Source organism: Lolium rigidum, chromosome 6, assembly GCF_022539505.1.
Source record: "Lolium rigidum isolate FL_2022 chromosome 6, APGP_CSIRO_Lrig_0.1, whole genome shotgun sequence".
Classification (NCBI taxonomy): domain Eukaryota; kingdom Viridiplantae; phylum Streptophyta; class Magnoliopsida; order Poales; family Poaceae; genus Lolium; species Lolium rigidum.
Window position 1 is genome coordinate 9,925,690 of NC_061513.1, and position 69,642 is coordinate 9,995,331.

At 48.7% G+C, this 69,642-nt stretch overlaps 5 protein-coding genes and 1 pseudogene across 5 annotated transcripts; all 6 read left to right on the top strand.

Moving 5' to 3' along the window:
- Positions 1–5,159: 5,159 nt before the first annotated feature.
- LOC124661519 (dnaJ protein P58IPK homolog B-like) lies at positions 5,160–9,262 on the top strand. The gene is made up of 9 exons (XM_047199383.1): positions 5,160–5,240; positions 6,102–6,267; positions 6,457–6,658; positions 6,758–6,918; positions 7,044–7,137; positions 7,218–7,430; positions 8,235–8,315; positions 8,556–8,774; positions 8,894–9,262. Exons 1-9 carry the CDS (start codon positions 5,174–5,176, stop codon positions 9,089–9,091), a joined length of 1,401 nt encoding a protein of 466 aa, XP_047055339.1. The 5' UTR covers positions 5,160–5,173; the 3' UTR covers positions 9,092–9,262.
- A 2,973-nt stretch (positions 9,263–12,235) lies between these two features.
- LOC124661920 (zinc finger CCCH domain-containing protein 33-like) lies at positions 12,236–14,065 on the top strand. Its single transcript, XM_047199805.1, has one exon. The coding sequence runs from the start codon at positions 12,292–12,294 to the stop codon at positions 13,786–13,788; it is 1,497 nt and encodes a 498-aa protein (XP_047055761.1). The 5' UTR covers positions 12,236–12,291; the 3' UTR covers positions 13,789–14,065.
- Positions 14,066–17,505: 3,440 nt separating this feature from the next.
- LOC124661154 (protein IQ-DOMAIN 2-like) lies at positions 17,506–21,072 on the top strand. The gene is made up of 5 exons (XM_047199011.1): positions 17,506–17,754; positions 17,860–18,222; positions 18,827–19,042; positions 19,724–19,843; positions 19,942–21,072. The coding sequence occupies exons 1-5, from the start codon at positions 17,689–17,691 to the stop codon at positions 20,662–20,664; spliced, it is 1,488 nt and encodes a 495-aa protein (XP_047054967.1). The 5' UTR covers positions 17,506–17,688; the 3' UTR covers positions 20,665–21,072.
- A 7,135-nt stretch (positions 21,073–28,207) lies between these two features.
- Positions 28,208–32,866, top strand: LOC124659812 (annotated as a pseudogene).
- Positions 32,867–33,442: 576 nt separating this feature from the next.
- Positions 33,443–39,103, top strand: LOC124659813 (probable LRR receptor-like serine/threonine-protein kinase At1g67720). Its single transcript, XM_047197615.1, has 14 exons — positions 33,443–34,141; positions 34,689–35,232; positions 35,457–36,098; positions 36,231–36,302; positions 36,398–36,466; positions 36,573–36,644; positions 36,777–36,845; positions 36,952–37,103; positions 37,203–37,453; positions 37,627–37,753; positions 37,838–37,897; positions 37,989–38,172; positions 38,264–38,399; positions 38,492–39,103. Exons 1-14 carry the CDS (start codon positions 34,042–34,044, stop codon positions 38,846–38,848), a joined length of 2,835 nt encoding a protein of 944 aa, XP_047053571.1. The 5' UTR covers positions 33,443–34,041; the 3' UTR covers positions 38,849–39,103.
- Positions 39,104–39,246: 143 nt separating this feature from the next.
- On the top strand, positions 39,247–40,145 carry LOC124665070 (GATA transcription factor 16-like). The gene is made up of 2 exons (XM_047202474.1): positions 39,247–39,640; positions 39,743–40,145. Exons 1-2 carry the CDS (start codon positions 39,494–39,496, stop codon positions 40,076–40,078), a joined length of 483 nt encoding a protein of 160 aa, XP_047058430.1. The 5' UTR covers positions 39,247–39,493; the 3' UTR covers positions 40,079–40,145.
- Positions 40,146–69,642: the final 29,497 nt, after the last annotated feature.

Here is a 69,642-nt window from a genome sequence, read left to right on the forward strand (position 1 = left end):
GCCACCATGTAGTTAATCTCCTGACGCAGGGACCTGGTGCGTTCTTCTGACGGGGCGGACAGGTCTATTCCATCGAGCGCACCTTCAGGCGAGAACCCTTTCCACCTGATGCCATGTGAACGGGTTCTGTGAAACGAGCCGATGAGGTCGGCTTCGAGGATCGCTTTGACCTCGTCATACTTCTTCTTGAGCTCCTCGGTCGGATCCTCGTACGTGAGCCGGGGTGCCGTCCACCATCTCGGATGTAGATGGCGATGTGGTTGATGTCGAAGATTGTCCCACCGGGCGTGCCGAATGTGTTGCGGTCGAAACCCACCGGCGAGCAACGACGGGCAACACAGGAGAGCCGGGAGCAACTTAGGGCTGCGGCTGGCCCTGGTCCCTCCGAGCGACGGCCCGCAATGACACCGGCACGCACGTCCGATGCTGGTGCAAGGGCGTGCCACCTAACCTATACCTGGTCAGGAAGGTGATGGAGATGCCTCGCTTAGTTTCCTGCATGGCATACACGTAAACATTAAATACGAGCCTCGATCGGCTCTCGAGGTTATCCTGTGAATCGGCTCAAAGAGCCGATCCACCCATGATTCGCACGAGGTGTACGAATATATGGTGGTCCTGCTTGATCAAGATAAAGCTAAAACGATCTACGATGATTTAGGGTTTTCACCGCATAATCGGAACGTCCTACTCACGATTGGGCCTCGCGGCCGCGCACGGTGATCGTAAGCCGATCCTAGACAAGGCCTAAAAACCAACACGAGGTTGATCCCCGGAACATCCTGTCTAGGGCTAGCAAACTACACCCTACGCGCCGCTGGATCCTCCAACCCTTTGTAAGGCCTAACTATGCAGATATTAAACTAATCCTTGAAGAACAAGGAGCAACCATAACGGATCGGATCTACTAAATAATGATCAAGCGGGGTGCCGCCCTACACCTAAGATAGGTGTAAGGGCGGCTAGATGTCTAAGGGTTGCACTACGATAGCATATGATACGAAGAACAATGCTAACCCTAACACATCTAAGATAACTACGTTGCTCGCCATCAAAAAGGCTTCGAGTACGAGCAACACATGAACGACGAATAAACTTGTACTGCCTAGATCGCAAGATGCGATCTAGGCAGCATGATGCTTACCGGAAGAAACCCTCGAGACAAGGGAGTTGGCGATGCGCCTAGATTGATTTGTGGTGAACGTGATTGTTGTTTATTTCATAAACCCTAGATACATATTTATAGTCCGTAGACTTTCTAACGTGGGAATAATCCCAACCGTGCACGAGACAAACTCTAACTAACCGACACGTATCCTACTATATTACAGATACACGGGCCAACTAGCCCAAACTTTGCATAACAGGCCGATTCATGTATTTCTTCCATGTATATTCTTCAAGTCCATCTTGATCGCGGCCCACCTCTGACTCGGTCAAATTCTGGTGATAACAGCTCCTCGGTCAGATCCTCGTACGTGACTGGAGTGCCGTCCGCCATCTCAGATGTAGATGGCGATGTGGTTGATGTCGCAGATGGTCCCACCGGGCGTGCCAGAATGTGTTGTGGTCAGAAACCCACCGGCGAGCAGCGACGGGCAACACAGTAGAGCCGGGAGGCTCCCGAGACTCGCGGCTGGCCCCGGTCCCTCCGAGCGACGGCCCGCAAAGACTCGGCACGCACGTCCGATGCTCGGTGCAAGGGCGTGCCACCCGACCTATACCTGGTCGGGAAGGTGATGGATGTGCCTCGCTTAGTTTCCTGCATGGCATACACGTAAACATTAAATACGAGCCTCGATCGGCTCTCGAGGTTGTCCTGTGAATCGGCTCAAAGAGCCGATCCACCCATGATCCGTACGAGGTGTACGAATATATGGTGGTCCTGCTTGGTCGAATAAAGCTAAAACGACCTACTACGATTTAGGGTTTTCACCACATAATCGGAACATCCTACTCGTGATTGAGCTCGGCGGCCACGCACGGTGATCGTAAACCGACCCTAGACAAGGCCTAAAAACCAACACAAGGTTGATCCCCGGAACATCCTGTCTAGGGCTAGCAAACTACACCCTACGCGCCACTCGGATCCTTCAACCCGTTTGTAAGGCCTAACTATGCGAGATATTAAACTAATCCTTGAAGAACAAGGAGCAATCATAACGGATCGGATCTACTAAATAATGATCAAGCGGGTGCCGCCCTTACACCTAAGATAGGCGTAAGGGCGGCTAGACGTTTCAGGGTTGCACGACGACAGCATATGATACGATGAACAATGCTAACCCTAACACGTCTAAGATAACTACGTTGCTCGCCATCAAAAAGGCTTCAGTACGAGCAACGCATGAACAGCGAATAAACGTGTACTGCCTAGATCGCAAGATGCGATCTAGGCAGCATGATGCTTACCCGGAAGAAACCCTCGAGACAAGGGAGTTGGCGATGCGCCTAGATTGGTTTGTGGTGAACGTGATTGTTGTTTATTTCATAAACCCTAGATACATATTTATAGTCCGTAGACTTTCTAACGTGGGAATAATCCCAACCGTGCACGAGCCAAACTCTAACTAACCGATACGTATCCTACTATATTACAGATACACGGGCAAACTAGCCCAAACTTTGCATATAAGGCCGATTCATGTACTCCTTCCATGTATATTCTTCAAGCCCATCTCCAATCGCGGCCCACCTCTGATCCGGTCAAATTCTGGTGATAACACCATGTCACCACCAAAACCTCCAACCGGTGACCTCCTGTCAGTTGCTCCATCGATGTTCGCCGTCTCGCAGCCCTGACACCCCCTGCTGATACATCACAGATGTCGCACACCTTCAAATTATAGTTGCCGTGGAGTCTAGTGCGTTCGAGCCGGAGGAGGAGATAGAGGAGGCCTAGATGGTTGGAGTGCAAGATCTCGATATTGTTGGAGCGTCGGAACTAGCGACAGAGGCTTCCTTCCTTTCTCATCCCGGCCACACCCCCTTGGATTTCTAGCAGACGATTTTGAGCCTTAAGATTGCCATTGCCAAACCTTTCTTCAAGGAAATTATCATGCTGATCACATGGGCAATCTGGACCACCAAAAATAACTTCATCTTCAAGGCTGTTACCCCATACATTTATAGATGTCTCAAGAAATTCAAAGATGAAATGGCCCTCATTATACATAAGGCGAAAAGGAAAAAATTATATGGGACTATCCTCTTGGGTCCAGCAGCTTAGATAGTCTTTTTCCTTTTTTCTTCCTTTGGAGGAGTTTTGGTCTTTTTTTTTAAAAAAAGTTGCTACTCTCAAGCAACTTCTGTAATAAGTTTAGACTTCTTTGCTTTATTAATAAAAAAGAAAAATATACAGTGGGGAAACCCACTGTTTAGCCTAAAAACACCATTGGAGTTCGGCATAAATGCCTAAAAGTATTATTTTCCCTTTTCTCACTTCAAACCGCACAAATGGAGTATATATGTCGTTGTGTTTATGCAAATTCATTTGAAATTCGTAGTCCCGTCAAATGGACCAAGGACCACGACAATGCCTTGTAGTTCACATGGAATTATCAAATTCTTTTTGAGGAGTCATTGTACGGGAAAAGTTGAAAGCAGTCGGTTGATGAATTTTGGCAACAAATTCATGGGCGTTTAAAAATCCAAACCAAGCTAGATCACTAGCATCACTTTGCAATAGGTGGCACATTCCTGTTATGTGTTCCAGTGACTGCTAGGTTTGATCAAATAAAGAAGCTAGAGTGCAATCGATTTATTTGATGATCTATGATCTATGCAATATGAGACTATGCTACCGATTCCGACGACCATGGTGGATCCACCATGGTTTGTCGGCGATGCGATGCCTTGTACCACACGATGTTTTATAACAATTTGTCTGACAAAATAACAGTGTAAGCATGTTTTTAAAGGCTTCTAAAAATCTCTAGGTCCGCCACTATGTAGTTATGGATTGTACGACTATGCTACTGATTTTTATATGACTAAGCTATTGATTGCTATAGATTTGTATGGGATTTTTTTTAGGAAATTAAGTTTAAAAGGTTAGTTAGGAACCGCATTTTTAGAGGAGCAATTATACTGCTCTAAAACATACTCTGCCAAAGGGGGCCTAAGTTACAAGGGATGAGTTAAAAATGCCTTAAAAAGGTGCTCATAGTGGTTCTTATAGAGTTTTTAAACAAATCTCGAGCACCCGTGCTTATTCTTATAAGCTAGGTGCCTAGTTGAACACTTATGTTGTATAAATAAGCATTGTTGCTTAAGTATTGACAAAATGGAGGATGGAACTATTGATTAGTACGGTAGATTTCACAATATCAACAATGCATTTGCCTTGTGGGCGCCAACATAACCACTATTTTTTTTATTGAAAAGTATGGTTCTAAGAAATAATGATTGCGAGAGAATAAGGATGTGGCATACAAGATTTGCATGCACCACAAAGTTTTAAGCAACCAGATAATGTACATTGCGTACTGTGTTTGTGCACTGTTACTTTCTTGGAGGCGTCGCTTTTGGAGAGCCTGGAGTTCAGGTGCTAGGGCTGGTATACCATTGTGTAGCGTGGTTTTTCTTTTATGTATTTCTTCTTTATCTTTTTGGCTGTGTGCATCCGTAATGCTATTAGAGTAATACGTTGTTGCAGAGACTGTGTGTAATTAGTATTTTTTTATATTAATATATACTCCTTATCGAAAAGATGATGTACCTTGTGAGTGAGTATCTGTATGTATTTGTAAGGGTATGCGTTTGTAGTGTGTTTTAGAAAAATCTAATAAATGTATCGGGTATGGAGCCAATGCAACGTCATTAAAAAAGAATTACAGCAGTTTCGGAGAACGAGATGTGGGAATACGCGGAGTCGCGGACCAACCATTGGAGGCGTATCATGACAGTTCCCGTCGCCGGTCCAGTTCCCAAATAGAGCAGCGGCCACGCGTCCCCTCCTGATTGGCCTAGCTACGTGTTCCGTCCCGGCTGTTTTTTCCTTCTCTCCATCGTCTTCTTCCTTCGTACGCGAAATCAAATCTCGCACAAAACGGGACGGACCTCTGAGTCTCTCTGAGGAGGCCGGGCGAGGCAAGGAGATCCATCCCGCTTCTATCTGAGGAGGCACCACCGGGCGGAGGAGGACGCCGGCGGGCAGGTGCGGTCGGCGGGGATGGCGCGCCCGTGGCGGCTGATGCTGCCGCTGCTCGTCCTCTACTCCCCCATCGTCTACTCGCAAGGTGACCAATCCCTTGCGCCTCTGCTTTTATTCTTAGGATGATGATGCTTGGTTGCGTGCGCGATCCATTCCCATTCTTCGCGTTGCAGGGGAGCTAGCTAGGCTAGCGCCACGAATCTCCCCATGTTTCATATACGCTATGTTTTTAGTTTTAGGATCGGATGATAGATACTACTAGTATCGCATATGGTACTTGAGTAGGTTCTGCAAGGGGACTCGGCCGCCCATTCTATACTGCGTTGGATCTTGCACTCTCACCTGACGTGGTCTTTTCTCTTCTTCAGTCAGCTGTCATTTTTCTGATTATAAGCAATTAGGTCGGGTGCCAGCCAAACTGCTACTGCCTCATTGCGTTCTAGTAGTACAACTGTAAAACCAATCCGTGTAACCTCTCAGCTCCATCCACTTTTGCTTGAATGAATGAGGCAGCAGTGTCAGCTGGTGACTAACACTGACACAAAAACCAAGGAAATACAGCCTCCATTTTCCTACTACATTCCACATACTATAAAACAAGCTTCATTTAAATCTCAATCAAGCCATGTGAATTTTGACCAACTGTGTTGATTCTTCGTCTGTCCTGGCAGTACTCTCAATCGCGGACCCAAAATTTTCATCAAGCCTGGGCACACTGTAAGCCCGCCCAAATTTTCATCAAAATAAGTTGCACCGCCGGCCGGAAGCCTGGGTGCGTGCCCGGGCTTAGGGGCGGTTGGGTCAGCCTATGCCTACTCTGTGTAGAGATCCCTCCGGATAAAGGAAAGCAGAGATGGAGTTAAACTGAAACAAAATGGGATACTTCCATTTTGCGTCCTGCTAGACTAGCTCATAACCAATACCCCTTCTGCTTCCTTTTTTTCAGAAGCCCAGGATAATGATCCCTCTACGTTGTTCAAGCGAGCATCAGAGATGGTGAGCCTGAGGAAATACGATGGGGCTCTCGGTCTGCTTAATGCTGTCTTGGAGGTTGACCCGAATCATTCGGAAGCTTACAGGCAGCGTGCGTCGGTGCTCCGTCAGAGATGCAGGTAATTTATGTCCCTTGGCCTTTATTTATTATCGATTGTTATACACAAATATGATCCCTAGAAGGTAGTACTTCAGAATTGTTCATTTGAACACTCAGAAATCAGAATCAGCTTAGTCTATTAACGTCTGTTTCAAATTATCACCATTCCTTAGCCCTCACGTGTCTGACGTGCTTTTCTGAAGTCTAGCTACAAGGAAGCTGAGAGTGATTATAACAAATACATGGAGCTAAAGCCTGGGACCGCTTCAGTGGAGAAGGAATTGTCTCAGTTGCTGCAGGCTAAAAATGCATTAGAATCTGCTTATAGCCAGTCTGATGCTGGGGACTTTTCAAAAGTCCTGGAGTATGTCAAGAAAATCGTGCTCATCTTCTCTCCTGGGTGCTTACAGGTACAGTCTTAAGGACCTAGTAATTGTGTTCAACCAAAAACTCTGTGCCATCCTGTATCGGTAAGCTGTAGTAACAAGACAACGGTTGATTTTTTTCAGGCAAAGCTTCTCAAAGCTAAAGCGTTGTTAGCACTGAAAGACTATTCGAGTGTTATTTCCGAAACAGGGTTTATTCTGAAGGAAGATGAAGATAACCTAGATGCACTCTTACTTCGTGGTCGAGCATACTATTACCTTGCTGATCATGATGTTGCCAACAGGTAAAGTATGTAAGGTGTTTTTCATTTGAAAAGGTGTGCCTCCGTGCCAGTACAGGCACATCAGTAGTAGATAACATGTTAAGATTAAATATTTGCTACACTCAATAACAGCGCTTTCTGTTTAGGCACTATCAGAAAGGTCTCCGTCTAGACCCTGAACATACAGAATTGAAGAAAGCATACTTTGGATTGAAAAAACTTCTGAAGAAGACCAAGAGTGTGAGTTTTGTCTGATTATTTCTTCGCTGTCGATTACTTTGGAGTTTACACTGTAATAAAATAAAATGGTGTGCGTGCAGGCTGAAGATAATGCTGCCAAGAGTAAGTTACGCATGGCTGCTGAGGACTACAAGGCAGCACTAGCAATGGACCCAGACCATACTTTGTATAACGTAAATCTTTATCTTGGGCTATGTAAGGCGCTGGTTAAACTTGGGAGAGGCAAGGAGGCAATCAGCAGTTGTACAGAAGCACTCAGCATAGATGAAGAACTTGTTGACGCTTTGGCACAGGTAACATTGCTTGTCCTGAGTTTACACACAGTCATGCATTTAATTCAGACAGTCATGCATTTAATTCAGAATGCAAATATAGCGTTTCTCAGTTTCTTAGTATGCAATGTTTCCAATGCTAGGAAAAGGAACTACCTGCTGGCACTTATGCTAGTCTTTTATTATTGAGCATGGATATAGCTCTTCCTTTCCAACTATTTGCACATATCAAATGTAGCATTGAGGAAATTGTTTAGCGAAGACAAAACGGGGAATACAATTCGGCTCATGGGCGTATATGAACCCATTGTGTGAAAACACATTTCAAAATGTCAAAAAAAATCTGAAATAAAATTCCGCATGTACATCTAGACATTCTATGTTCGTACACAAGTTTTCGGGACTAAAGAACATTTTTCGTGTTCCATGTAAGAAAAAGACAAATTTTGATGCTCCAACATGACTATTCACCAAACATTTTTGGTCTTACTTGTACAGTCCATATTAAATTTTTTTTCCCCAAAAACTTGTTTTTGAAGATTCGGATGTACACATGAAATTTTGTTTCGGAATTTTTTGATGCATTTTTTCATAATAGGTTCATATGCACCTATGAGCCAAAAGACCACCTCCAAACAAAACTCAATAGCTTGCAGTTCCATATTTATAGATAATATCAGTAGAGTACATAAGTTTTTATTACTGGAGTTATGTCAGAAATTTGAAGTTATGTGTGCTATGCAATCGAATGAACTTATTATGCCAGATTTTGTAAGCCTATTAGTTTAACTGATTATTATATGACACCCTTCATACTTGTTGCAGAGAGGTGAGGCTAAACTTCTCACAGAAGATTGGGAAGGTGCTGTTGAGGACCTAAAAGAGGCTGCCCAGAAATCACCGCAGGTGAATCTTATGCAATTTTTCCTTGCTGTTGCTGAATATATGAATGTTAAGCTCATTTTGCTCCTAGTATCTTTCAGCATGCCATTTTTGTTTTTGTTTTAAAACTTGCATCTTGTTTTATTTATTTATTTATTACTCTGTAGTCTGTATGTCCAGTAAACAATTTCCCTGCAAACTTGGCTTCTGGCTTATATACAAAGTTTGTGTGTAACAGCGATTTTTTTGTTGACACTGACTCAGGACATGGGAATCCGAGAAGCATATATGAAAGCTGAAAAGCAGCTCAAGTTGAGCAAAAGGAAAGACTGGTACAAAATTCTGGGCATTTCAAAGACAGCATCAGCTGCAGACATCAAGCGTGCGTACAAAAGACTGGCATTGCAGTGGCATCCGGATAAAAATCAAGAGAACCGGGAGGAAGCAGAGAACATGTTTCGAGAGATCGCTGCTGCATACGAGGTATGAGTTAGCAGAAAAAGAAACATATTTGAAGATATGTAAACAACGGAAATTTGAATCAGCTCCATGGCTTAGATGTTTTTTTAAATTATGTTAATGTTAATGGCATGCGTGTGCAGGTGCTCAGTGACGAAGACAAGCGTGTAAGATATGACCGAGGAGAGGATCTGGACGAGATGGGTGGAGGAGGTGGTGGTGGCGGATTCAACCCATTCGGGGGAGGCGGTGGCCAGCAGTACACGTTCCATTACGATGGTGGGTTCCCTGGCGGCGGCGGCGGAGGATTTCCCGGAGGCTTTCAGTTCAACTTTGGTTAAAGCAGGCCAGGCTTTACTGATGACGTCTTCTTTTCTTGTCACTGCCATGCTGTTTTAGGAGAGCTTAACGACAGATGTTAATTATAGGGCTTTACTGTCTTGTCACTACTTCGGTTAAAGTTTTGTAGCACCTACAATTTTTTACCGGAAATCATGTTATATTGTTATACCTGAGAACTTTGTTATGCATCGATCAATTAATAGAAATAAGCCAGTACTATTTGCCATGCCTTGTGTAGTATTAGTTTTGCACCATGTACAGCCTCCGGTTCCATAATCCATAATAATTATCGCATCGGGGTAATGGGTACCCATTGCTATTCCCGTCTGGGGCGCATGACATGGACGATGAATAGGAGAAATTCACTTTGGCTCATAGGAGCGTATGGAAGTGTCAAAAAATTCTGAAATAAAATTTTGCATTTACATCTAGATATTTTATATTCGTACACAAGTTTTCAGATTTTTTTTTCCTATGTCTTCCTTAAAAAGATAAATTTTGATTCTACAATACGACTACGTGCAGGTATTTTTTTTTGTCTTTTTTGTACATGCCGCATAAAATATTTTTTTTCACGAAAACTTGTGTACGAACATAAAATGTCACGATGTACACCATAAATTTTATGTCAAATTTTTTAAACATTTTTAAAATTGTTTTTAATTATTTTGCATAATGGGTGCAAATGCTCCTCTTCTGTTTTATCTAAAACCGAGCGCAATGAATTTTTGTTTTAAAAGAATAAGTTTTGAGGAGCTAATAAGAAATTAAGGAATGGATGTGGTCGCGTGGAAGATGGAACCAAGATCCAGTGTGGCGTTGTTAGTTGTAGGCTTGACCGTTGACTGGTCAATTCAAGCTCCTCATCACAATCTAGTCCAACACAAGGGAGGTCGGGAGGAAAGAAGGAAGAAAGGGTAGCGAGTCAAAGTGCCGACTCAGCCCGGATAGCAGATAGGAAAGGATGGGAGGAGGAAGCAGGGTCAGCAACAGCGACCTCGCAGTGGCAGTGGTCGGACCTACTCTCCTCTCCTCTCCTCCACTGAATCACTGATTTTTTTTTTAACAAGGGTGGGATTTCATTCAGCACACACGTGGTGGGTATAAATTACAAAGAAGCCCTTTGGCATCTCTCGCTATGAGAAAACCTGAAATTTGAAAAAAGGCCCTCAAAAATTACAAGAAGCACCCTGGAATAGAAAGAAGAAACGCAATCAGGTCCCTGTGCTCCGCCACCACCAGCCGTCGGGGTCCTCAAGGCATCGCCTCCGAGGAACTGGCGCAGAAGCTTGAACGCCCGAATCCGACGAAGCTTCGTCGCTGCTGGACACCAAGGCACCACCGGGAACAAACCACTTGGTGGAATCCTGGCGTCGATCTCCAGCCGCTTGGAGGAAGTACCTCCACATAGGAGGTAGATTTGATGCTGCCATGCCGGTAGAAGAGCGCGGAGGCAAGCCAGCCATCCGCGTGATTGAGCTCGAAGACGAAACGCACATAGCACCACACAGGCAGGTGTCGTCGATGCTGACCTTGGAGAGTAGCCGGTCCGTCGCTCCTTTCCTCCTCGCCGCCACGGCAGGCTGGGAAAGCATGCAGCAAAGACCTCCACCACCTTGAACAGCTCCGACGACCAGGACCACCACCTCCTAGATCCAAAACCATAGGATCTTGCCCCCACTCCTTCAGACCACCATGGCCAGCAAGGAGAGGAACGAAAACCCTCTTCACCGCACCAGATCTGCCCTCCCCCTCGCCACCACGGCCGGACAGGAGAGCTTCACCAGCGCCGAGAGATCGTGGAAGAACTGATCCAGAAGCCACCGATTTATTTGGGAAGGCGTTGTTGCCACTAGCCCGCTTCCCTCCAGCCGCAGGAGCAGAAGACCAGGCGGCAGCAACCCTATAACCACCACGGATCCAGTGGCCGAGATCCATGGCTCCACCTCCAGCTACGGGCAAACCGCCCAGAACGCCGACAGGGGCCAGGAAACACAAAGAAACTACAGATCCTAACCCTAATCTACTCCGGTGCCATACCGAGACGCACTCCGGCTAGCCATTCCGGCGGAGTGGCCGTCGGCGGCCCGATCAGAGGTGAGGAACCCTCAAGGATACTGTAGACGCGTGAGAGCCAGAAACGGGGAGAATGAGCCGTGTCACTGGGTCCGTTTGGTTGGTGGACAAATGTGTATGATACGGGATGGATCAGATTTGGTGGATGGGATGGCCCCAATTAAAGTGATCCCTTGTTTTGTTTGGTTCCAAGAATTTGAGGGGTGGGATGGGATGTGATTAGCTTATATTATTCAACAACAGTTGGTTAACAAGGCAAATTGCAATTAGCAAAAGGGGAACGATAGAGCTCGACGCGGGTGACTGCATCTGAATCCTGACCTCGGCCGCCATGCTCCACACCGTTCCCTGCTGCTCCTAGGCGCCGCCCAGTGCCCTGCTGGTGAGGGCCGCCGTGCCGTAGAGAGCCGAGCTGGCCTTGGCCGGCACCGACATTAGTGGGGCTGCGGTAAAGCTGCACGAGGAGTGGGCGGACGCGCGAGTTCAGTGCGGCGGACGCGAGGTCAGGGCGGCGGCGGCGCACGGATGGAGCACGAGGTGGGACGCCGGGAGCTACTGGGCGGGGTCAACGTGGCCGTGCGAGCAGAGACCTCGAGGAGGGCCAGCGCGAGGGTGAAGATGCGGCGGCGCAAACGCACCAGCGACGAGGAGATGACCCGGTGACAGTTTGGTTTGGCTCTTTGCGGCTAGAATGGTTTCGTTAGAGAGGGATTAGAAACGGTCCACCCAATTAGCAAAACGTGGATGAGGAGGGCCGGCCGATTTTGCCGAATCAGTTGATCCACGTTTTTGGGGGAATATTCTCCAATGAGGGATGGTTCCATCCTCTTCAATTACAAGCAAACACTACCTCTGAATGGATGATCCCATCCCATCCCTCTTTTTATCATGAACCAAACGCACGCAGAGAAGCAGCACGCACGCGGAACACACACGCGCACAATCACAGCAAGCACGCGGTCAAGGGAAGCTTCGTCCCCGTGCGCGCGCCTGTCTCTCCGTGTGCGTCCGTGCGTGTATATAATCCGCACTCCACCCGCTGCTCCCGGCATCCTCAACCGCCCGCGTCCACCCATCCATCATCACCTCAGCTCAGCTCACCTCGGCGACCAAGCAAGCCACCATGTGTCCAGGCCTCCGCAGCGCCACCGCCGCCATGGCCCCGTCCTCCAGGCAGGAGCAGCAGCCGTCCTCCTACCTCCTCGAGCTGGCCGCCGACGACGACCTCCAGGGCTTCCGCCGGGCCGTGCAGGAGGACAACCTCTCTTTGGTGGCTTCATCCCCCTGGTACGGCCCCTCCCCCAGGGCCAACAACGCCCTCGCCCTCCACCTCCGAACCCCCGCCATGGTCGCCGCGCTCTACGGCAGCACCCACGTCCTCTCCTACGTCCTCTCCATCGCCCCCTCCGAGGCCGCCCGCGCCTCCGCCACCGACGGCGCCACCCCGCTCCTCCTCGCCGCCCAAGGCCGCGCCCCCTCCGCCCCCGCCGCCGCCCGCCTCCTCCTCGCCGCCGGCGCATCCCCCTCCACCCCTCTCCCCCTCCGCCACCACAGCCCCACCAAACAGCAACCAGACTCGCCAGAAAAGAAGAAAAAAGACTACACCAGCTCCGCCAACCCCGCCACCCCAACCGAGGACATCAACACCGGCGTCTTCTGCACCGACGAGTTCCGCATGTACAGCTTCAAGGTGAACCCGTGCTCGCGCGCCTACACGCACGACTGGACCGAGTGCCCCTTCGCGCACCCGGGCGAGAACGCGCGCCGCCGCGACCCGCGCCGCCACGCATACACCTGCGTCCCCTGCCCCGACTTCCGCCGCGACCCCGCCGCATGCCGCAAGGGCGACGCCTGCGAGTTCGCGCACGGCGTCTTCGAGTCCTGGCTCCACCCGGCGCAGTACCGCACCAGGCTCTGCAAGGACGAGGTCGGCTGCCCGCGACGCATCTGCTTCTTCGCGCACGGGAACCGACAGCTACGCAACGTCAACCCCTCAGCCGCCTCCATGTCCGAATCGGGGAGCTTCTCTTCGTCGGCTGCCTTCGCCTCCTCGTCGTCGGCTGCCAGTTTCTCCTCCTCGCCGCCGCCGCCCTCCAGGAGGCCGGCGCTCACGGCCTCGCTGAGCGCGCGGGACCTCGACTTCGACGCCGACCACTACACCACCAGCACTCGCCGAATGATGATGGCCAGAGCCACCTCGCCCCCGGGATACTCGTCCGACCTCGTCGCCGCATACGCCCAGGCCCTCTCCTCCCTCCAGCTTCAACAACAGCAGGCGCGCAACACCAACAAGCCGCCGATGGCGCTCAACTCCCGCGCGGCGGCCTTCGCCAACCGGAGCCAGACCTTCGTGCACCGCTCCCCGGCTCCGTCCCCGGCCGCGCGCTCCTTCGCGTCCCCGTCTTCCGTGCTCGACAACTGGGGCTCGCCGGACGGGAAGCTCGACTGGGGCGTGCACGTGCAGGCCGCCGAGCTGCGCAAGTCCACGTCTTTCGGGGTCGGCGGCAGGCCGCAGGCGTCCGTCAGGCGGGACCAGGACATGTACTCCTGGCTCAACGACGGCGGCGCCGACGTCCTCGCGGCGGCTCGCTGGTCGGACCTCGAGCAGATGGTCGCCTGAATTTCTTCTACTACCCAAAGAATTACGTACACTCTTAGCAGTATTATAACACGAGAGAATTATGTGGTTGATCGTTTCTTTCTTTTTTTCAATCGGAAAAAAATATATATGAAAATGTAACATAGTATGATTCATTCATCCTCCAATTATTTCTTTGTGTAGCTAGAGGAGTGGACTGGATTTCTCTTACTACTAAAATCGTTCACTTTTGTTTGTGCTCAACTGGATGGCAATCTAGTCCACCAACTTGTTCTACTCCATCAAGTTACAAGTTGAATGATTGAGCATTGTAAGCACGTAAACATTTTGTATTTATACCAATATAAAGAAACGTAGATAGATACATAAACATATTCTAGTGCTCCTAGTAGATGTTGACACGCGGCGACTTTTCCTGTCCTTTCGATGGACCAGACCGGATCGGAATTGAATGGTAGTGGGTGATGATGCATCGCCATCATTATTCTTTTTTCTTTGTGCGTTGATATCGCCATCATCCATTTAAGCACAATCTTTTTGCTTTTTAAGGGAAAAACCACCATAGGAACTTTATTAATTGGCACAAATTACGGGCCACTGCATTGCTTGCCAAGACAATGAAAAAACCTTAACACTAGCAAAACAACAACCTAAAAGACAACATTCTTCATACTCAGTGGCGGAGGCAGCAGCCAGAGAATGGGGTGTACATAGTCTCCAAGATATCACAGTTTACATAGTTTTTCAGATTTATTTAATGTGTATTACTCTAGCCATAGCTATCAAAGCCCCTTTTGTCAAAAAAAAAAGGGGTGTACATCTGCACACCCATGTCCTCAAGTAGCTCCGCCTATGTTCATACTTTGTTGTCTGTTGTTAGACAACCTTCGTGGAAGGAGGGAGTATATTGCAGTCGGGTCGTCCACTGAATTGCCTCCATTCTATATTGTCTCGATGGGCTCCATGCAATCACTATTGACCACTAGATTGTTGCACCAAACTTGGCCTCCAAGTACTAGACCACACCTATATGAGGAATGCCACATCATGTCATCACGAACCAGCTATGAACACCCTCTTATTAACGTGTAGTACCGTCTATGTTACTTATATAAAGTAGTTAGCCGAGAAAGCCGCATCAGTGTTTACTTTCACAAAACCCTCAGGTGGTTTATCCCATATCTGTCGTCTTACACCCAATTCCTTTTTGCTCGATCTGAAGTAATTCAAGGCTAATGCAAGAACGTCAATGAGTGTGCGTGATCCTCCTTCTCTCCCACCACATAAACTAGCATGCAGTAGTAATGAGCTCATTGAGTCAAAGGTCAGGGAACCCGAGCGCTACCTTATCGTTGCTTCTTAGAACGGTTTCAAACATGGTTGAACCAGAAACATCAAAAGTACAAGCTTACTTAAGGATGGATGATATGCCAAGATTCTCCCTTACTTGAGTACGTTCAAAGAACAAGTGTTTTGTATCCTCACAATGTCACAATGAATCTTGCATATCAGACATACATTGATTTGAATAATATTGCGTAGATGCAACTACCAGCAAACAGTCGCACCAAGTTTGTGTTGCCAGCAGAACTTCTTTTAGATATAATGGACGATTTGTGTGCATACAACAAAAGTACTCGCTCCGTTCCATATTAGTTGTCTCGGATTTGGATATATCTATACATAATTTGATGTGTCTAAATCTGCGACAACTAATATGGAAAGGAAGGAGTACAAAATATATGTTTGCTACTACTACTCTCTCTTTATCGACTTATAAGACGACTAGAACATTTATTGGAAAAAATCCAGCGATCCCACACTTAAAATGCTACCATGATATATTTTCTCAAAATTCAAATTTATAAGTGTAAAAAATTAATTAAAAAGTTATTACTCGCAAGATGTGTGTTTACAATTCCCAAAAAATTAAAACAAAATTTCAAATACACTTGGAGATATATAGAAGGCAAACCCAACATGAATAGTGTCAAGAATACAAAAAAATATTCACTATTTTTTCTTGAATGGTCACCGGAGGGGGAGAGATTCCCCACCTAAATTTTATTTCAAAAGTGGCTCAAAAACCAGATGTTTACAACAGAGGCAAGATGAAAAGATCGTATGCCGCACCTAGAGGGGGGTGAATAGGTGCTACCAAATTTTTATTTCTTTTTCACTTTAGGCTTGACACAAAGGTAAATTATCTATATATGCAACTATGTGAATTTACCTAGATGACAAGATACACTATCACTAAGCAAGATATAACAAAGCAATAAAGGATGGAGGTAACCGAGAGTGGAGCACGCGGAGACATAAGGGATGATTCCCGTAGTTCCTTCCTTTGGAGGGGAAGTACGTCTACGTTGGAGGGGTGTGGTTTCCACTAAGACCAAACCAACGTCACAAAGGCCTCGCCCTATTCTCCGATGAGCAACGCCACGAAGGCCTAGCTCACTTGTCCACTAAGGGATTTCCATGAGGCAGAAACCGGGTCTTTACAAGATTCTTGGGGCACACATCCACAAGTGAATGGGAGGCTCCCAAGGTTGTTACAACACAACAACAAGTTATCAATAAAGTAAACAACAACTAGGGTTTCGAAAGGAAACACTAGCAAAAGGGCCCTCAAGTGAATGGGGGGAAAATGCAAATCGCTTTGGTGAAGATATGGATCGGGGTCTTCTCCTTCGATTCTCCAAAGATCAAGAGTTTTGGGTGGTTGAGGGAGGAGATGAAGTGACTGTAGTGGCCCAGTTGGAGGTGGTGTTCTTGAGAAAATCGAGCAGCTTGAGCTTGGGGAAGAAGAGGGGTATTTATACCCCCTCATAAAATCGAGCCGTTGGTGAAGTCTGGGGCCGAATTATCCGGCCTAAGTGAGAGCCGGAATATCAGGCCAATAAACGGTGGGGGTGGGTCCAGTGGCTCTTTTTCGTAAGTCCTTAGCCATTTTTAGGGGCCGGATATTTAATATAGATCAAGATCTGCACCACTTAACACACATTAATGTATCACAAGTGTTTTCATTAAACACACAAAATCGTAATGGTAGAGAGATGTTCTTTCACAAGGGATAAAAGAGAGCAGAAGGGGGATAAAGTTAGGAAGATGTTGTCACTATCACTGTGGAGTTTTGACGGCACACTCTCCTTCCAAAGGAAGGCGACGCCGCGACACATGCCAACGAGACGTTGGAGAACTGGGAGCGAATATCGAGGATTTGCATTAGAAGTGAAGAGGCTAACTTCCAATACCTTCTCCCCGCTCCAAAAACCTTTTTTTTGCGATCAATCAAAAAATCTCTTTTTGGAAGTGAGTTTTTTTATTTTCTACGTATTATCTCTGTCTATAAAAGGATATCATAAGTTTGTCTAAATTTAGATATATTTAGACACTCTTTACTTCTTTAGTACATAGATCCATTCAAATTTAGATAAATCTTCAAAAAAATTTATGGATTGAGGAGTATATTATCTTATCTTGCGATCAATTGATGGTGGAGACAAGCTCGAGCTGAACACACCCTTCTTCGAGCGGACGTACATGCTATCATCACAAGATGTCACGCTGCAATACAACACCCGTGTACGGTACACGTACACAATACATACTCTTCCTGATCTTCTCTACCATACTCGTGCAGCCGTGCGTGTGCGCGTATGGTTTCTTGGCTGACTCCTTGCATACACACACGCTGTCAGAGCTGTCAGTCCTCTCCTCTTCTCTCCCCGCTCGCCCCTTCTTCTCCCTGCTCATCTGCTCCTCCTAGCTCCCGCCACCTACCTCCCGGCGCAACATAGACCAGATCTGGCCTCCCGAGCTGCAGATCCGACTCGAGTTCTCCTCCCATCTTACTCATCGTTTCTTGCCCAAGACCCAACTCTCCGAGAGTGAGACCGAGATCGATCGAGTTCAGACATGGGGAAGAAGCCCAAGTGGCTGGGCGCCGTCAAGAAGGTCTTCAGCCCCGAATCCAAGGACGAGGTCAGCTCGCCCCGCCCTCTCGCTGCTCCCCTTCCCTCCCCCTAACCCGATTTCCTGCAATGCGACTGAATTTCTAACCAAAAAACCAATCTTTCAATCTTGCAGAAATTGAGGAGGAGGTTTGCCGCCACCGCCGGCGCCGGCGCCAGCGCCAGCGCGCCGTACCAGCTGGATCTGACGCCCTCCGCCTCCCTGGAGGCCCATGCTTCAGCCCTCCCGCCTGCCGACACCGACGACTTCGACTACGAGGCTCATGCTGTTCCTGCTCCAGTCCCAGCCCCGGTCCCGGTACCAGTCGCGGTGATTGGAGAGGAGCAGCAGCGACATGAGCACCAACAACACGAGCATGCCGCGCCAGCTACGGAGGCACTCCCTGTTGCTGCGCCGGAGGCCGCCGTCGCGGTCTCCTCTAGCTTCTCGGAGGAAATTGCCGCAACCAAGATCCAAACCGCCTTCCGAGGTCACCTGGTAGTGTCAGAAGAACTCATTACCTCAATTCAAGCTCCTAGATATGCATCATCTGGAACAATATATTTGTTTTACATATAGTTATTGGGTGAAGGCCATGAAACAGAAACATAGTTTGAACAGTTCGCTGTCAATTTAGGGAGAAACAAAAATGGCAATCACTCACATTTTTAAATCATCGATAACTTGTAACTGTATCCTGAACTTGCAACTCTGTTTTTAGTTTCCCTTCATATAGTTCACTTGTGATTGGCAAGCTTTAACTCATCGTCATCGATCATATATTTCTTTTTGATGCATTTGCTTAATCTGACGACCTGCAGGTAAGACATGCATGCTAGAATTAGAAAACAGCTCGTACACAAATTGTTTGCGCTAATAGTTGATAATTCAGTCGGTTATTATCTTCCCTTGTGCTAGTTGTCTGTCTTTCTCTGTGTGGCAGATTGTCTGTCATTGCCTTAGCGGGAATATCTAACTTGACACTTTGTGTTATCTTAATACAGCCTCGACTGATATTTTTATCACGCACCAGAATTTTCTTTCTCCTGTTATGAATGTACCGAGTGAATTACTGATACCCATTTCCCCCATGAATATCTAGGCAAGGAGGGCACTGCGAGCATTAAAAGGGCTGGTCAGGTTGAAGTCACTCGTTGAAGGCCACTCTGTTAAGCGCCAGGCCACAAGCACGCTTCGGTGTATGCAGACTCTCTCCCGAGTCCAGTCCAAGATACGCACAAGGAGGATCAAGATGTCTGAGGAGAACCAGGCTCTTCAGCGTCAGCTCTTGTTGAATCAGGAACTTGAGAGTCTAAGGGTATGCAAATATCATGCTGACACTCTTTGTACTAAAATATTTTAAACCTCTATACTGTTTGTGTACTGAATTCCTAGGGGTGATTCCAGTGCGAGATGTAGAACCTCTTCTGAAATTCTTCCTGTAGCTGACAAAAAATACGAGCAATCGAGCAGTACCATTGTCGGACACTTGGACCTGAACTGAATGAACCTGTGGCAAATACTGCGAGTTCTTTTACTTGTCACTACTGGGAGATAGAATATGGAGATGGTTTTTAAATCCCACTCTTTAACCTCAAGTTAAAATCTAACACGTTGGCTTGTAGTTAGGTGTGTCCTCTCTGAAGTCTGAACAATCACTGCCATATTGCAGAGTTTGAATTGATAGTCAGGATTTCTCTACTTTCAATCTGACTCTGCATTTGCTGTTCTTTTATACAAGATGACTTTTGTTTGGCCATTTAAGAAAAACACCAGTTAGCATTTCCAGAAATTAAAAGAGTGATGTACCCTGCAATTCAAGATATAAACCTTGTGAAATTCAGAACATCTTTAGCTAGTTATAAGGAGGGGTTTGGGATGTTAGCACTTTAATCTGTTCTTTGTTTTTATTCGTTTTTTAAAATTGACATTTCTAAGCATGCTGAAAGCACAACCACATGAGAATGCAAGTAACGAAACTTCCCTGTTGTTGTAATAGATGGGAGATCAGTGGAACACCAGCCTGCAATCCAAGGAGCAAATCGAGGCTGGCCTCGTAAGCAAGCAAGAGGCTGCAGCTAGAAGAGAAAGAGCACTTGCATATGCATTTTCCCACCAGGTTGGTTGCATCACAGCAGTTCCCAACCGCCATGTTGGGTTTTCATTCACAGTCTTAGGTATGCTGATAATATTTTGGACCTTCCTGATTTTCAACAGTGGAAGAGTACCTCGAGGTCTACCAACCCGATGTTTGTGGATCCAAACAACCCACACTGGGGCTGGAGTTGGTTGGAGCGATGGATGGCAGCGAGGCCTGCAGCTGAGGGTCGCAATGGGACGAACGAGAAAGAGAGCAACACCGATCGCATGTCGGTCAATAGTACCAGCTTGAACCTCAGTGAAGGCGGGGAGATTACAAAGGTTGATAGCCGCTTGGACTCCAACCCTGACAAGCCCTCGCCCACAACTCCGAAACCATTCCGTCCTGCGGTCTCCAGGCAGTCCCCTGCAACGCCCTCAAGTAGTGGGGCATCGCCGGCGCTGGCAAGCAAGAAGACCACAACACCAAAGAATGGCTCGTGCGTACCTGGGGGCGATGATGACGCGAAAAGCGTGTTCAGTGTCCAGTCTGAACGGCCCCGGAGGCACAGCATTGGCACATCTTCCGTGCGTGACGACACGAGCTTGTCAGGCTCTTCCCCATCGTCGGTACCGAGCTACATGGTGCCGACGAAGTCGGCCAGGGCAAAGACCCGTCTCCAGAGCCCGGTGGCCAAGGAGAGCACTACTGAGACACTGGAGAAAGGCTGGTCGTCTGTTGGTTCTGTGAAGAAGAGGCTGTCGTTTCCAGCTGGAGTGGCGCCATCACCGCCGCCGAGGAGGCGGCATTCTGGCCCTCCCAAGGTACCACAGGCGACCGTTGAAAGCAATGCTGAATGAGACTCATCCGATGATTAAGGGCCCGGGGGAGGAGGGGATTATAGTTTGAATTTCTGAAGATATCTGAAAGAAGCAAGGTTGACATTTTGTTTGTTGCATTCGGTTGTATGATGTCATTTGATTTTATTCGTTCCAATCATTCAGTGGTTATACTATACTGCATGTAAACAGCGGTTGTCTTGATTTGTGTATGCTTAGGTTTTCTCCATCCCATTCCTTGTATTTTTTGGCTACTAATGTTGAGTGAATTGGCCGGTTTGGACCACAGTTAGCATCTAGGGTAGGCCTAAGCTTAACAGTAATTACCTGTTTTAAATTTCATTTCTTGAACAGTAACATGGCCTTTACTATTTCAACTTGAAATTTCAATTCAGAGGTAAATATAGCAGGGAGAAACATCTGTGTGTATCTGTTTGTTTATCTACATATAATGTTTCTGCGTCTAAAAGGAGCTCGGACTATAGGGAGCCTAGAATCTGAAATCTTCGAAAAAAACTGAAAAGGTTATCCAAGTACATATAGATATCTAGTTTGTACATATAATGTTTTTTTATAGATTTATGTTTTCATACGTGACCTACAAAAAATGCAAATTGAAAACCAAAAGCGAATTTGTAATGCCTACTTAGAGGTACATTTATGTGTAACCAAAATTACAACATACTTTTTATTTCTTTTTTTGCGCATTCATAGAAATCATCTCTATGCATATGTGTTACAAAAAATCAGAATTTGAAACTTTGAAATATTGACTTTGATTTATGAAAATATCGGGCTCCCTATAGCCTGGGATATGTATTGCCGCTCCCTCTTTCGTTGCCGAACTAGTGTTTTTTCCAACCAAATTGATTTTGACACACAAGTATATCTTATTTTCTAGTAGAATCAGTTAATCGAACATATAGATCCATGATAGTATACTCCAAAATATTTAGTAATTTTTTTTGGTGGAATAAAGTTTTATTTCGGAAAATATGCTTACTGCATTTTCTATCCGCACTATCTTTATGAAGAAAAAAAGGAAATCAAATATAGGGGGCATCACGTTTTTTGTATGACTGACCACACTTGTTTGAGATTATAAGAGAAGGCTAGAAGCATGGGTTCAAATTGCAAAAAAACAGCACAGGACATGGCAGAGAAAGTGGGGTCAAGATTTGTATTTTTTTTTTTTTTGAGGAATTACAGCGGGAGAAACTCCCACTGTTTTTAGCTTTCATTGAAACATATAAAAGGGTACAAGATGTACACCTGGAGTTTTACATGAGACGTGAGAAAGAAAAGAGAAGAGTGTGGTTGTTATGGTGTTGCTAGAGGGATGGAGAGAGATGGCTGCGATGGCGCGAGAGGACCGGCCGGGGGCCTTGCCCACGGCCGGTGGCAAGAGGGAAGGGATTTCCTTCTTAATTCTTGCTTCCTTAGATTGATACATCTCCTCTCCTTATATAGAGAGGTTTACTTGACTCCCAAGCAAGGCTTACTTGACCCCTAAGCAAACCATAAGACTAACGGGCCCAGGCCCATGACGTACTCTAACACTACACCCCACTCGGACACGCAGCTCGTCCTCGAGCTGCAACCTAAACAAACCATGACTCGACGCAACACAAACCTAACACCTAAAAACGAGCCTTTTACATCTCGGCTTGTTTTATTACTCTCAACCTGAAATGGAATGGGACACTTTATTGTTGACCCCTGAACATAAAGTGGACACCGTCCGCTCGTCGGACGTGCACCTGTACAGCCACCTGGATCCCATGGAAACCAGCGGGACAAAAGGAGCCCGCGCGGCGGCCGGCGATGGAATGCAGTGGTGCTACGCGGTGCGCTCCTGTCGGTGACACCATGCCTTCTCCCCGCCGAATGACTGTCGATGGCGCAGACTTTGAGGTCGCTGCCCGCGGAAAAAACAGCATGTCCGCCGCCCGTGGGGGAAACCGTACGCCCAAGATCCACGACGCAGCGGACGAGATCGAGGTCCGTTGCGCAATGAAGCGCAACTTGAAGGAGCTGCAGCCGCGGATCACGCATCTCCCGCACACGCCGACGCACAAGGAGGTCGCGCGCAGCAGCTTGCGGCCTCACCGCCGCCGACACGTGGCGGATAGCGATCCAAGCCGGAAGCGGTGACGGCGACGGAGGGAAACGGACCTGGTGGAAGGGCATCCCGGGCGGTGTCGATGTAGAGCCCGGGGCCAAGGTCGCTCCCACATCGCCGAAAGGCGGGGACGGCGTCGGTGGCGGCAGCAGCCGCTCGCCGCGGTGTTGGTGGCGACGGCAACAGCTGCTGCTGTTGCGGTTGCCCACCGAACGACGAGGGACAGCGTCGGTGAGGATAGCAGCTGCAGCGGTGGCGGTGGGGGCGGCGGCGGCGCTGCGCGTTGCTGTAGCGTCTCGGTGGGGAAGAAGGCGGCCGGCTGCTGGAGAAGAGGGACCCCCGGCGCCGAGGTATGGCCCGACCCGGAGATGACGGACAGCGGCAGCGGGGACTGCAGCAGCCCGATGTCGGGTGGCGGCGAGGACAACAGCAGCGTCGGCTGCCACGGCGCGCCAGGCCGCGCGGCGGTGGCGGCCCGTAGGGATCGGCCAGGAAGAGGCGGATCTCCTGGACAGCAGTGGTGAGATCGCGGAGGGCTGCGGTGATCTCCGCCGGGGAGAGAACGGTGGGGACATCGGAGTGCGGCGGCGGTGGGTGGGAAGAACTCGGTGAAGGGCTGGACATGATCGAACCCGGGAAAGCTGATACCAAATGTTATGGTGTTGCTAGAGGGATGGAAGTGTGCTGGACAAGGGAGAGGAAGGCGGCGCCGGCGGCTGGCCGCCGTCGCGAGGTTGGAGGAAGGCGGCGCAAGGGAAGAAACGGCGGCTAGGGCAGGGAAGACCGACTCCTCAAGGAGTCGGCAATAACGATCTATAAGATCTGTTTATTGCTTGATCGATATGGTCTATTACAACTTGTATTTATAAGAGAATTGCGAAACCCTAATGCTGCTAACTTGGGCTAAGCCCCTAACTTAGGCCTGGCCGGTTGGGCCACCGAGCCGGTCATAACATCTCTCCCCGCCTTCTCAAACAGCTCGTCCTCGAGGCCGGATAGCTAGAAACTGCTGGTGGAACTCATCCCGGAACGGTGTCGGCTTGGGAGACGGCCGCGTCGGCCGGCCCGAGCTGCGACGACATCGGCCCGCAATGTCGTCTACGGTCTCCAAGTAGAACAGGCGTGGACAAACGTGGCCCGGTACATAGAGCTCGTCGCAGTTGAAGCACAACCCTTTACAACGTCGCTCGAGCTGTTCGGCCGTGGTCAGCCGACGGAAAGGCCGCGTCGCGGCTGGATCGGAGTGCCCCGCATGAGTCACGGCCGTGAGCGCCTGGCCTGGTGGTGTCGGGGGAGGGCGGTCGGCTGGCCGAACGTCGCTGGCCGGGAAGGCCTGCTGCATGGCCCGCGCGCGCTGCTCGAAGGCGCGAGCGTAGTACATGGCCGGCTCGCAGGTCTCGGGGATCCCGCATCTCCACGTCGACGCGAATGTGGTCCGGCAGTCCGCCAATGAAGAGCTCGGCGCGCCGCTGCCCCGTCACCCCGGGCGCATGGCATGCGAGGGCTCGGAAGCGGTCGGCGAAGTCCTGCACCGTGGTGGTGAACGCCAAACGCCCAAGTTCCGCCAAGCGACTGCCGCGAATCGGGGGACCGAAGCGTAGAAGGCAGAGCTCGCGGAAGCGGTCCCATGGGGGCATGCCGCCCTCGTCCTGCTCGAGGGAGTAATACCATGTCTGGGCGGCGCCGCGGAGGTGGTACGAGGCGAGCCAAGTCCGGTCCGAGGCGAGGGTGCGCTGCCCTCGGAAGAACCTGCTCGCATTGGTTGAGCCGGTTGAGGGGGTCCTCGACGCCGTCGTACGTGGCGAAGTCAAGCTTGGCGTAGCGTGGGGGGTTGGGCCGGCAGCGCCACGGTACTCCGCGCGTCCGGCGGAAGGCTCCGCCAAGCGCGAGTATGCCGGCTCCGGAAAGGAGGGCCTCGGAGGGTCCCCGGCGGTCGTGTAGACGGGAGGAGGCGCCGATGCGGACGAGTAGACGGGCGGGGGCTCCGTCGCGGTCACCCACGCCGGGAGCCGCGAGGGCGACGGCGGGAATGGCACCCGCTGGATGGGGACGCCCTGGGGCAGCGAGGCGGGCCTGGCGCTGGGGGCCGGCTGCCACGACGACCACGGCGGTGGGGGCGGCGAGGCCGGGGGCGGGGCAGGCACGCCCTGGACGGGCGGAAACGCCGGCGCGGCCGAGTAGGTGTTGAGGGCCGGCGGCAGCGGCGGCGTGGTCATCCCCTGAGTGTCGATCAGGTACAGGCGGATGCCTTGGACGGCGGTGGCGAGGTCGCGGATGGCCGTCGAGAGCTCTTGCTGCGAGAGGAGGGGGCGGCGCCGGCGACATCTGCCAGGGGCACCGTGACGCCCGTGGAGGGCGGCGGCAGGGGCGCGGCGGCGGAGGAGGCCGGCGGCGTCTCGGATGCGGCGGTGGTGGCGGTGGGCTGGCTCGAAGACATGATCGTAGAGGTCTCTGATACCAAATGTTATGGTGTTGCTAGAGGGATGGAGAGAGATGGCTGGGATGGCGCGAGAGGGCCGGCCGGGGGCCTTGCCCACGGCCGGTGGCAAGAGGGAAGGGATTTCCTTCTTAATTCTTGCTTCCTTAGATTGATACATCTCCTCTCCTTATATAGAGAGGTTTACTTGACTCCCAAGCAAGGCTTACTTGACCCCTAAGCAAACCATAAAAGTAACGGGCCCAGGCCCATGACGTACTCTAACAGTGGTGGCACACTCCCCACGACTAAGTAGTAGTTACAAAATTACAAAAACTCAAGACAAGTATGTGATAATGTTTGCTAGGCAGTTTGCTAGGCAGCTTTTCTGCTCTTCTTTGATCCTACACTCCAGGATGACCAGGTCTTGCCTAATCTGCCTTTTCCAAGTTTCCACTTTAAGTTGGACTCCATCAAACAGTGCTCGGTTTCTAATCTTCCAGATATTCCATGTTGCCAAAATAACACACTCAGTGTAGAGTGAGTTTGCCCATGTGTCTCCGCCTACAGAGAGCATGTGATCTAGGTGAAGATCAGTGTTCCAAAATAGTTGGAGTTCTGCCCAATAGCTGGAGCTAAACGCACATCCAAAGAAGAGATGATTTCTGGTTTCATCCTGCCCGGAGTCACACAGCAAGCATGTATAGACTGAGCCAATATCATAATTTCTTCTCCTTAGCATATCCCGTGTGTTTATTCTATCCACCAACATCAGCCAAGCAAAAACCTTGTGCTTCATCATGCATTTGGAATTCCAATTTTTTTGCAAGCAGCCTGGTGTTTCAATCCCTTTGAATCAGAATTTGTAAAAATCTTTGGGCTTGTATGCCGATGCCCCCCACACCGGCTCCCAACCATCCGGCGTTGAACTATCCAACGAGTCCATATTGATCTGCTGTTGGAGCTGTATTAATTCCTCATTAAAGTGTGAATCTAGGTTTTGCTCGTCGATGAAGTCAGCCACAGAGATGTCTTCATTTGTTGCATACGAGAACAATCTTGCTGAGGACTCGCACAAAGGGGGTGTGCACCAAGGATCTTTCCACAAGAGGATCGTGTCACCCGCCCGTATAGTGCATTCGGTCAAGATTTGTATTTACTTATGTTCCCTTGTCCTAACCACAATTTGCAAATGCCAACATCATTTTTCTATGGATAAAGGGTGAAATATATTGAATATTAAGTTGATACCAAGTTCACCTAGTCTATGCAACAACACAATGTCAAGAGCTAGTTAAGACACAACAAATGACAATCTCTATGGACTAATGTTTGCATTGAATTATATAAATTGTAGGGTCTGTCCATAGGCAATGCTTGAACTATATGTTGGCTTCAAGATTGTAAGAAAAAGGAATTGAAGAACATAAATTGGCAAGTATGTCTTGAAGAAGATGGAGTAAACCGTAGATAACCAACCACCAAAAATACAAAGATTTTGGGTTATAATTGGGATCGGGGATGAAGAAGATGAGCCGGACATGAGAAATATATAAGCTGAGTAGGTGTTTGGTTCCCAACCACATTTTATCAAGCCAAAGTTTGTCATGTGTGGCAGATACAAAGTGTGGCTAAGAAATTAGGTGGCAAACGAGGTTTGCAAAAAAAAAAAAAAATCTATGACATAGGGGCCCATGTATAGCAAAGTGTGACACTAGTAAAATGTGGTAAAAATCAAACACATACTAAATTACCAAATTTTGGCTTGACAAAGGGTGGCTGGAAACCAACCACCTCATGAAATTGGTTTCTATCAACGTAGCCAACTTCATACATCAATTGTACTTTCTCATTTTACTTTTACAAGTGGGGTCCCGTTACCCCACATTGAGCTCAAAGAGCTGATCATACCGCGAATCACTTAATCTCCATGCCACAAAGTTATCATGTGGTTTGCCTACTCATTTTTTGTTGGTGAATCATTGTCCATTATCGTCGTGGCAAAGCATGACGAGAGTGCGACGATCTATTTTGCGATGAAATGAGTTGGTGCAATGTTGTCTGGCGTTGCCATGGTCAGGGAGGGCGAGAGTGCAACAATATACTTACGATCAAATGAGTCGCCGAATCATCGTTCATCGGTGCCGTGGCCAGGGAGGACAAGAGCATGACAATCTATTTAAAACAAAATGAGCCAGATAATCATTCTCCACGGTTGTCGTGGCCAGAGAGAGGGAGAGTGCAATAAGCTATTTACGACGAAATGAGCTGGCGAAGCATTGTCCATAGTAGGCGTGGCAAGGAAGGAGGAGTGCGACAATCTATTTACAACGAATTAATTCTGCACATACAAATTAAATCTTACGGGAGCAATATATATGGAACATATTAAGTTGCATATCTTATTTTGTAGCAGAATTAGTTAATGCAATATATATTTGCATAATAATGTAATCCTAAAATTTAATTTAATGTAGAATACATTTTTTTGTTTTGAAGAATGCATTTATTGTATTTCTAATACTCCCTCCAATTCGATTAAAGCGACGCGGGGCTATGACAGTGAAGATTATTAGAGTGTCAAATAAGATCCCTCTAAGTTCCACTTGTAGTGCATTTTTTCTTTTTCTAATGTAAATTTTACCACAAAAATCTAAACTAAAAAAAGGCGAAATAAGATTCCGTGGGATTTCACCTTAGTGAAGATGGCGAGCATGTATTACTTGGTATCCACGTCGATTAAAACGGATTAAAGGTAATGTAGTAGAAACTTGAAGGAGGGATGAGGACCATCACGGTTTTGGTATGGTTGACTACCACTTTTTTCAAGAATTGAGAAGAAACCACTGGGAGGAAAGAGAAATAACCAACCACTGATAGGACGACACGGGAGAGTGAGACAAAGATGTTATGAACATTAACTTCTAACCCCTTGTACTAACCACAATTTGCCAAACCCACCCTGCTACTATTTGTTCTTCCCCTCTCCATCCCCACCCATTCGCCTCCTCCGATTCCCCATTCCAGCCACTCTCCATCTACGCCTCCGCCTCCGGCGAGATCTCCGGAGACCTCGCCGTACCGAGCTCTCCTCATCTGTAAGCCCCTCTCCGCCCTCCTTCTCTTAATTGCCCCGTACAAGCAAAGGCACAGGGAAAAGATCGTGTCTTTCCAGCGAGCCCTAACCCCTCCTCGTTTCTTGCCCAGGACCATCACCATGGCCGCGCGCGGCAAGAATCCTCCCGGAGACGAGGGCGCCCCCATCCCCACGCGCCCCGCGCGCGTCCGCGTCGTGCGCCCGGAGGTCGAGGAGGTCCTCCGGAGCCCTCGCCGCGGCCGCCCCAAGCTGCATCAGCAACCCAACGAGGACGACAACGGCGCGGCGCCCCCGCGCTACGACTGCGCGTTCCAGGACGAGAGGGACGGCGGCGAGTTCGCGCCGCCGGACATGGTGTGGTGCAAGGTGAAGAGCCACCCCTGGTGGCCCGCGCAGGTCTTCGACGCCGCCGACGCCTCGGAGCGGGCGCTGCAGCACGCCCGGTCCGGCGGCGGCGCGCCCCTCGTCGCCTACTTCTGGGACAAGACCTTCGCCTGGAGCGACCCCGCCGCGCTGCTCCCCTTCCGGGCCAACTTCGCGCGCCTCGCCGGCCAGAACACCATCTTCAACTACGTGTCCGCCGTCGGCGCCGCCCTCGAGGAGGTCGAGCGCCGCGTGGAGGCGGGCCTCTCGTGCGCCTGCGTCCCCAACGCCAGGAAGAGGCAGGAGGTGCAGAATTCCGGTATCAGGGAAGGGGCTTACGGCGCCGTGGTGGACGACGCCTACATGAGGGACACGTTCCGTGCCAAACCGTTTGTTGACTACATTGCAGCACTGGCAAGCAGTCCGCTGGCCGGCGCCGACCGTCTTGACCTCGCCACCGCCAAAGCGCAGCTGAGGTCATTCAATCGATTGAGGGGTCAGAGGGAACTCCCTGAGTTTGTCACGTTTCAGGGCATTGAGGATGTTCCTACTGAGACAACAACCCCAAACACAAAGAGGAAAAGGACGGAGGATGATGTTCCGAGCAAGGAGAAGAAACCAAGGCATGGGGAGAGCTCATTGCGCATAAGAAAGGAAGAGGCTGTCGACGAGGAAAGTCCTGTGCCTAGGAAGAGTGCAGCGAGGAAGAAGACCTCCAAAGATGTGGAGAAGACAGAATCTCATGTAAAGAAAGATGTCATGGTTGAGGACAGTAGCAAGCAGACCAAGTCAAAGATTAGGATTAGTAAGAGTTCAGCAGAGAAGATGAAGAAGAAGAAAAAGATAGACCCCTCCAAAGACACAGACAAGGGAGAGTCTCTACCAGAGCCTGCAGAGGAAGGCGCTGCAAATGAGGGCAGCTCTATGCCCAGTGGAGAGGAGAAAGATGGTAAGCTGAGCAAGGGAAGAAAGTCCAAGATCAGTAAGAGTTCAGCAAAGATGAAGAAGAAAGGCATCTCCAAAGATGCAGACAAGAAAGAATCTGTACCAGAGTCTGCAGAGGAAGACGCTACGAATGAGGACGGCAATATGCCCAGCGGAGGGGCGACAGATGGTACATTGAGCAAGGAAATGAAGTCCAAGATCAGTACGAGTTCAGCAAAGGCGAAGAAGAAAGACATCTCCAAAGATGCAGATAAGAAAGAATCTGTACCAGAGCCTGCAGAGGAAGACGCTACGAATGAGGACAGCAATATTCCCAGTGGAGGGGCGACAGATGGTACATTGATCAAGGGAATGAAGTCCAAGATCAGTAAGAGTTCAACAAAGACGAAGAAGAAAGACATCTCCAAAGACGCAGATAAGAAAAAGTCTCTACCAGATCCTGCAAAGGAAGAGGCCACAGGTGATGACAGTTCTACGCCCAGGTCTACTGATGGCACAGTGAGCAAGAAAAGAAATTCCAAGGTCAGTAAGAGTCCAGTGAAGAAGAAACAAGACACCTCTAAAGACACAGATGGAGTTGAAACGGTTGGTGGCAGCAAAACGCCAGTCAAGAAGACTGTGGATGGCATTTTGACTGAGAGCAAGTCAGAACGTAGGCTAAGATCCATGCACAAGACAGAAGATGCTTCGGAGGGTTCGAAAGGGCCGATGAAGGATGATGTTGGTGAAACCACGAAAGGAAAAGACAAAGACGCTGCTTTGCTCAAGGAGAACAATCTAGGGCGTAGAGCAAGCTCTGCACGGCAGAAGGACAAAATCACAGCTGATGGGGATGGACTTGCAGATAGCAGTGTTAAGGATTCTGCTTCTCCTCGCAAGAAAAAGCCGCAGCTTGGTGAAACCTCAGCAACTAAGGATGCACCCATCTCAATCTCAGAGCATGGTAGGAAGAGGAAGAAAGTTTCTGAACTTATGGCAGAGACAAGTACTCCTAATCGTTCACCTGGTGGTAAGAGCAAGGCTCAAGGGAAGCGTTCTTTGCCTGCTTTGACTGAGAAACCTGATGAAACTGACCGTGATCCAGAGGATACTGTGAAGACTAGAGGGAAGCGTTCTTTGCCTGCATCAACTGAGAAATCTGAGGATCCTGGCCGTGATCCAAAGGGTACAATGAAGACCAGAGGGAAGCTTTCTCTGCCTGCATCAGCTGAGAAATGTGAGAATCCTGACCGTGATACCAAGGATACAATGAAGACTAGAGGGAAACGTTCTTTGCCTAAATCAACTGAGGAACCTGACGATCCTGACCGTGATACGAAGGATACAATGGAGACTAGGAAACGAAAAAAGCTCGACACATTGGGCGATTTGTCTTCCCAGCCACAACCTCTCTCTCCTAAGAGGCCCACAAAGGTTCGCGAAGTGACGCCCAAAGCTGCTGGGAAGAAGTCACAGACATCTTCTGTTGTCAAAGCTAATGATGTCACATTGGGGGACTTGTCTTCCCAGCCACAACCTCTCTCTCCTAAGAGGTCCACAAGGTCTCGAGAAGCGACGCGCCAAGCTGCTGAACTGAAGCCACATACATCCCCTGCTGTCGAAGCTAATGGTGAAGCATCTCAGACAAGATCGCGTAGGGCCAAAACCAGCGAAGAAACTGTTCCAGACAAGTCTCCGCGTCCTGTCAAGCCGAATAAGGGCAAGAAAGGTGCCACAACAGAAGACTCTCTGTCTTGTGGCGAAATGCATTCACAGCTTCGTCTAGCAGCGAGCGATCTTAAGAAGGTGGGGAAAATCACCCCTGCAAGCGTCAGCTTCTTCACTGAATTTTCGAAGAGCTCATGTCCTTCTAGTTCTGATGTGGAGAAGGAGATACCCGTGCAGGCAGCCAACACCGACAGCTATGCTTCTAGTCCCCATGCTGATGAGCAGATGCCTGAGGAGGCAGCAAACAAAGTTGCTAGTCCCGCTGCTGACGAGGAGATACCTGAGAAGGCAGCAAACAAAGTTGCTAGTCCCCCTGCTGATGAGGAGATACCTGAGAAGGCAGCAAACACAGTTGCTATTCCCCCTGCTGACGAAGGAGATACCTGAGAGGGCAGCAAACAAAGTTGCTAGCTCCCGTACCGAGGAGATACCTGAGAAGGTAGCAAACAGTGAGCCGAGTCCTTCAGAGCTGCCAGTGGCTGATCATATGAAGGATGACTATTGGGCTGACATTCTCATAAACGTGGAGGAACCGATATCTAGCCTGAAAAAGAAGAAAGACAAGAGCAAGAGCAAAACAAGCAAGACCAAGGAGCTTCAAGCTGAGGATGCTGCCACCAAGGAGCCCTCGGTCTCTATGGGAAATGTGGAGGAACCAAACAAGAAGGCTGAAAGCAAACAGGATACCATGGAGAACGGGGAGGCTGAGGTGAAACCACCAAGTGTGGCGAACGGGGGCCAGCCAAAAGCCGAGGAGACGACGGAGAATCTGCCGCTGGTTGGGCTAGTGCTGCACTTCACCAGGCCAGATGCGGTGCCATCGCACAGTGACCTGATCAAGATCTTCAGTCAGTATGGGCCCGTGAGCGAGGCCAGGACACAGACCGGGAACACCACCAACTCCGCCACGGTGATCTTCAAGCGGCGCATGGATGCAGAGGGGGCTTTCGGGAGTGCGGGGAAGATGACGAGCGTGCTCGGGCCGGGCCTCGCCAGCTTCCGCCTCACCGACTTCCCCAGTAGTGGTGGTGGTGGTGCTGCTTCAGGGAACAGGCCTTGGCAAGGGGCATCAGAGTGAACAGGGGCCGTCGGTGACGAAGACGCTGTGTACCTGGTGAGGCGAGGGGTAATTTGATTTTAGTTGTTCCTGCTTATGTGCTATGTTCTGTTGTATTGCATATAGTAATGGTGTGGTCTTATTTTAATTTCAGGTGAAGTAGGCGGCGAAAGTGTGTGAGAGAAAAGGCACTATAATAGATGGTGGTAGCTCTTACAGGAGGATTGAGCATTGATAGAAACAATGATCACCTGTCTCTTTTTTGGAGGTAGCATGTAGTTGATGCCGTGGTGTATGTTGCAGGTCAGATATTTCTGGTGTTTCGAGAAAAAAACGCATGCTGTTATAAGCTGAGTTGTACTTGATAGTCTGGTTTATGTTGTCAAACTTTGTCGTTTGGGAATGAGATGTTCATGTCCCCAAGGTCTATTTGTATGTATCTAGAGGAGAGGAGCATGCGTGTGCTATTATTATCATAATGATATTTGGCATAACTAATAGTAACCTGAGACCTGAGATTTGTGAAGGCTGTTATGAACATGATTGGCATTAGCAGGCAGGCTGATGATGCTTGCAGAGCTGCAGCGGAATGGAGATGAGAAGTGGAAGAGGGAGCATGGTGCATGCATGGGCTGATGGAAAGGCAAGTTTTCTTATGCATGCATGCTATTGCTAAGCTCAGTTCAGCTGCATGGTTTGGCTTATATTCTAAGGCGCTCTTTGCTTTTGTATGGATGGCTGGCTGGAGCCATGGGAGGTTTCCACTGGAGCACCGGAAAGGAGGACGAAAAAATAAATGGGATGAGCATGTGGTACGTACGTGGGATGATAGACTCCTGTCTTTATTCACTAGCTAGTGCTGCTGCTTTTTTGTTGGCATGTCAGCATGTGTATTACAGCTGCAGCTTAGTTTGCAGTTCGGCGTCATCACCGCCTTGAACCCTTGCAGCTAGACCTGGCAGTGGTATGCATCTTTCTTTTGATGAAGATGCGTGAAAAGGAGATGATATTTTCAAACAAGAATCGTGCTAACTGGCTGCCAGATGATAAACAAAAAAGAAAAAAAAAACACAAACACAAACACACCGACATCCTTTATTTTCTTTCTTTATCTGATGGATGCTGGGAGCAGATGAACGTAGCAGGAGTAATTGAGCTTAGCTAGCACGCATTAGCCACGAACACAGATCTCCAATCCGGCAGTAAATTGCTACCGGTAGTGATTTTTTTAAGAGAGAGGCTGTAAAAGATTACGGTGACCATAGTTTACTTGGTGAATGAAGGTGGTAAACTAGTATCACGCCTAACAAAAGTTGGGATAGAGAGGGCGAGTGGGCCGCGCGGCGCAACGGAATCATCGGAAAAAGGCAGGCGAATCCCCACATAGCTTTACATTTGCACCTATGTCTCTCTCCCCTTCCCCACCAGTGAGTGAGTGAGCCGCTTTGCTTTGCTCTGCTTTTTGACGATCGATTCACTCGCTTTGCTTGTTGATAGCACAGCTGCTTTCTTCTTCCCCATCCCATCCACCACCCTTACTTCACTACCATTTCTTACTACCCATCATCTTCTTCATCTCAGGGCCTGCCCATCTAGCTGCTCGACTTTACTTAGCATGTAAGAATACGGCCGCCGGCGACGAACGACCCGTCCATCTCCTCCTTCCCCCTCCCTCGTCCATCCAAGAATTAATGGCCACTCCTCCAGCACGCTCCTGCTTGGGCCAGACTCTGCTACTGCTGCTTTACTCCTTCATGTTCCTCTCCTCCGTCTCACTCGCTCAGATGCCTGGTAAGTCACGTCCTCTTATTTCTTTCTGTTTTCTTTTCGAGTGTTCTGCCTGCATATCAAGTAATCCACCCTTGTATGTGTTCATCTTCTTGTTCCTCTTTCCATCGCCTTCTTCGCATCGCATGTCCGTGTACTTCTGGAATTGTGTACCCACTGGTTACCTCCTATTCAGAAAGCTTATCCGAGTATTTACATATAGCTAATGACATTTATTTTTTCCTTATTGCCGAGTATATATAGCTAGTGAGATTAACTCTGCTCAGTCATCCAAACATGACAATTAATTACTAGTAATTCAGTACTTCAGTACTTCTTCAGGACTGTCTTAGTACAAGTACAACCACCAACCCTTTGTACTGCCACCGTACCGTCTAGTACATCTGCATTGCAATTTTGCAATACTAATTCAGTACTACAACTCTACCACCACTACTGCCAGCCTCTCATTAACTGATGAATGAATCATTGGCATCAACAAACTATTAGATGGATCACTAACAATAATTTGATTGTCTGACTGACTGACGGTGGTGCTGCCTGGGTGCAGGTTTCGTCAGCATAGATTGTGGAGGCACTGCCAATTACACAGACGAGTTGGGCCTGCGGTGGACCTCCGATGCCGGCCTGATCCCCTCCGGCACGGCTGTCTCTCTCGACACCACCTCCTCCTCTGAAAAGCGCACCCAGTACACCACCCTGCGAGCCTTCCCTGCCGACGACAAGAAGTATTGCTACACGCTCAACGTCACCATACGGACACGCTACCTCCTCCGTGCCACATTCCTATACTCTGACTTCGACCACAACAGCAACGTGTTCCCGGAGTTTGATCTCTACCTCGGCGCCACCCGCTGGTCGACCATCGTCATCTACGACGACTCCCGCATCGTCACCAGGGAGGCCATCGTGCTGGCTCCCACCAATACTATCAGTGTCTGCCTCTCCAATGCCACCACGGGCCAGCCATTCATCTCCACACTCGAGCTCCGGCAGCTCAATGGCTCGCTGTATTACACTGCTGATGAGGCCAGCTACTTCCTCAGCCTCGCCGCCAGGATCAACTTCGGCGCACCCACCACAGATCCTGTCAGGTACATTGCTTCCAAATGTATATTTCTGTTTCCTATTTGGTTTCAAATTAAGAACATATTTATCTTCTTCTGTTAATTTGGTCATAATCACTTACAATTGTTGTTAACCAAAGTGTTTACGTGATTCTTGTTTCAGAGAACATCTTTTGTTGACTTGAACATGATCATTTACTGTTGTCCTTAAAGATTTACTGATCTGATCATGGTTAATTTGATCGATTCAGGTACCCAGATGATCCCTATGACAGGATATGGGAGTCGGACATGGTAAGGAGGGCCAACTACCTGGTGGATGCTGCTCCTGGTACCATCAATGTGTCAACCGACAAGCCGGTCTTCGTCAGCACCAACGAGAGGCCACCTCAAAAGGTGATGCAGACGGCAGTTGTGGGCTCTCTCGGCGAGCTCACTTATCGGCTCAACCTCAACGGCTTCCCAGGAAATGGGTGGGCGTTCTCCTACTTCGCCGAGATCGAGGAGTTCGTCGTGCCCGAGACGCGCAAGTTCAAGCTCTTCATCCCTGGCCTACCCGACGTCAGTAAACCCACGGTTGACATCGGCGAGAACGCACCAGGGAAGTACCGGCTGTACGAGCCAGGGTACTTCAACGCGTCGCTCCCCTTTGTGCTCTCGTTTGCGTTCAAGAAGACGAATGATTCGTCCAAGGGTCCTATCCTCAATGCCTTTGAGATTTACAAGTATGTTCAGATTGAGCTTGGGTCGCCGGATGCACCTGCTATGGCGAGTCTTGTGTCGCGGTACACGTTCTTCGCTGATTGGGCACGAGAAGGTGGCGATCCGTGCCAGCCTTCGCCGTGGTCTTGGGTCAAATGCTCTGCAGAACCACAATCAAGAGTGGTTTCAATGTAATTCCCTTGACTCTCGAATTCTCTTGTTTCCTGATCTTGTATTAAATGCTTTGCCTATAGCTCAATTGTATATCTGCACTTTAATTAACAGATCAATTGGTAGTACTAACAACCTCTAGTTGTGCACAGAAATCTTTCAGGAAAGAACTTGACGGGGAGCATACCCCCGGAACTAGCGGCTTTGCCATGCCTGGCAGAAATGTAAGATCTTGATTTTGCCAGTGCCCTCTCTGCTCACAGAATAATACTTCTACTCCTTCCATCAATGTCCTGATAGATCATGAATTTCCTTGCAGCCGACTTGATAACAATATGCTGACTGGCCCAATATCAGACCTCACTGCCTCTTCAAACCTTTCAGTCATGTGAGCCAGCTCGCTGATTTCATTTTTGCAGCCTTTTCACCTCCCGTTAAATTGTGCTTTTTTACATGAATAGATGCTGAATTCTCTCACTGAATACAAAATGCAGTCACTTTGAGAACAACCAGCTGACTGGCAGTGTGCCATCATATTTGAGCAGCTTGCCCAAGCTCACTGAGCTGTAAGTCTTCCATTAAACCCTTGCGTACTGGTCAACCAATTGCAGTTTGCCTGATATAGCCCATAGCACTGAAAACTTAGTCAGAAAGAAAAGAGAGCAACAAGCCCTTCTTTACTGTTCAACATAATGCAGGTATCTTCAGAATAACAAGCTATCTGGAGACATTCCCAAGGCTCTGATAAGTAGAGGCATTACTTTGAAGTTAGTATTCTTTCCCTGATATATTACTGTAGTATTGTAGCAATAGTTACTAAACAGTTCGCTATGAGCTAATTCTAAGCCTAATTTTCCCGCTGTAAATTTTCAGCTATGCAGGCAACAGCCTCCAAGTAGGAAAGCAAGAGAAGCACCACTTAATAATCATTATATCTGCTCTGCTTGGAGTATCCTTGTTACTTGTAGTTTCTCTCTGCTGCTATGTGCTAACGCGTAAAGCCATCAAGAAGAACTCACCAGAAGGTCAAATCAGGAAGCCTCTTATCGTGTTATATTTTCTTGCAGTGTCTTTCCTTCTGTGTACATGTGTTCTCAACTCCTTATAACCTTCCTTTGGTCCAGATGACCTTACAAAGGTTCTGCCTGAACAAAAGTTACAGAAGTCAAGTGCGCTTTCATGTGAAATCGCCACCGAGACGGCTCATCCCTTCAGACTATGTGACCTCGAAGCGGCCACCAAGAACTTTGCAAACAGGATCGGGTCTGGAGGTTTTGGGATAGTGTATTATGGAAAGCTGTTGGATGGAAGGGAGATCGCAGTGAAAGTGCCAACAAACGATTCATACCAAGGGAAGAAGCAGTTCACAAATGAGGTTAGTTTGCAAACCAAATGCTAGAAAAAAATGGATGAATCGATCACCTGATGGATAACTAAAATGTGATGTTTATCTATCCTTATTAAAAAGTTTAATCACGTTGTTTTCCCTGTTTTTGAATATATCCTAGAGTATGGCTTGTTTGCTTAACACCAACTGCGTTTGTTCAGGTATCCTTACTTTCAAGAATACACCACAGGAATCTGGTAGCATTTCTAGGATACTGCCATGAAGATGGGAGAAACATTTTGGTTTATGAGTTCATGATGAATGGGACTCTGAAAGAGCATCTTCATGGTAATTTTTTTTCCTCTATACGTGGATCACATAAAAAGGAGAGAACCACATTTTTTAATCAGACATTACCATATATATTTGCAGGGCGAGACAAGCACATTAGCTGGATCCAGCGTCTTGAAATTGCAGAGGATTCAGCAAAAGGTTCGTAAATTCAGATATATATAAGCATATGCAATGCTTCTGTCAAGCGATCACATATCATAACCTGTAGAAACGGAAACAACCAATGCAGGAATAGAGTACCTTCACAGCGGATGCACGCCATCGATCATCCACCGGGACATCAAGACGAGCAACATCCTGCTGGACAAGCAGATGAGAGCGAAGGTTTCTGACTTTGGGCTGTCTAAGTTCGTCGCCGACGAGTCCCACGCGTCGACCAATGTCCGTGGCACGTTGGGCTACCTGGATCCACAGTGAGTCGTTGATTCTGAACTCAAAGCAGTTTTAGCTCCGGTTGCTGATGACAGGTCTGAAGTCTGAACCACTTGCATGTTGTGTGTGCAGGTACTACACCTCCCAGCAGCTGACGGAGAAGAGCGACATCTACAGCTTCGGAATCATCCTGCTGGAGCTCATCTCTGGCCGCCCCCCGATCTCCACCATGACCTTCGGGGAGCACTTCCGGAACATCGGCCCCTGGGTGAGTCAGAGTCAGCACCTAGCTACCTAAATCCATCCTCCATTGTCCAGTGGAACGAATGCTTGATTGACTGACACTGAAGAAAAACACAGGCCAAGTTCTACTACGAGAGCGGGGACATCGAGGCGATCGTGGACCCGACGATCGCCGGGGAGTACCACGACGTGCACTCGATCTGGAAGATCGCGGAGACGGCGGTGCGGTGCATCGACGCGGACGCCCGGCGTCGCCCGTGCATGGGCGAGGTGGTGAAGGAGGTGCAGGAGGCCATCGCGCTGGAGAGGCCCCGCGGCGAGGCGGCGTCGGACCGGAGGACGCCGCCGTCGTTCCCGTTCTCGCCGGCGGGGGCGAGGTCGGGCACGGTGCGGTCGCACGACATGGTCATGGACAACCTCCTGCACGACGACTCGTCCTTCTCGGAGACCCTCAAGTACCCGGAGCTGCGGTAGCTGGAGGGACAGGGCAGGGTTGCTTTGAACTGTTTTCTGCATTGGGAATTGGCTCAGTTTTTGCTCATCAGCTTTTGATTTGTTGGCGGAAATGTCTATATGGCGTTGTAAACTAAGATTCATATTTAGACGTTCTTAGCATTATTCGTAGACGTTCTTAGCATTATTTGTAGACTCTAATCGTATTTGCCGCGAGCAGAGTTGAAATCGAGGAGCAACGTGTTGTTAGCAGCCTGGGCCGAACCAGAGCAGCAACACCAAGCGTACGTGATGAGCCCTTGGGCTGTAGCTGGGCCAAGGCCCATCACGCTAGGTCCGACCAGGCTGAGGGCAAAATGGTCAATTCACAGCGAAGTGCGTGGCCTCGGACATTAGGGTTTCCACTCGACGCCGCCATTTCCATTCCGGCGCTAACAAAAATCAGACAGACAGCGCGCGCTCACTCTGCTCTGCTTGACCTAGTAGGAGTACTAAACCTCAGACAGTCCAGCGATCTTTTCGACTTTCCCTCCTAAACCCGAGCCGCCGAATCTTTTCAACTTTCCCTCCATTCCACCTTCGCCTTCCCCGCGCGATCGACAGCGATCGGTCGGGTTTAAGTAGCAGCATCAGTGGTTGGCTGTGCCGATCGAGCAGCAGCGATCGATGTCGCCGGCGGAGATGGATTCCGACAAGGTGGAGCTGGAGGCGGCGGATGCCGAGGAGTACACCGCCTCCGGCGAGCCCAAGGCCTGCACCGACTGCTACACCACCAAGACGCCGCTATGGCGCGGCGGACCCACCGGACCAAAGGTACGGCCTTGTCGATCTGTCTTGTACCGTCGATTCGTGTTCCATTCCTTCCATCAATCATCTGTGGCTGACCCGATCCGGCCCGATCGATTGATTTTGCAGTCGCTGTGCAACGCGTGCGGGATCCGGTATAGGAAGAGGCGGAGGGTGGCCATGGGGCTGGACCCCGAGGCCAAGAGGAAGCCCAAGAGGGACGAAGCGGCGGCCACCGCCGCTGCCGCCGCGGAGGCTGCGCAAGAAAACGAGGAGGACGGCGACGGCAAGCCCTCCGCTGCCGAAACCAAAACGCAGACCGTGGAGCTCCACATGGTCGGGTTCGCCAAGGACGCCGTGCTCAAGCAGCGCCGCCGGATGCGCCGGAAGCCCTCTTGCCTCGGCGAGGAGGAGCGGGCCGCCATCCTGCTCATGGCGCTCTCCTCTGGCGTCATCTACGCCTGATCGCGAGCCAGCTTTCTTGGATCGATCCAGTCCAAAAGGAACAAGAAGATGAGGGAGCATCGTCCTGTTGCAGAAGCTCCATGTAGCCAGCCGCAAGTTAATAATCATCAAATCATGGCATGCCATGATGTAGTAGCTTAGATCTCCTGCTTACTGTTCTTTCATTCCTAGCTCTAGTAGTACCTAGTGATGTTGCTGCTGATGTAATGTTCCTTCTAATGTACCATCTGACTTTGCAATGTAACAACAATGGGGATGAAACGAATGGATCATGCCTGCCTGTTTATGTTTCCATCATCTCATCCTCTGTTTCTGCAGCCAGCAATGGGGCAGTTGTGACTTGTGACATGGTTGTTCCATCCTGTGGGATGAATGTTTGGTGTCTGTGTTTCATCTTCAAGTGCCACTCATGCTGCTATGATACCCCCCTCAACGATTGAATTCAAGGAGAAACGGAAGGTTCTTGTGTTCAGAGAAGAATCAGGAGGCAAGGCTAGCTAGTACCTGACATGGTCAGGTCAGCATCCAAGGTTTGAATTTCATTCCTCTTTGGGAAATAAAGAGTTCAGTAGAAGGATACATATCAAAAGTCATTCAGTCATCGATGGTACAGGTGCTCTGCTTCTGTTGCCGTTATCCAGGTAGCTTTGCTAGAAATGGATGGTGTGTTATGGTAGATGCTTGCAAAAGGCGACAGGAATGTTTCTTCTTCTGGACTGGACCAAGTTGGGCTCCAACTTTGTGGAGGGATCTCATTAGTCATCACGCACCCATCATGTTATCCCTGCCTGCAGTGGTCTGCAGTATTAGTTAGTAGCAGTACTATACATTCCAGGAGATAAGGATGATGTGAACCAACTTAAATATTGTCACTGTATATGAGAGATTTGCACAACTGTGATGCATATTATTAATTCAGTTTATCATCACATCAGAAGTCGCGTGGTTTCTCCTCCAGAAATGTTGTTCTCCCGTGCACAGGGGGTCACGTGCATGTTTGTGCCGTTAATTCGTACTTTAAGATTCGTACCATAGTGTTTCGCCAAGTAACATTTATCATTAAGATTTATTGTGCTTCAGTTCTGTCAGACATATTGTTATGCAATGATATCGAATGATATGGTGCACGGGTGGTACAGATGAATTGAGAGAGGAGCAGGGTTCCTTTCTCCTCTTCTACTACTACTTAGTAGTAGTATAGTATTAGGGTTCTTTCTCCTCCTAGTAGTATATTCAACCAGCGGGTGTGGTACTACATTGTCGTGTCATGTTTATAAAAGAGTTTACAATTAAAAAATCCATCTTGTGCAAGAATCTCGGGAAGAAGTGTTGCGTTCCAAACGCAAGACGAGCAGTTCAGGCAGTATTTCCAGAGGAAAAGGTGTCGGGGACTTGACTTATCCAGGCCCACAAGTTCACAACAACGTGACGGTTAGAACCGTGCCTCTTAATTTCCGGCGTGTCCACAAAAAACATGACAGCATGACTGACTAAGACTGACTAAAAGAGCATCTCTAGACGAGCCTTTTTGTTGTTTTCCATTAATCCTAACTAGTGAAAATGAAAACAAGAGACAAAAAGATATAATTGCAGAATCTAAAGGAAATAGCTTCGAGCACTCACACACATGTAACAGTGCTAGAAAATAGCTTAGTAGTCGGAGAATGTGAATACCTTTTACCTTACCTCCCCGGCAACGGTGCCAGAAAATAGCTTGATGTCTACGCACGCTTCTATTCCTGTAGACAGTGTTGGACCTCCAAGAGCAGAGGTTTGTAGAACAGCAGCAAGTTTCCCTTAAGTGAATCACCCAAGGTTTATCGAACTGAGGGAGGTAGAGGTCAAAGATATTCCTCTCAAGCAACCATGCAATTAAGATACAAGAAGTCTCTTGTGTCCCCAACACACCTAGTACACTTGTCAGATGTATATGTGTACTAGTTCGGCGAAGAGATAGTGAAATACAAGTAATATGGATGATTATAAGTAGTAATTGCAATCTGAAATAAAAATGGCAGCAAGCGAACATGTAGCAGAACTTGTTGGAAATGCCTAGGGATCATACTTTCACTAGTGGACACTCTCAACAATGATCACATAATTGAATAAATAAATGCTACTCTCAAACACTCTCTTGTTGGATAATAAACATCATTCATTGTGTAGGGCTGCAAAAGCACACCTCAAGCCGGAGTAAACAAGCTCCACAACGCTATAAAGGAATCACACACGATACGCACACTGTCACCATCACACCGTGGAGAGTGACTCCGGAGTTCATATTAAAGTAACCTCTAGAGTGCATAATATAGACAAGAGTAACATCTACATATTCAACTAGATTACAAAGCTCATGATCACATAAAGATCACACCATGGGAGAGAGATGAACCACATAGCTACCGGTAGAGCCCTCAGCCTCGGGGAGAACTACTCCCTCCTCATCATGGGAGACAAGCAACGGCGATGAAGATGACGATGGAGTCGATGGAGATGGCTCCGGGGGCAATTCCCCGTCCCGGCGGCGTGCCGGAACAGAGATTCTGTCCCCCGAAACTTGTCGTCGATGGCGGCGGCGCCGCGGAACCCTTGGTGGAATATGACTGGATTATTTAGGGTTTTCGCATCTGGGGCAATATATAGGCGAAGGGGCAGCGTCGGTGGAGCCAGGGGGCGCCCTCACCACACCTTGGCGCGGCAGTGGGGCCCCCCGCGCCGCCCTATGGTGTGGGCCCCCTGCTGGCCTTCCTCGACTCTTCTTCGGACTTCTGGAACACTCCGTGGAAAATAGGGCCATGGGCTTTTGTTTCGTCCAATTCCGAGAATATTTGTAAACCAACTTTTCTGAAATCAAAAACAGCAGAAAACAGGAACTGGCACTGCGGCATCTTGTTAATAGGTTAGTCCCAGAAAATGCATAAAAACATTATAAAGTGTGAGTAAAACATGTAGGTATTGTCATAAAACTAGCATGGAATATAATAAATTATAGATACGTTGGAGACGTATCAATTACTTCAACCCCGATGCAACCTATCCGGAGAAGTATTTTCTAGTCGATTACGGATGCACACGATCATCTTCCTCACTATTGCAAAAGCCATGGAGAAACAATATGATTGGTTTAAGTTGAGGAGGAGTGCATCGGGGGAGATCATTGCGAGTCCATTGATGAAGCATGTCACGGATATTCGAGTGCTTGATTGTGAGCATTTAGTCGATGTCGTTGACAACTATGTCCGCATTGGGGAAGGATACCATCTTGCAGGCCGATCAAAGATACACATCAACCGTGATTGGGATCTTTGGGCCTAAGTACTTGAGGGCACCCAATGATAAGAGTGCAAAATGAGGATGGCCTGGGATGCTTGGATCAATAGGTCGCATCACTTTCTTTACAAAATAGTGTGAGATCGTGCATCCCAAAGAGGATTCTTATTTTACCCCGGTGGCGAAGTGTAAGAAGGTCAAACAGACCATAGACACAAAAAGTGACTGACCGTGTGTGGTAAACCTGTGACAGGGACCCACACCGGCATCCGCTGTAACGAGTGCAGTATCTCCTCCGCCGTCCAAGTGCCAACAATGATACGGGCATCCTGCTAAGGCACACCCATGTCCATACCATCGACCCTCTCAAGTTCTTCGCGGGTTGGGATACTGACTAAGAAAGAATTATCTCCTTGGGGTATCTCCTCCCATGCCCATTCCGACTGAAGAGGACAAATATGTGCAACCAAATTCTGAATCACCTCTGCCATCACCGCAAGACCACTTACGCTGGTTAAATCTACGTGGGCCACATTTGGAGCTAAATGTGCTTTGTACACACTATCTGGTAGATGACATATCAGCATGTCCTCAGACCCCGTACCAGCGGAGCGCCGCCTTCGGTAATTTGAGAATAGGGCATCACAGAGTTGGGTGTGCCTATTTATCACAAATATAGCTGTAATGAGGCATCTTGCAGTCTTTAGTCTCATGATTACCTGAATTACATTTCCAGCATTTCTTGTGTTTTCTTGGTTTTGCAACAATCCTAGCAGCTTTTGCATCTGAGGCAGCCCCTATAACCACTTCCATTGGTACCGTGGCCATATTTTGATTCACAGATTGTGTCATCGCAGCAGTAGGATCAACAGTAACCTTTATTTTTATTTTTTTTGGTTTATTCTTCTTCCCGATAGTAGTGGCCGGTCCGAGAACGAACGGAACCGCGGTAGAATACTGAGGTTGAAACATTTGCTGAGCAGGGGCATGCGGCATGTTTGACGACACCACAGCGTTCGGTGTTGTTGCAACATATCGCGCACTGAAGACCGACCCTGCAGCCCTGCTAAACATCATTGGCGCAAGACGCACCAGAGCTATGTCGTAGGTTGCAGAGGAGCACCGCCTTTCGCAGGCGGCAAAGGAGCACCACCCTGCCCAGAACCTGCATCAGACTGTGGTGGTGCACCGCCCGCGGGGGGTTGAGACCCCGAAATCACCCTCGAAAGTGAAACTGGGGCCTCCTTTTACCATCGCCACGTCAAATATGAGGATGGAGAACGACTGGTATGGGGAAGATTACCATCTATTGAGTCACCATCTTTGTTGGGAGCGTGTGGTGACCCTGCATACCACTGCATGTTGTAGTATGCCAGTCGTTGATATAACATTCGCGAAGTACCAATTCGCAAATATTACATCCCTTAGAGTAGTACAACAGAACATAGCTGGTCCATAACTCATTCATACATTATTGCAAACCAAATATATACATCATCTTGGAGCTCCTCCTAGGTCCAGAGAGGAATACTCCTGGGTTCGAGGTGAACCCTACTTAGCTTACAATATAAGAGTTTAAGCAGCTAAATACTAAGAATTTCGTACTGCTCGGTTACCACTAGTACTAAGGTAGTTTAAGCTTGGTTTCCTTCGGGTGTCTCCCTGTTTCCGTAGACAATAAGATAGTCTACTTCTTCTATTCCGCCTGAGAGGTCAGGCTCTTCATAGCAGATCTCCTCGGCTCCACCTTGCCCATTAGCTGTCTCCTCGAGGTGGTTCAGACATTCTAAGCAAGGGATTATAAGAGGTATGAGTACGAGCGTACTCAACAAGTTCATATTAGGAAAGAGGTGTTTAATGCACTAGCTACGATATCAGACCAGAAAGTCTAATACCAATGCATGTTTTTATAACCATTTCTTCAAAAGATTGCTTTTATTCAGAAGAACTATGTCCATCAGCCTTCACCGGTTTACTAGAACTTCATGGAGTTCCTTTCCGGCAGCGTTCACAGTTCCAAATCCCGGAGCAGGGAGTGACATGTCACGATTCATTACACTCTGCAGAGGTGTGTTGCTTTACCCATAAGAGATCTTAACCTTGGTGCCAACCAGGCGGCTTTCCCGTCCACACTGCCTTTGGTGTGAGACCCGGTATAAGGTCTTAGCAAATTATACTCCTCCTCTACCTCGAACACCCACCCTTTGTTGCAATCCCCGACCCTGGGTCCTCGCCGGTGCATACCTCTATGGATAGCCCCCGACCACGACGTCAATTCAGGGCTCTACCGTAAATTCCTTCGCCGGTAGATGCAACCCATCATAGAACGCATTACCGTGGGGACTTGGGGCTCCCCAACCACTCCGCTTGTCCTTATCTGGATCAAGTGACTACGGTAAGCGCATCCGTTGATGAACGAGAGGTGGAAGTACAATTGACTACTCCGTCCCACTCCAGATCTTATGGTTAACACGAGTTTTACGGCACAAGAATCACTGGACGACATTTGTTGTTTAATCATAGATGGATATAAACCCACTGCAATGGAACCTTCACCATATCAACACATACCATGGTTCCATTGCCCACCACATAGTCATATTCATAGTTATGAAAATAGTACATTTGCTTTTCATGCAAGAGTGATAAGTATAATACTTTGCAAGTAATTTGGTAAAAATACTCAAATGACATGAGCAAGCGATGAACTTGCCTGAAGACTGCAAAGTGTTGCAGTTGGAAGGTGTGGACTGACCCTTGTCCTCTGTTTCTGAAAGATAGCATCATTGTCCGATAAGGGCAATGGTTAAAGAAGCAATTATGCATGCTTTTCAGTTTTAGGGTTTAGTTCCCCCCTTCCCGGTGTTTTCTCATTTCATGTCAGAGGTGATTACTAAGAACAATTTCAAGATGACTCCTTAAGAGTAAATTACTACCTTGGAATATTTCCAAGGTGTTTTTAAGCCCAAATGAATTTATGGACTTATTTTATCATTAAAAAAATATAAAGGTTGATTTTTAATGATAAAGATATTCATTTCTTGTATTTAATTATGTCTTAATTTTTAATTATCTTAAAATTTCTATTCATATTTTATTGTGATAGAGGATTTTATTATGAGTGGTTTGCATATTTTTATTTATTCTTATTTTCTAAAAAATCCTGGAAAGATTTACTTAAATGGTCAATTTTGAAATGACCATAATGCCCCTGTGGGCCCCACCTGTTAGGTGGCCGAGCTGGTTAGGTTGGACCAGCCCGTTGGGCTCGGTCCAACCGACCTAGTCGCCCCCGTAGACGCCTCCTCTGCCTAACCCTAATCTTCTCGACGCTCTGGTGAGTCGCGTCGCCGTCGCCGAATTACTCCCGCCGTCTCCGGCCATCCCCGGCGACGAGGTTGGTCTCGGGCGAACCGCCTCTCAACGGCGCACCCGTTGATCCGCGTTGATCTAGTCTTCGTTGCCTCCTCCGTTCGTCCCCTTCTCGTTTGTACGCCAGCACGGTTCCGCGGCTATCTGGTGGTCGTCGGCGTTCCGAGGTTGTGGCGCTGCCGCGAGCTTTGCCACGGTGGTGCGGTGATGCGGCGAGGCTGTGCCTGGCCTGGCTTGGCCTAGCGCCGCCGTGCCCCCGGCGTGTGTGCCGCCGTGGCCGCCATGGCCGCGTCCTTCGATCTGCTTCACCTGTAAGTGCTCCACCGCATCCTTCTCTCTTTCTCTGCTCTTCTCCTCCATCTACTAGCTTGCGCTGCGGCTGTTTCTCCTCATGGAGAGACCTGCCGTGCTGCTGCTATGGCTCTGCTGTTGCTGTGCGTATGCTGCTGGGCTCTCTGCTGCTGACATGGCTTGCTGTCTTTGTTCATCCTTGTGGTTGTGCATGTTACTATCTATCTAGATGCTCTCCTGGTCGATCCTAGCCATTACTGTTGCTTCATCCTTGTGCTAGATTCTGGTTCTGGCCCTCCTGGCTCACTACTGTGAGTAGTTCTTGCTTTTAGCAAGTGCCAGTTGATACGTCTCCGACGTATCGATAATTTCTTATGTTCCATGCCACATTATTGATGATATCTACATGTTTTATACACATTATATGTCGTATTTATGCATTTTCCGGCACTAACCTATTAACGAGATGCCGAAGAGCCGTTCTGTCGTTTTCTGCTGTTTTTGGTTTCAGAAATCCTAGTAAAGAAATATTCTCGGAATTGGACGAAATCAACGCCCAGGGTCCTATTTTTGCACGAAGCTTCCAGAAGACCGAGGGATAGACGAAGTGGGGCCACGAGGTGGCCAGACACCAGGGCGGTGCGGCCTGGCCCCTGGCCGCGCGGCCTTGTGGTGTGGGCCCCTCGTGACGCCCTTTGACCTGCCCTTCCGCCTACTTAAAGCCTCCGTGACGAAACCCCCAGTACCGAGAGCCACGATACGGAAAACCTTACTGAGACGCCGCCGCCGCCAATCCCATCTCGGGGGATTCTGGAGATCACCTCCGGCACCCTGCCGGAGAGGGGATTCATCTCCCGGAGGACTCTTCACCGCCATGGTCGCTCCGGAGTGATGAGTGAGTAGTTCACCCCCGGACTATGGGTCCATAGCAGTAGCTAGATGGTTGTCTTCTCCTCATGTGCTTCATTGTCGGATCTTGTGAGCTGCCTAACATGATCAAGATCATCTATCTCGTAATTCTATATGTTGTGTTTGTCGGGATCCGATGGATAGAGAATACTATGTTATGTTGATTATCAATCTATTACCTATGTGTTGTTTATGATCTTGCATGCTCTCCGTTATTAGTAGAGGCTCCGGCCAAGTTTTTGCTCTTAACTCCAAGAGGGAGTATTTATGCTCGATAGTGGGTTCATGCCTCCGTTAAATGCTGGGACAGTGATGGAAAGTTCTAAGGTTGTGGATGTGATGTTGCCACTAGGGATAAAACATTGATGCTATGTCTAAGGATGTAGTTATTGATTACATTACGCACCATACTTAATGCAATTGTCCGTTGTTTGCAACTTAATACCGGAAGGGGTTCGGATGATAACCCGAAGGTGGACTTTTTAGGCATAGATGCATGTCGGATAGCGGTCTATGTACTTTGTCGTAATGCCCAATTAAATCTCACAATACTCATCATATCATGTATGTGCATGGTCATGCCCTCTCTATTTGTCAATTGCCCGACTGTAATTTGTTCACCCAACATGCTATTTATCTTATGGGAGAGACACCTCTAGTGAACGGTGGACCCCGGTCCATTCTTTTACATCGAATACAATCTGCTGCAATACTTGTTTTATCGTTATCCGCAAACAATCATCATCCACACTATACATCTAATCCTTTGTTACAGCAAGCCGGTGAGATTGACAACCTCACTGTTTCGTTGGGGCAAAGTACTTTGGTTGTGTTGTGCAGGTTCCACGTTGGCGCCGGAATCCCTGGTGTTGCGCCGCACTACATCCCGCCGCCATCAACCTTCAACGTGCTTCTTAGCTCCTCCTGGTTCGATAAACCTTGGTTTCTTTCTGAGGGAAAACTTGCTGCTGTGCGCATCATACCTTCCTCTTGGGGTTCCCAATGAACGTGTGAGTTACACGCCATCAAGCAATATTTTATGGCGCCATTGCCGGGGAGATCAAGACACGCTGCAAGGGGAGTCTCCACAATCCAATCTCTTTACTTTGTTTTTGTCTTGCTTTATTTTATTTACTACTTTCTTTGCTGCACTAAATCAAAACACAAAAAAATTAGTTGCTAGCTTTACTTTATTTACTGTCTTGCACTCTATATCAAAAACACAAAAAAATTAGTTACTTGCATTTTACTTTTGTTACTATGTCTAGTTCTGCACTTATTACTTCTTCACCTGAGGAATTAGTCTTCACTTTTAAACAAGGGGATGAGGAGAGTTTTAAAGATGCTTGGTCCAGAATTTTTACTTCTTATCGTAAAACTGAACCTCAAATGACTCTAAGTTTGCTCCTTAGTAATTTTTATTTTGGTCTTATGATTCGCTATAGATATGCCTTGGATACTCTAGTGGGAGGAGATTTCCTTCATTGCAATGGGGATCAAGCTTTTAATGCCATAAAGAAGTTGGTTGCATCACATGATTCAGCTAATAACTTTGATTCAGCCCTTATTAGCATTTATAATAGATTAAACACTCTTGAGACAAGTGCATCTCGCTTAAATGAAAATTATGGATATATTCGTAACCGTCTTGATCAAGTTTTAGTGAACTATGAACCTTCATTATGGGATCCTACTATTAAAATTGCTATCGGTGACCAAACTCTTCATGCTAATTGTGATATTATGTTTGAATTTTGCCTAATGCCTAAGAGAATTCATGAATCTTTGAAACTTTGGGGATTTGTTGAAGGGGGAGAAGGAATAACTCTTATTGATAACTCCGTTATAATTCCTAAAGGAATAGCTGCGGGTGTGCATACAACCATTCTTGGGAGAACAATAGACATTGATTATCTTGTTATTGAATGCGCAGGAACTGGACAAATCACACTCGGAAGATCCTCATTGAAACTATTGGGAGCAGTCATAGACATGGGAGAAGGCACCCTAAAATTCACCTCTACACCCGGGGGTAGCCATATATTCCCTAAGCCAAAGAGTAAGAAAAAGAAGAAGAAAGGTAAGGGTAAAGCCCAAGGTAATACCGATGCATCATCCCTCGATAATACTTGATATACACTTTCTGCGCCTAGCTGAAAGGCGTTAAAGAAAAGCACTTATGGGAGACAACCCATGTTTTTACTACAGTATTTTTGTTTTATATTTGAGTCTTGGAAGTTGTTTACTACTGTAGCAACCTCTCCTTATCTTAGTTTTGTGTTTTGTTGTGCCAAGTAAAGTCTTTGATAGTAAGGTTGATATTAGATTTGGATTACTGCGCAGTTACAGATTTCTTTGCTGTCACGAATCTGGGCCTAATTCTCTTTAGGTAGCTCAGAAAAATATGCCAATTTACGTGCGTGATTCTCAGATATGTACGCAACTTTCATTCAATTTGGGCATTTTCATTTGAGCAAGTCTGGTGCCATTTTAAAATTCGTCTTTACGAACTCGTTCGTTTTGATAGATTCTGCCTTTTATTTCGCATTGCCTCTTTTGCTATGTTGGATGAATTTCTTTGATCCATTAATGTCCAAGTAGCTTTATGCAATGTCCAGAAGTGTTAAGAATGATTATGTCACCTCTGAACATATTAATTTTTATTGTGCACTAACCCTCTAATGAGTTGTTTCGAGTTTGGTGTGGAGGAAGTTTTCAAGGATTAAGAGAGGGAAATGATGCAATATGATCAAGGAGAGTGAAAGCTCTAAGCTTGGGGATGCCCCGGTGGTTCACCCCTGCATATATTAAGAAGACTCAAGCGTCTAAGCTTGGGGATGCCCAAGGCATCCCCTTCTTCATCGACAACATTATCGAGTTCCTCCCCGAAACTATATTTTTATTCCATCACATCTTATGTGCTTTGCTTGGAGCGTCGGTTTGTTTTTGTTTTTGTTTTTGTTTGAATAAATGGATCCTAGCATTCATTGTGTGGGAGAGAGACACGCTCCGTCGTTGCATATGGACAAATATGTCCTTAGGCTTTACTCATAGTATTCATGGCGAAGGTTGAATCTTCTTCGTTAATTTGTTATATGGTTGGAATTGGGAAATGCTACATGTAGTAATTCTAAAATGTCTTGAATAATTTGATACTTGGCAATTTTTGTGCTCATGTTTAAGCTCTTGCATCATATACTTTGCACCCATTAATGAAGAAATACGAAGAGCTTGCTAAAATTTGGTTTGCATATTTGGTCTCTCTAAAGTCTAGATAATTTCTAGTATTGAGTTTTGAACAACAAGGAAGACGGTGTAGAGTCTTATAATGTTTTCAATATGTCTTTTATGTGAGTTTTGCTGCACCGGTTCATCCTTGTGTTTGTTTCAAATAACCTTGCTAGCCTAAACCTTGTATCGAGAGGGAATACTTCTCATGCATCCAAAATCCTTGAGCCAACCACTATGCCATTTGTGTCCACCATATCTACCTACTACATGGTATTTCTCCGCCATTCCAAAGTAAATTGCTTGAGTGCTACCTTTAAAATTTCCATCATTCGCCTTTGCAATATATAGCTCATGGGACAAAATAGCCTTAAAAACTATTGTGGTATTGAATATGTACTTATGCACTTTATCTCTTATTAAGTTGCTTGTTGTGCGATAACCATGCTCCCGGGGACGCCATCAACTACTCTTTGTTGAATATCATGTGAGTTGCTATGCATGTCCGTCTTGTCCGAAGTAAGAGAGATCTACCACTTTATTGGTTAGAGCATGCATATTGTTAGAGAAGAACATTGGGCCGCTAACTAAAGCCATGAATCATGGTGGAAGTTTCAGTTTTGGACATATATCCTCAATCTCATATGAGAACATTAATTGTTGCTACATGCTTATGCATTAAAGAGGAGTCCATTATCTGTTGTCCATGTTGTCCCGGTATGGATGTCTAAGTTGAGAATAATCAAAAGCGAGAAATCCAAAATGCGAGCTTTCTCCTTAGACCTTTGTACAGACGGCATGGAGGTACCCCTTTGTGACACTTGGTTAAAACATGTGTATTGCGATGATCCGGTAGTCCAAGCTAATTAGGACAAGGTGCGGGCACTATTAGTATACTATGCATGAGGCTTGCAACTTGTAAGATATAATTTACATGATACGTATGCTTTATTACTACCGTTGACAAAATTGTTTCATGTTTTCAAAATAAAAGCTCTAGCACAAATATAGCAATCGATGCTTTCCTCTTTGAGGACCATTCTTTTACTTTTATGTTGAGTCAGTTCACCTATTTCTCTCCACCTCAAGAAGCAAACACTTGTATGAACTGTGTATTGATTCCTACATACTTGCATATTGCACTTGTTATATTACTCTATGTTGACAATATCCATGAGATATACATGTTACAAGTTGAAAGCAACCGCTGAAACTTAATCTTCCTTTGTGTTGCTTCAATACCTTTACTTTGATTGATTGCTTTATGAGTTAACTCTTATGCAAGACTTATTGATGCTTGTCTTGAAGTACTATTCATGAAAAGTCTTTGCTTTATGATTCATTTGTTTACTCATGTCATTACCATTGTTTTGATCGCTGCATTCATTACATATGCTTACAATAGTATGATCAAGGTTATGATGGCATGTCACTCCAGAAATTATCTTTGTTATCGTTTACCTGCTCGGGACGAGCAGGAACTAAGCTTGGGGATGCTGATACGTCTCCGACGTGTCGATAATTTCTTATGTTCCATGCCACATTATTGATGATATCTACATGTTTTATACACATTATATGTCGTATTTATGCATTTTCCGGCACTAACCTATTAACGAGATACCGAAGAGCCGATTCTGTCGTTTTCTGCTGTTTTTGGTTTCAGAAATCCTTGTAAAGAAATATTCTCGGAATTGGACGAAATCAACGCCCAGGGTCCTATTTTTGCACGAAGCTTCCAGACGACCGAGGGATAGACGAAGTGGGGCCACGAGGTGGCCAGACACCAGGGCGGCGCGGCCTGGCCCCTGGCCGCGCGGCCCTGTGGTGTGGGCCCCTCGTGACGCCCTTTGACCTGCCCTTCCGCCTACTTAAAGCCTCCGTGACAAAACCCCCAGTACCGAGAGCCACGATACGGAAAACCTTCCGAGACGCCGCCGCCGCCAATCCCATCTCGGGGATTCGGAGATCACCTCCGGCACCCTGCCGGAGAGGGGATTCATCTCCCGGAGGACTCTTCACCGCCATGGTCGCCTCCCGGAGTGATGAGTGAGTAGTTCACCCCCGGACTATGGGTCCATAGCAGTAGCTAGATGGTTGTCTTCTCCTCATGTGCTTCATTGTCGGATCTTGTGAGCTGCCTAACATGATCAAGATCATCTATCTGTAATTCTATATGTTGTGTTTGTCGGGATTCGATGGATAGAGAATACTATGTTATGTTGATTATCAATCTATTACCTATTTTTTTTTATGATCTTGCATGCTCTCCGTTATTAGTAGAGGCTCTGGCCAAGTTTTTGCTCTTAACTCCAAGAGGGAGTATTTATGCTCGATAGTGGGTTCATGCCTCCGTTAAATCTGGGACAGTGACAGAAAGTTCTAAGGTTGTGGATGTCTTGTTGCCACTAGGGATAAAACATTGATGCTATGTCTAAGGATGTAGTTATTGATTACATTACGCACCATACTTAATGCAATTGTCTCGTTGTTTGCAACTTAATACTGGAAGGGGTTCGGATGATAACTTCGAAGGTGGACTTTTTAGGCATAGATGCATGCTGGATAGCGGTCTATGTACTTTATCGTAATGCCCAATTAAATCTCACAATACTCATCATATCATGTATGTGCATGGTCATGCCCTCTCTATTTGTCAATTGCCCGATCGTAATTTGTTCACCCAACATGCTATTTATCTTATGGGAGAGACACCTCTAGTGAACTGTGGACCCCGGTCCATTCTTTTACATCGAATACAATCTCCTGCAATACTTGTTTTACTGTTTTCTGCAAACAATCATCATCCACACTATACATCTAATCCTTTGTTACAGCAAGCCGGTGAGATTGACAACCTCACTGTTTCGTTGGGGCAAAGTACTTTGGTTGTGTTGTGCGGGTTCCACGTTGGCGCCGGAATCCCTGGTGTTGCGCCGCACTACATCCCGCCGCCATCAACCTTCAACGTGCTTCTTGGCTCCTCCTGGTTCGATAAACCTTGGTTTCTTTCTGAGGGAAAACTTGCTGCTGTGCGCATCATACCTTCCTCTTGGGGTTTCCAACGAACGTGTGAGTTACACGCCATCACCAGTGCCCTTGGTGTGTGATTCATTGTGCTATGCTTCATAGAATTGCCCTATTGAGCATGACTGTTGCTAGATAGCTCCATCCGTGGATGGTTTTCTTCTGCATATGCTTTATTTGATTATCTATGATGCAATTGTTGCTTAACTGTGGCCATTTTATATAATTGGTTCATCTATTGGTGCTAGGCTTGAATCTAGCATGCCTCAGCATGCTCTAGCAGGCCCTGATGATCATGTGGTCATCAGCTGCTTGTTGTGTGCTTGCTATTTCCCTGCATGTGCCTGACTATTGCTTGTGAAAGCAATTCTGTGTGAGCTATATCAATTTGATGCACCTAGTTGTCTCTGTGTGAGCTATATCAATTACTTGTGCTGGTCAGTGAAGCTTTGCTTCCTATTTCTGACAAACAAACATGATCTACTGATGTAATGGTGATTCCTGTGCATCCTGTGCAATAACTGGATGGAAACCAACATGTGTTGGCACCTCCTGTGATGCTTGAACTCCTTGGAGTGATGATAGGCTCCTCTGGTTGTCTTTTAAGTGTGGCTGGGTAGTTGTTGTGACCCTAGCAGAGCTTGGCCTGCTAGTGTTGGTTGCTCCTGCCATTTATGTATGCTTCTGTGGAATACTACTGGTAGTTATTCAAGTGCTTCCAATATATTTGATGTTGAAATAAAAATAGACATATAAATGTCTATATTCTGATGGTATAGCTAGCTATAGGGTGCTAGGTGAGTCTGGGTGGCTAGATAGGGATTAAATCCATGCTGGATTTCCTTGGTTATGTCACTTATAATTCTGTTGACTTAATCAGTGTTCCCTTGGATGATTTCCTAATGGCTTTTCCCTTATTTTGCTTGCACCATATGGCTGAGTGCCAAATGATGATACAGACAGGGTATCTCAACCCTCTGGCTTGGTGGCTTATGCATATGCTTGATTTATATGAGCAAAATAGTGCTTGCTCATGATTCTTGGGTATACCTTACTCCAGCTCCTAGAATATGTGTTGATGTAGAGGTTTTGCTTCTGATGGTTGTCTTAAGCTTGCCCTGCTCCTCCTGGCTAGATTGTGATGATCTACTTCATCTTGTGCTTGCTCAACAGTTAACAGTTCTTGGTGAAACTGTTCCTGGATGGTTTCTGGTTGTGTGATGTTGTTATCACCAGATTTTGGCCAAATCAGGAGGTGGGCCGCGATCAGGATGGGCTTGGAAGATTACACGTTGAAGATCTCTGAAGCGGCCTTGCTCGGTGAAATTGGGCCAGATTGCCCATGTATCTTTAATTACAATAGTTTGTATCTAGATTAAAAGTTAGAGTTTATCTCGTGCACGGTTTAGTGCACGACCACATTAGAAAGTCCGCCGGACTATAAATATGTACCTAGGGTTTATGGAATAAACAACAACCAACGTTCAACCACAAACAAATCTCGGCGCATCGCCAACCCCTTCGTCTCGAGGGTTTCTACCGGTAAGCACCATGCTGCCTAGATCGCATCTTGCGATCTAGGCAAGCACAAGCCTGCCCTCGTTGTTCATGCGTTGCTCGTCATCGAAGCCTTTTTGATGGCGAGCAACGTAGTTATCTTAGACATGTTAGGGTTAGCATTGTTCTTCATATTACATGCTTTCGTAGTGCAACCCTTGCATGTCTAGCCGCCCTTACACCTATCTTAGGTGTAGGGGCGGCACCCGCTTGATCATAGTTTAGTAGATCTGATCCGTTACGGTTGCTCCTTGTTCATCAAGGATTAGTTTAACATCCGCAATAGTTAGGCCTTACAAAGGGTCGGAGGATCCAGACGGCGTGTAGGGTGGCGTTTGCTAGCCCTAGAACGGATGTTCCGGGATCAACCTCGTGTTGGTTTTTAGGCCCTGTCTAGGATCGGCTTACGGTCACCGTGCGCGAGCGCGAGGCCCAATCCTCGAGTAGGATGATCCGATTATGCGGTGAAAACCCTAAATCGTCGTAGATCTAATCAGCTTTATCTTGATCAGCAGGACCACCATATATTCGGACACCTCGTCCGAATCATGGGTGGATCGGCTCTTTGAGCCGATTCACGGGATAACCCGAGAGCCGATCGAGGCTCGTATTTAATGTTTACGTGTGTGCCCCGCAGAAACTAAGCGAGGCATCATCCACACCTTCCCGACCAGGTATAGGTCAGGTGGCACGCCCTTGTGATAAACATCGGTGCGTGCGACCGAGGAGGCTTTGCGGGCCGTCGCTCTGAGGGACTGGGGCCAGCCGCAGCCCTAGTTGTTCCCGGCTCTACCGTGTTGCCCGTCTCTGCCCGCCAGGGGGTTTCTGACGTCAACACATTCTGGCACGCCCGGTGGGACACCCTTCAACATCCACCACATCGCCGTCTGCATCCGAGATGGCGGAAAGCACTCCGGTCAAGTACGAGGATCTGCCTGACGACCTCAAGAAGAAGCATGACGAAATCAAGGCGGTCCTCGAAGCCGAGCTCATCGGCTCCTTCCACCGAACCCGCTCCCATGGCGTCAGGTGGAAGGGTTTCACACCTGAAGGCGCACTCGATGGAGTGGACCCGTCCGCCCCGTCGAAGAACGCACCGGGTCGCTGAAGTACGAGGATCCGCCCGAGGAGCTCAAGAAGAAACATGACGAGATCAAGGCAACCCTCGAAGCCGAACTCATCGGCTCCTCCGAAAGACCCGGCCGCACGATATCAAGCTCGGCAGAGACTCACGTCCGTCGCCTGGCGTCAACATGGTGGATCTCAGCCACTCCATAGGCCAGCCAAAGTTCTCCTTTGGTGTTAACATGGCAGGGCTTGCGAGCCGCCATGGCAAAGACGAAGCAGAAAGCAGCCACTCCCGTGGCAAGGACAAAGAGGAGGCCGATCCACGCGACCGGCCCCAAGATGATGACAGGCGGTACCTGACAGGGGAGGGAATGAGAAGCGTGCGGTATCAACGTCCACTCTCCAAGCACCTCCTCAACAAATATGAGCAGCAGTACGACCGACGTCAGCACTACGACGTAGATGATGAAAGGAGCTGTCGGTCTGACGCGGAGGTCAGGAGGTACCGTCAACATGATAGAAGCAACGACGGGTACAATCGTCGCGCTGAAGGAAGGTCAAGGGGGCAGGATGACATGGATAGGCACTGGGACTGTCCGTTCTTCAAACATTGGCTGGGACTCGAGGAATGAGCCGATTGCCAACAATCGAGAACGCGCCGGAATGCAAGCAAAGGAAGAAGGATGCCGCTAACGTGTCCGTGTTCAAGCGTCTAGGGCCTCTCCCGCCTCGGAACAAGCACGCCGAGTCCGCTCGGGTGGAAGATCTCGAGGAACTAGAGGACGATGATGAAGAAGATAAATATCATCGGCCCGGTGGTGCCCCGATGGGCTCGGCCGTTCCCAAAAGCGAAGGGTTCGGCGTCTGCGTGGGTTGGAAGAAGCTGAAAGATTGTACCTGCACACGCTAAGGAAGGCACGGCCTGATCTGGCCGCCAAAATTCGGCGAACCCTGGACGAAGAAGGTCGGCCACAAAGAAAAGAGTGGCGCCCCAAGCAGAGGAGAGCCGATGATGATACATCGGCTGGCACAAACATGGTCTTCATTCTTCCAACGGAGTTTAGTGCTCCAAGATTATATGAAGCACCTGTGGCGCAATTAGACTGCGGCCCACGGCCGGTCATCTTTGAAAAGCCAAAAGAAAGAAGTTACAGGCATCTGAAGGCCCTGTACTTGCGAGGCTACATCAATGGGCAGCCTGTCAACAAAATGTTGGTGGACACTGGAGCGGCAGTTAACATCATGCCATACTCCATGCTACGTCGGTTGGGACGCTCCAGTTCGGATCTGATCAAGACCAACATAACACTAAGCAATTTCAACGGCCAAGCATCTGACGCACAAGGTGTTCTGAATGTGGATCTGACCGTAGGAAGAAAAACTGTCCCTACGACGTTCTTTATCGTCGACAGCAAGAGTACCTACGCTGTCCTACTAGGGAGAGATTGGATCCACGCCAACTGTTGCATCCCATCCACGATGCACCAATGCCTGATACGAGTGGGATGGAGATGAAGTAGAAGTCGTCCACGCGAGATGATTCGGTCGAAATTTCAACAACCGGCATGGACGTTTGGGAGACATCGTGCCAAGAGCCACTCTCGGGCATCAATTTGGACGATCGCGAGCGCATCGACGTGACAAGGAACGGGGGTTAGGCTGGTTTTATCCACCGGCCTGACTGTGTAACAAAAGCAAATGTCGATGGATAAACGTGGCGAGGCTGATCCTTGTGATCGGCCCCAAAAATGTATGAAGGGACATTACAAAACCTTCACCGAGCAAGCAACGTGCAGGCCGATTCGGGCAATCGGCCAAAATTATCCTCACCATCCATTCTGCTTGGGTTCAACATGTTATCCAACAGAGCCGATACCATCAATTCTCTTGACAGAATCGGCTCCAGGGGGCACCCAGGTGGATAAAACACGAGGATATGCAGTAGAAGCGTCTCATCCTTTGATGATGGGTATTGGAGTATGGGGGCCGATACACAAATCGGCCGAAATTCAAAATTTTCAAGCATAGCCGATGTGCAGACATCGACTTAAGAATCAATGGAGCAGGGAGTGGGTCTCCCCTTCAAGGACCCCTAATTCCCATTGGCAAGTCTTCAAGTTCAACGGCAAGGGCAGCATAAAGCGTGCAAGTCAGGGCGGGCACTCCCAGGGGACGTTGCGCCCAAAGTCTGGAGGACGTCAGAAATGCGAGGACGTTCTCACCGGAAGTTGCTGCAGCCTGCCAAAGAGGATGAGCCGATCTGATCAGCAAGGCGCAAGGATTGAACTGAAGAAGCTCGGGGGAGGGCGGCTCGCCCTGAAATTTCCTCACTCTAAAGAACCGATTTTGTTGAATCGGCTGATGCTGCATTACGAGTTGGAAACCGAGAATGACCGGCGTGGTCGGCTCACTGCTATTCTCGCCCCGACTGAGGCTCGGGGGGCAGCTCACCTTGAAGGTTCTCTGCTCTAGGGAGCCGATTTCGTTGGAATCGGCTAACTCTGCATCACAACTTACCTGAAGAATGGTGCTAATGTTGCAAAATTATCAGTTTCAGTATGCAAGACGATTCAGCAACAAGCCTAGAACTATGTTGAGGACACCTGCTCAGCACCAGATTACTAGCCTGCTGGATCGGCTGTATAGACTGTCAACGGATGAAAGGTGATCAATTGGTTGGCCCCGCACGATAGCACTCGCGGACATGGTCGAGCCCAGGCCTGTTTGCCTGAATTACGGGTCCTCATCATTGTTTCCACCCCGGCCGAGGCTCGGGGGCAACTTGCCACGAGAGGTCCTTTGTCGTAAGAAAGCCGATTTTGCTAAAATCGGTTGGCTCGCATCTCGGCTTGATTTTGAGCAATGGTGGCCGAAAGAGAACAGAGCAGGATTATAAAACGTCACTGCAGTAAGTGATGCCCGTCCCGCGTAGTGGCAGCTTCGGCGTTTGGATTGATCCGAGCAATGATCCTAGGGCTCTTCTGAAGGCAAAGAGGATCTGGAAGGGGAGGATGTGGCAGAAGAATGTCTGAAAGGCCTAGGGTTTGCGCGATTATGGCTTGGCCTTGTTTGACTAGGAGTTTGGGTCCGGATGGAGCTATCTCAAAATTTATCGTGAGAGACCGATGCGATGCCATCGGCTTATTGGGCATTGACCAGATTGGCAATCGGCAGAATCAGTACGAAGGACAATCGGCTAAATTATCATAAAGGGAATCGGCAAAATCAAATTGGGGAATTTCTTCATTGATAAACCAGATTTCTTACATAGAAGAGCTGATTGCTCTCAAAAGGGAGTACTAGGGGATACATTGCCCCGTCTACTACTGCTGGCCCTATGCTAAGATCCTATCTAGGGGCCGCTGCTACCCTCGTCGTCGTTGTCGCCGTCATCGCCACTGTCGGCGCTACTCCCTACCGGCTCGACATCGCTGCTCGAGCGGCCGCCGACAGGACCCTCGTTGTCTTCGTCCTCTTCGTCAGTGTCGTCGTCGCTGTCGACGTCGCTGAGGTTCCCGGGCCAGAGGTGGCGGCGTTTGGCCGGCGGCTCGTCGGAGGGGCTGTCTTCGTCCTCCTCCTCCTCCTTCGCCTCCTCGGAGGAGGTGAAGTCATCCCAGGAGAAGCGATCGTCATCGCTCTCCTCCTCCGATTCCCCGTCGGCGAGGAAGCGGAGGTCGCTCTCCCCACTGGTCAAGGATTTGTCTTCCTCGGACCAGATGGAGGAGGCGTGGTCTTCCAGGTCCCATTCTTCTGGTGCGCGAATGTCCGGCGGCGTCTCACGGGAGGAGGAGGACCCGAGGGAGAGTTCCGATGAGGTGGAGGAAGAGGAAGACATGATGCGCAGAAGGGATTTTGGGAGTGCTAATGTGAAGAGGACGAAGAGGAGAACTGTTCGATGCAGTTAAATAAAGGGGATGGAGATTTAATTTTCGAACAGTTTTCGAGGACGTGGTGCCAAACTCGTCAAATCGTGCGGAGAAGTTGGGAAGGCAAGTCGTCATGATGAAACATACTCGCGACGGTTCTCGCTCGCCACGACATGACCCTTCGAAGGTAAAACAGAGTGGTTTTGAAATTATCATTACCAAAACCAGGGGGGCATGTGTTATCACCAGATTTTGGCCAAATCAGGAGGTGGGCCGCGATCAGGATGGGCTTGGAAGATTACACGTTGAAGATCTCTGAAGCGGCCTTGCTCGGTGAAATTGGGCCAGATTGCCCATGTATCTTTAATTACAATAGTTTGTATCTAGATTAAAAGTTAGAGTTTATCTCGTGCACGGTTTAGTGCACGACCACATTAGAAAGTCCGCTGGACTATAAATATGTACCTAGGGTTTATGGAATAAACAACAACCAACGTTCAACCACAAACAAATCTCGGCGCATCGCCAACCCCTTCGTCTCGAGGGTTTCTACTGCAGTAGCACCATGCTGCCTAGATCGCATCTTGCGATCTAGGCAAGACAAGCCTGCCCTCGTTGTTCATGCGTTGCTCGTATCGAAGCCTTTTTGATGGCGAGCAACGTAGTTATCTTAGACATGTTAGGGTTAGATTGTTCTTCATATTACATGCTTTCGTAGTGCAACCCTTGCATGTCTAGCCGCCCTTACACCTATCTTAGGTGTAGGGGCGGCACCCCGCTTGATCATAGTTTAGTAGATCTGATCCGTTACGGTTGCTCCTTGTTCATCAAGGATTAGTTTAACATCCGCAATAGTTAGGCCTTACAAAGGGTCGGAGGATCCAGCGGCGTGTAGGGTGGCGTTTGCTAGCCCTAGAACGGATGTTCCGGGGATCAACCTCGTGTTGGTTTTTAGGCCCTGTCTAGGATCGGCTTACGGTCACCGTGCGCGAGCGCGAGGCCCAATCCTGAGTAGGATGATCCGATTATGCGGTGAAAACCCTAAATCGTCGTAGATCTAATCAGCTTTATCTTGATCAAGCAGGACCACCATATATTCGGACACCTCGTCTGAATCATGGGTGGATCGGCTCTTTGAGCCGATTCACAAGATAACCCGAGAGCCGATCGAGGCTCGTATTTAATGTTTACGTGTGTGCCCCGGCAGAAACTAAGCGAGGCATCATCCACACCTTCCCCGACCTGGTATAGGTCGGTGGCACGCCCTTGTGATAAACATTGGTGCGTGCGACCAGGAGGCTTTGCGGGCCGTCGCTCTGAGGGACTGGGGCCAGCCGCAGCCCTAGTTGTTCCCGGCTCTACCGTGTTGCCCGTCTCTGCCCGCCAGGGGGTTTCTGACGTCAAAAGATGTTCTTCCTGTTCTAGTGTTCTTGTTGTTCTTACCCTTTGGAGATACTGTCGATGAGTTTCTAGGGTTTGGCTTGGTGAAAAGGTTTCATATGAGCTTCTCCTTGCTCCTATGGTCGACAGCAAATCTGGTCACTTGGTGACTCTCCCCTGGTCTATGTGTGCTGTTGGGCATGCAGCAAGCCCTGTGAGCTGCTTGTGAGTTCCCTGGTTGGAACTTGAGCTGCTGTTGGATCAGCTCGGCTGATCTTGATATTATCCACCCATTTTATGTTTCTTTTTTGCTAACCTGCCACTTGGCATAATGTGTGTTTTTGTCTTTGTTGTTTCTCTATGCAGGGTTTAAGGAGATGATCAAGAAGTTCTTCATCAAGTTATGATCAAGAAGTTCTTGAAGAATTTAACTAGTTTAGCCATTTGCAATACTTTGTAATTTTCCTTTTCTTTTTATTTCTTCAATTTCTGTAATGTATTGTAATGATTATTATTCATGTGAATATTGTAAATGACAATGTATCTTGTGTGATAATCAATAAAGCTCAAGTTTCCCTAATGAGCTTTTAATATATGTTCTATTATTCTACATTTCATACTTTTCCAATTTCTATAATTGTTTATTGAATTATCCAAATTTGAATTATAAATACTTAATTAATGTTTGAATTTGGAATTCAAACATATCTTGTTTGAATTCAATCATGCAACTTAAGTTGAGAAAAAAATTGTTCCCCTCTCTTCTCGAAAACCCTAAGTGTGACTAAATAGGTTCAAGTTTATCGCACTCTCGAAACCCTAATCCTGTGTGGTGTCGAGAGAGAAACTTGTCCCCCTTTGATGCAGCTTTTCAATAAAAGCGCAAAATTTCCCCAGATTTTACGATCCAATGCACATCCCGTTCTAAATTCTACCCCTCGATTGTCTCTAAACCTGGGATATTACAGAGCGGTGTGTGGAGGAAGTATGTTCTCGATGGAGACGACGTTGCTCGTGGCAGACGAAACCCTACCGGATTGCGGACCAGACCACAAAGCCGCAAACCGTTGACCTAGATAAGCGTAGGGAGATGGACGGTCTGGATCACCATGAGTTTGACCCCACATGACATTGGCATGGGATTTTGAATCCTATTTCCTCCGCAGGAACTCCGGCATCAACAACGGGCAGTAGCACCCGTGAGCCCGCCGGTGACAACGGGCGTCATGCATCACTCCGCTGGACGTTGCCTTGTTGAGGAATTGGCCTAGCACCGTGTTATCACCAGATTTTGGCTAAATCAGGAGGTGGGCCGCGATCAAGATGGGCTTGGGAGATTACATATGGAAGAACTATGAAGCGGCCTTGCACGGAGAATTTGGGCTAGTTAGCCCGTGTATCTTAAAATAATAGATTGTGTATCGGTTTAGAAGTTAGAGTTTATCTCGTGCACGGTTTAGTGCACGCCCACATTAGAAAGTCCCCTGGACTATAAATATGTACCTAGGGTTTATGGAATAAACAACAACTCACGTTCAACCCCAAAAACAAACCAATCTCGGCGCATCGCCAACTCCTTCGTCTCGAGGGTTTCTATCGGGTAGCGACATGTCGCCTAGATCGCATCTTGCGATCTAGGCAAGCACAAGCCCCACGTTGTTCATGCGTTGCTCGTATCGAAGCGCTTTTGATGGCGAGCAACGTAGTTATCATTAGATGTGTTAGGGTTAGCATTGTTCTTCGTTTAAGCATGCTTACGTAGTGCAACCCTTGCATATCTAGCCGCCCTCACGCCTATCTCGGGTGTGGGGGCGGCACCCGCTTGATCATTATTTAGTAGATCCGATCCGTTACGATTGCTCCTTGTTCTACAAGGATTAGTTTAATATCTGCAATAGTTTGGCCTTACAATGGGGGGAGGATCCAGTGGCACGTAGGGTGGCGTTCGCAAGTCCTAAACGGGATGTTCCTAGGATCAACTTCATGTTGGTTTTTTGGCCTTGTTTAGGATCGGCTTACGAGCACCGTGCGTGGCCGCAAGGCCCAACCTCGGAGTAGGATGATCCGGTTATGCGGTGAAAACCCTAAATCGTCGTAGATCTCATTAGCTTCATCTTGATCAAGCAGGACCACCAAGTATTCGTGCACCCCGTACGGATCATGGGTGGATCGGCTCTTTGAGCCGATTCACGAGATGACTCCGAGAGCCGATCGAGGCTCGTATTTAACGTTTACATGTATGCCCCGCAGAAACTAAGCGAGGCATCCTCATCACCTTCCCGACCAGGTATAGGTCAGGTGGCACGCCCTTGCACTTCGCAACGCCGCGTGTGACCGAGAAGAGCATTGCGGGCCGTCGCTCGGAGGGGTCTCAGCCAGCCGCAGCTCTAGGCTCCCCCGGCTCTACGGTGTTGACAAGGCCGCCGCCCGCCGGTGGGTTTTGGCAGTCAACACATTCTCGGCACGCCGGTGGGACAATCGTCTACATCAACCACATCGCCATCTACATCCGAGATAGCGGACGGCACGCCGCTCACATGCGACGAGATCAAAGCCATCCTCGAAGCCGCACTCTTCGGCTCTTCCCACCGAACCCACTCCCATGGCGTCGGGGAGGGGCTCCACGCCCGAAGGCGCACTTGATGGGAGAGATCTCTCCACCCCGTTGGAGGAGCGCACCAAGTCTCCGAAGCATGGGGATCTGCCCAAGGAGCTCGAAGGAAACATGACGGGATCAAGGCAACCCTTGGAACCGAACTCATCGGCTCCGCCGAGAAGACCCGGCCGCACGGTATCGGGCTTGGTAGAAACCCACGTCCGGGTCCCGGTGTCGACACGGTGGATCTCAGCCACCCCATAGATCGGCCAAAGTTTTCCTTTGGTGTCAATGTGGCAGGATCTGCAAGCCGCCATGACAAAGAGGAAACAGAAGCGAGCCACTCCCGTGGCAAGGAGGAAAAGGGAGCCGATCCGCGCGACCAACCCCGAGGTGAGGACAGGCGGTACCTGGCAAGAGGGGGAATAGGGAGCATGCGGTATCAACGCCCACACTCCAAGCACCCTCTCAACAAATACGGGCAACACCACAACCGACGTCGGCGCTACGACGCCGACGATGAAAGGAATTTCCGGTCTGATGCCGAGGTCGGAAGGTACCGCCAACATGGTAGAAGCAACAACGGGTACGATCGTCGCGCCGAAGGGAAGCCAAGGGGCAGAGTGACATGGATAGGCACCGGACTGCCCGTTCTTCAAACATTGCCGGGATTCGGGGATGAGCCGATTGCCAACAATCGAGGACTGCCCGAATGCAAACAAAGGAAGAAGGGTGCCGCTAACGTGTCCGTGTTCAGCCGGCTAGGGCCTTTCCCGCATCGGAACAAGCGTGCCGAGTCCCCTCGGATGGAAGATCTCGAGGGGCCGGAGGACGGTGGTGAAGAATACAAATATCATCAGCCCGTGTGGTGCCCCGATGGGCTCAGCCGTTCCCGGAAGCGTAAAGTCCAGCGTCACGCGTGAGTTAGAAGAAACCGAAAGATTATACCGCGCACGCTAAGGAAGGCACGGCCTGATCCGGCCGCCAAAATTCTGCGAACCCCGGACGAGGAGGGTGAGCCACAAAGAAAAGAGTGGCGCCCGAGCAGAGAAAAGCCGATGATGAAACATCGGCCGGCACAAATATGGTGTTTATCCTCCCGTCGGAGTTCGGTGCTCCAGGATCGGATGAGACATCCGTGGCACAACTTGATCGCGGCCCACGGCCGGTTATCTTTGAGAAGCCACGAGACAGGAGCTACGAGCATCCGAAGGCCCCGTACTTACGAGGATATATCGATGGGAGGCCTGTGAACAGGATGCTGGTGGACACCGGAGCGGCAGTTAACATCATGCCGTACTCTATGCTACGTCGGCTGGGGCGCTCGAGTTCGGATCTAATCAAAACCAACGTAACTTTGAGCGACTTCAACGGCCAAGCGTCTGAGGCACAAGGAGTTCTGAATGTGGATCTGGACCGTAGGAAGAAAAACCATCCCTACGGCGTTCTTTATCGTCGATAGCACGAGCAGCTTATGCTGTTTTGCCGGGAAGAGATTGGATCCACGCCAATCGCTGCATTCCCTCCACGATGCACCAATGCATAATACAGTGGGATGGTGATGAGGTAGAGGTCGTCCAAGCCGACGACTCGGCCGAAGTTTCAACGGCCGGCATGAACGCATGGGAAGCAACGAGGCCAAGAACCCCTCTCGGGCATCAAATTGGACGATCGCGAGCGCATCGATGTGACAAAGGGAAGGGTTAAGCTAGTTTTATCCACCGGCCCGACCATGTAGTTGAAGCCAAGCGATGTGCAAGATTGTCGAGGCCGATCCTTGTGATCGGCCCCAAGGGTCTATGAAGGAACAAGTACAAAACCTTCACCGAGCAAACAGCGTGGAGGCCAATTCCGAGACCGGCCGCGAATATCCTCACCATCCATACCGCCCGGGTTCAACACATTCACGGTCCTTCAGAGCCGATGTCATCAAATCTCTTGACAGAATCGGCTCGGGGGGGCGCCCAAGTGGATAAAACATGAGGGTATGCAGTAGAAGAGTCTCATCCTTTGATGGTGGATATTGGAGCATGGGGGCCGATATACAAGTCGGCCGAAAAAATTCGAAAATTTTCAGGCATAGCCGATGCATAGACATCGACTTAAGAGCAGGGGGGGTAGTTCCCTCCAAGAGTCTGGAGGGTGTCAGAAATGCGAAGACGTTCTCACCGGAAGTCGCTTCAGCCTGCCGAAGATGATGAGCTGATCTGATCAGCAAGGCGCAAGGTTTGGACTGAAAAAGCTCGGGGAGGGCGGCTCGTCCCGAAATTCCCTCACTCGAAAGAGCCGATTTGTTCTGAATCGGTTGATACGGCGTTGCGAGTTGGAAACCAAGGATGATTGACGTGATCAGCTCGCCGCTATTCTCACCTTGAAGGCCCGGGGGCAGCTCACCTTGAAGGTCTCTCGCTCCGGGAGCCGATGTCGTTGGGATCGGCCGAACTCCGCACCACAAGTTACCCGAAGAATGGTGCTTATGTTGCAAAATTATCATAGCCTCGCTGGATCGGCCGTATGGACCCTCAACGGAAGGGAGGTGATCGGCTGGTGGCCCTGCGGGATAGCTCTCTTGGACAAGGTTGAGCCCGCCCCAAAATCTCAATGGTGATGATCCGTCCTTTATCCTCGCCTTGGCTGAGGCTCGGGGGGCAGCTCGCCCTCGAGGTCTAACCAACTCTGTCAAAGTGGGCCCACTCTTCGTGACAGCTCGTTCAAAAGACACTAGAAGGAAGCTGTCGGAGCTGAACGAGCAGAATTCGGAGAGGATAATGAAAAGGAGACCTGACATTATTTCAGGAGTTCTGCCGCTAGGTCCAACATGTCATCTTGAGTGAGATCTGTGGATTCGCGCGAGTAAGGCTTGGCCTTGTGTGGCAAGGAGTTTGGGTCTGGGTGGATCTATCTCGAAATCTAGTGCGGGAGACCGTTGCGATGCCATCGGCTTGTTGGGCATTGTCCAGTGTGGCAATCGGCAGAATCAGGAGGGAAGACAATCGGCTAAATTATCATAAAGGGAATCGGCAAAATCGAGTTGGGGAATTTCTTCATTGATGAGCCAGATTTCTTACGAGAGAAGAGCTGATTGCTCTCAAAAGGAAAGACCAGGGGGATACATTGCCCCGTCTCGCTACTCGCTAGCCCTATGCTAAGACCCTATCTAGGGGCCGCTGCCGCCCTCGTCGTCGTCGCTCGCCGCCGTCATCGCCACCTGCCGGCGCTGCTCCCCGCCGGCTCGTCATCGCCGCTCCAGCCGGCCGCCGATAGGACCCTCGTCGTCTTCATCCTCTTCGTCGCATCGTCGTCACTATCGACGTCGCCGAAGTTCCCGGCCGCAGGTGGCGGCGTTGGCCGGCGGCTCGTCGGAGGAGCCGTCTTCATCCTCCTCCTCCTCTCCTCCTCCTTCACCTCCTCGGAGGTGGTGAAGTCCGCCCGGAGAGGCGGTCGTCTTCGCTCTCCACCACCGCTTCCTCGTCGGCAAGGAAGCGGAGGTCGCTCTCCCCGTCGGTTTGGGATTTGTCATCCTCGGACCGGACGGAGGAGTCATGGTCCTCTTTGTCCCACTTTGTCGGGGCAAGGATGTCGTACGCCGCTTGCGTACCCCACGAGGGCGTCGACTCTCGGATGGGAGAGGACACGTGGGAAAGATCCGACGAAGAAGAAGAGGAAGAGGAAGAGGACATGGTTGCAGGGGAGGGTTTTTGGAGCGCCACCGCGGAAGGGGTAAAGAAGAGAACTGTTCGTTGCGGCTAAATAAAAGGAGGTGGGGGTTTTTAATTTCCGAGCGGTTCTCGAGGACATGGTGCCAAAGCTGTCAAATCGTGCGGCAGAAGTTGGGAAGGCAAGTCGTCATGATGAGGCATGTCGCGACAGTTCCGCTCTGCCGTGATACGACCCCTCCGAGGAAAAACGGAGTGGTTTTGAAATTATCATTACCAAAACCAGGGGGCATGTGTTATCACCAGATTTTGGCTAAATCAGGAGGTGGGCCGCGATCAAGATGGGCTTGGGAGATTACATATGGAAGAACTATGAAGCGGCCTTGCACGGAGAATTTGGGCTAGTTAGCCCGTGTATCTTAAAATAATAGATTGTGTATCGGTTTAGAAGTTAGAGTTTATCTCGTGCACGGTTTAGTGCACGCCCACATTAGAAAGTCCCCTGGACTATAAATATGTACCTAGGGTTTATGGAATAAACAACAACTCACGTTCAACCCCAAAAACAAACCAATCTCGGCGCATCGCCAACTCCTTCGTCTCGAGGGTTTCTATCGGGTAAGCGACATGCTGCCTAGATCGCATCTTGCGATCTAGGCAAAGACAAGCCCCACGTTGTTCATGCGTTGCTCGTACCGAAGCGCTTTTGATGGCGAGCAACGTAGTTATCATTAGATGTGTTAGGGTTAGCATTGTTCTTCGTTTAAGCATGCTTACGTAGTGCAACCCTTGCATATCTAGCCGCCCTCACGCCTATCTCGAGTGTGGGGCGGCACCCCGCTTGATCATTATTTAGTAGATCCGATCCGTTACGATTGCTCCTTGTTCTACAAGGATTAGTTTAATATCCGCAATAGTTTGGCCTTACAATGGGGGAAGGATCCAGTGGCACGTAGGGTGGCGTTCGCAAGTCCTAAACGGGATGTTCCTAGGATCAACTTCATGTTGGTTTTTTGGCCCTGTTTAGGATCGGCTGACGAGCACCGTGCGTGGCCGCAAGGCCCAACCTGGAGTAGGATGATCCGGTTATGCGGTGAAAACCCTAAATCGTCGTAGATCTCATTAGCTTCATCTTGATCAAGCAGGACCACCAAGTATTCGTGCACCCCGTACGGATCATGGGTGGATCGGCTCTTTGAGCCGATTCACAGGATGACCTGAGAGCCGATCGAGGCTCGTATTTAACGTTTACATGTATGCCCTGGCAGAAACTAAGCGAGGCATCCTCATCACCTTCCCGACCAGGTATAGGTAGGTGGCACGCCCTTGCACTTCGCAACGCCG

What these genes read in the sequence shown, in the direction of transcription:
- LOC124661519 (XM_047199383.1), top strand. Translation starts at nt 5,174, where the DNA reads ATGGCGCGCCCGTGGCGGCTGATGCTGCCGCTGCTCGTCCTCTACTCC. An exon ending in TTCTGAAGAAGACCAAGAGT is followed by an intron (nt 7,138 to 7,217) that starts GTGAGTTTTGTC and finishes GTGTGCGTGCAG; the next exon opens with GCTGAAGATAATGCTGCCAA. An exon ending in TTGTTGACGCTTTGGCACAG is followed by an intron (nt 7,431 to 8,234) that starts GTAACATTGCTT and finishes TACTTGTTGCAG; the next exon opens with AGAGGTGAGGCTAAACTTCT.
- LOC124661920 (XM_047199805.1), top strand. Translation starts at nt 12,292, where the DNA reads ATGTGTCCAGGCCTCCGCAGCGCCACCGCCGCCATGGCCCCGTCCTCC.
- LOC124661154 (XM_047199011.1), top strand. Translation starts at nt 17,689, where the DNA reads ATGGGGAAGAAGCCCAAGTGGCTGGGCGCCGTCAAGAAGGTCTTCAGC. An exon ending in GCCCCGAATCCAAGGACGAG is followed by an intron (nt 17,755 to 17,859) that starts GTCAGCTCGCCC and finishes TCAATCTTGCAG; the next exon opens with AAATTGAGGAGGAGGTTTGC. An exon ending in AGGAACTTGAGAGTCTAAGG is followed by an intron (nt 19,043 to 19,723) that starts GTATGCAAATAT and finishes TTGTTGTAATAG; the next exon opens with ATGGGAGATCAGTGGAACAC.
- LOC124659813 (XM_047197615.1), top strand. Translation starts at nt 34,042, where the DNA reads ATGGCCACTCCTCCAGCACGCTCCTGCTTGGGCCAGACTCTGCTACTG. An exon ending in CAATCAAGAGTGGTTTCAAT is followed by an intron (nt 36,099 to 36,230) that starts GTAATTCCCTTG and finishes AGTTGTGCACAG; the next exon opens with AAATCTTTCAGGAAAGAACT. An exon ending in TCCGGAACATCGGCCCCTGG is followed by an intron (nt 38,400 to 38,491) that starts GTGAGTCAGAGT and finishes AGAAAAACACAG; the next exon opens with GCCAAGTTCTACTACGAGAG.
- LOC124665070 (XM_047202474.1), top strand. Translation starts at nt 39,494, where the DNA reads ATGTCGCCGGCGGAGATGGATTCCGACAAGGTGGAGCTGGAGGCGGCG. An exon ending in GCGGACCCACCGGACCAAAG is followed by an intron (nt 39,641 to 39,742) that starts GTACGGCCTTGT and finishes TTGATTTTGCAG; the next exon opens with TCGCTGTGCAACGCGTGCGG.